This window comes from Otolemur garnettii, unplaced genomic scaffold (genome assembly GCF_000181295.1).
Source record: "Otolemur garnettii isolate 467f Iridium unplaced genomic scaffold, OtoGar3 scaffold00254, whole genome shotgun sequence".
Classification (NCBI taxonomy): Eukaryota; Metazoa; Chordata; class Mammalia; order Primates; family Galagidae; genus Otolemur; species Otolemur garnettii.
This window is the reverse complement of record NW_003852649.1, coordinates 828236-898218: the sequence shown is the minus strand read 5'-3', so window position 1 is coordinate 898218 and position 69983 is coordinate 828236. Positions and strand designations below refer to the sequence as shown.

Here is a 69983-nt window from a genome sequence, read left to right as displayed (position 1 = left end):
CCTTAGTTAAGGCACCAGAGTGTGGAGGGAGTAAGAGAGAGAGAGAATAGTCTTCCTTAGAACCTCTCACAGGAGGAGACACAGAGTTCCCAGGGGCCCTGGGCTGCCCTCCCATAGAGCAAGGAGCCCAGAGTGCCTACAGTGCACAGCCATTTCTGCAGGGACACCAAGGGAATTTGGGCACCTGCTTCCCTAGGGAGTCAAGCCAATAGGGCTGTAGTCATCAGCATACGCAAAGCTTTGTGCTCCCCTAGCAACAGAACAAGAAGGTAGCTTCCATTTTCTCCCAAGCAGGTTAATTATGGTAAGGGGCTTCAGAGAGGCTTGGTCTGTACAACCAGATGACATCTATTTGAAAATCTCCAAAGAGAAACTCAAAATGTCTGGGCGTATCTTTCTGCATATGGCCCAGAATCATGGAGTATCTGAGCCTATCAAATCCCAAGATACTAGGGCAGAGACTCCTGCCTGTATCCCATGGAATAAGATTATTCTTGGAAACTCTTCTCCCATGATACACTCTATGAAGGCAGGTAGATGAACCTGACAAAATCTCGGTGGTTCTCTCTCTCTCTGAAAGATCCATGATCCTTTTTAAAGGCTCTGAGAAGTTCTGCAGCAAACACCTGCTTACCTTTGCTCAACCCAACTTTTTTCAAAGGCGACTTACCTCAAAACCATTTTTTCATAGAATTCCTCTTTACTTGCTACAGAACTAGGGCTCCAGGAATTCACATTAAGATACAGTTTTTGTTGAAAAGAGATATGGGGGTGATGGTTGCACAACATTATGAATGCATTTAATAATACTGAACCAAACACTTAATAGTGGCTAAAATGATACATTTTATATTATGTATATTTTAACACAATAAAAAATGGGGGGAAAGGGAAACACTTATTGACACTCAACTTATCTCAGCTATAATCGTTTTCTCTCCCACTCTGACCCTCTGTGTTGACTTCTTCAGCTGAATGCTAGCGTGGGCTTGAACATCGTCAGTGCAATCAGTGCTTCAGTTGGATTCATACTCTTCATCGTAGATCTAAGTGTCAACACCTCATATATCCACCCCAACCATTATCCTTACTCTTGGGGAGTGGTGAGTATCCCTCTTGACCAAAGATTTTCTGGGTTCTGACTCAACTATATTTAGAAAACTGCTGCAAGGGGCCTGAAAATTGCAAGGAGGGCAGGGAAAAGGCGGTATCAGAATCAGAACAGAGTTTAAAGTCCTTGATGTGTAGTTTTAAGCACATGGCCTTTCCTAGTCTTGGTTTCTGCTTTTGTAGGATAGTACTTGCCTTATGGCATTGCCCAGAGAATCAAATGCAATCAAGTATGTGATGCATATGCACTCACCAGCCAGCACCTCTACTCACAACCTCTGCCTTGCTGCCTGTTACCGTAGACCAGGGTTAACCAAACATTTTCTGTAAAGGGCTCCTACTAAGTAAGGCTTTGCAAGCCTACAGTCTCTGTCACAGCTACAGCTCCCCTGTAGCAGCCACAGAAAATATGAAACATGGGCATGGCTGTGTTCTAATAAAACTTTATTATTCCAATAAGTGGCAGGCAGGATGTGGCCTATGGACCATAATCTGCCAGCCTGTACTATAGAGCACAGTGTCTAATGGAAATATATAAGTCATATATGACATTTTAAAGTTTCTAATTGTTAGGCCCAGCCTGGTGGCTCACGCCTGTAATCTCAGTTCTTGGGAGGTGGAGGAGGGTGAATTGCCTGAGCTCACAGGTTCAAGACCAGCCTGAGCCAGAGTGAGACCCCCATCTCTAAAATATGGCCAGGCATGGTTTGGCACCCATAGCTTGGTGAGTAGTGTACCAGCCACATACACCGAGGCTGGTGGGTTTGAGTCTGGCCGGGGCCTGCTAAACAACAATGATAACTGAAACCAAAAAATAGCTGGACATTATTGGGGGGGCACTTGTAGTCCCAGCTATTCGGGGGGCTGAGGCAAAAGAATTGCTTAAGCCCAAGAGTTTGAGATTGCTGTAAGCTGTGATACCACGGCACTCTACCAAGGAGGACATAGTGAGACTCTGTCTCAAAAAAAAATAAAATAAAATAACCGTGTGGCAGGCACCTATAGTCCCAGCTACTCAGGAAGCTGAGGCAAGAGGATCACTTGAGCCCAAGAGTTTGAGATTGCTGTGAGCTATGAAGCCACAGCACTCTACCAAGGGTGACAAAGTGAGACACTGTTCAAAAATAAATAAATAAATTTTCTAGTTGCCACATTTTTTAAAAAAGAAAAAAGGCAACAAAAATATTGTTATTTCAACATGTAATCACCATAAGGACTTAATATTTTGCGGTGGAGGGTACTAAGTCTTTGAAACCCAGTGTGTATTTTGCACTTACAGCACATCTTGATTTGGGACTAGCCACATCTAGACCACATGGGGCTACTGAATTGAACAGGGCACCTACAGATAAGCTGCTTGTCTCTCGAGTAAATTTAATCCCTCCATCCTCTCCCACCTCCTCGAGTCCTCAGCCCCTATCCCTCTACCCATCTCTCTTCTGCATTATCAGCCTTGCCCTCTTTACTAGAGCTTTTCCATCAGCATTAAACATGATTTTTTTTTTTTTTTTTGCAGTTTTTGACTGGGGCTGGGTTTGAACCCACCACCTCCAGCATATGGGGCTGGTGCCCTACCCCTTTGAGCCACAGGCGCCACCCTAAACATGCTTTTATTTCTACCATCTTAAAAAACAAACCACCAACCTTCTCTGGGTCCTGCCTCCCTCCTCAACAGCCGCCCTATTTCCTTGGTCGTCTTCGCAGACAAATCTCTAAAATGATGGTCTGTGCTCACTGCCTCTGCTGCTCCCCTACTCCCCCCCACCCAGATACCCATGGAACCTCCTGCAGTCACTTTCAGCCTCACTTCTCCCAAAGCCTGCTCTGCCCCACGACCCCATCATTCCTCCTCTCTGGGGGACTCTGCTAGCCTTCCAGGCTCTCCTCTCTGTCACCTTTGCTGCTGCTTCTCTTTTCTCCAATCTTTTAGACTTACTCATCATTTCTCTTGTTTTCTCTATCTGCCTTGTCAATCTCATCCAGCCTGCTGACTTGAAATACCTTCTCTATGACAATAAATCCAGCTGCATCCTCTGTCCTGCCCACCAGGACCTGTGTCCTGTCTGGCACATCCAGCAGTCCACTCAACAGCTCAGAATTCACACATCCAAGGCTCACCTCCGCATTTCACTTCCCAAACCTTCTCACTCGGTTTCCCTGATTCCAACAGATGCCACCTCCATCCTTCCAGGTGACCCCTCCTCCTCTCCCACCTCACAGTCAACTCTTCAGGCAATCCTCTTGGTTCCACTCTCAAAACACACCCACAATGCAGCCCTTCCCCCAGCCCACATCCCCGTCGGCCCAGGCCCCCACAGCCATCCTCTTGGTAACAGAAAGAGCCTTCTAGCTGCCCCACCTCCCACACTGGCCTCTGTGCAACACGGCAGTTCACACAGCAGCCAGGGGGATCCTCTGGAAATGTAAGATCACGTCACTTTGCTGCTCAAAACCTTCCAATGCTTCCCTGTCATTTTCCTCAAGAAAAAAGCAAACAACCTTGCAGACCCCTGAAGATGCCGTCGCTCGTGTCCTCAATGCCAGGCTCTGCTAGGAGCCTCTGTCTCTCTCGATGGGCCACACTAACCTCCCCAATGTTCTCTGAACCGATCCAAGTGTTTCACACAGAGTTCCGCAGACAACCCCATGGCTCCCTCCCTCCCTTCCCTGCCTCCTTCAGGTCAGCGCTCAGTAATCCCCTTCCCAGGGAGGCCTCGTGAACAACCCAACAGGCACCCTGTCCCAGCCCCCCGCTTCCCTCCCCTTAGTTCACCTGTCCCTCATCTGTGCCTCCTCTAACACCCTCAGCGTGTTTGCTGCCTGCCTCCTCCCGCTACAAGCTTTTGACTGGAAATAATTTGTTCTGTTAAACCCCTGGAGCCCCTAAATTCTGGGGTCATTACATGCAAGGCTGGGTGCCATATAAGCTTTCTTAAGGGCAAGGTGTTTCATGCACAGTCACATCTCAAACACCCAGTACAAGCCTGACGTGCCATAAGCATTTATCAAATGCATAAATGAACGTGGCGGCTCTGATGTATACTCAGTAAAGGGTAGCCTTTCGCTGTTGTTTGTATCCAATCAGAAGTCCCTTTTATCTCCAACAGATTTAAGACTTCTCCAAGGTTCCTAAGAAAAGCTCCTCCCCAGATAGGCCACATCCAAGTTATTTATCAAAAGTACCTTAAGTTCCTCCCCTTCCAGAAACATATTATGGCTTCCAGATGATTTAGGGTTGAAGTCCAAATTCCTCGGCAGGTACTCGCCCTCCCTGGGACCTGGCTCTATCTCGCTGTGCCCTCCAGCTCACCTCCCTTCCAATCTCTCACTCACCCTGAACCACAGCTACCTCCATCCGCTGAAGAGGCAGGCACAGAAGGATACTTGGGGCTTTTCCTTCTGGGAAAGAATCAACAAACAACCAGGCAGCACGGACTGTTCCCAGTAAAACATAAGGAAGCAAATGCTGGGTGGGGTCTAAAGGCAAAGGAGGATGGGGACGGGCTTCCAGAAAGACTAAAGCCCAGAAGCACAGTCAACACCCTGGTGCCGAGAGAGCTGTAGTTTTTCAGTAAAATCTAATCTCACTTCTGACAATGTCTGATCTCTGGTGAAGACCTCCCATCATGCCCACCAGCCGCCTCAGCTGTCCCTTCTGACCATGGAGGTCCTGTCTCAAGGCTGGGGCAAGTCTGTGTCTCAGCCTCACACATAATGACCCCAGAATTCAGGGGCACCAGGGGTTGGACAGCAAATAGTCTCAGCTGCTTGACAGACACTTTTTGTTTTACATATGACAGAATTTAGTTTAAAAAAAAAAAAAACACAAGGCGTAACCTGTGGTTCAAAGGAGTAGGGCACGGGTCCCATTTGCCTGAGGTGGCGGGTTCAAATCCAGCCCCAGCCAAAAACTGCAACACACACACACACACACACATTGTTAAAGGTCGAGCACACCTTTCCACCCTAAGCTGGGATTCACTGGCTCAGACCCCTCCATCCTGCCTCCCCTCTGCCTGGGAGGCAGCTCCCACCTACCTTCCAAGTCACCTGGTAAGGATCAAACCCCTCTCCCCTCAGCACCCAGGTACTTTCTTTGCTCTTTTATGGCTCCAACCCTGTGAGGGGAATGATCCCATCTGTATCTGGGTCTGCCCCTTCTTATCCTATGCTGTTAGCAGCTTGTCTCAGCCACTTGTACCCAGGAGGTTGTACCCTGCCTGCTGAAGTGAGGGGGAGGAGAAGGAAAGGGCTCAGGAGAGGCCACTGCAAAAGGGACAACTCTCTGAGCAGGTGGCCACCATTAAGGCCACTTTTAAAAACAATAATTTAGAAAATCTACTTTGGTACCTACCATATGTCATGTGTCTTATTGATTACAATTGATATCATTTATACCACATTTATCATCTCACATAATTGGAACCCAAATGCAACTGGGTCAGCCGCTGACCTCTCAGGTGAAAATGGATTCTCCTCAAACTCTCCTTCCTGGTAGTCTGGGAGACCCCACACCCTGGGTGTTCTCGAGGACAACAAACAGAGAGCCTGTGTCTCCCCTGGTCCCTCCTGCTGCTGCCACTGAATTAGTTCGACTTGGGGATCATTTCACTGACTCTTTTACCCAAGGCATAAGTACAGTCTCCACTGCTCCCTCCACTAAATGTCACTGTCACAGCCAAGAAGATGCAGAGGCTCAGAGGGAGGAGTCAGGGTTAGGGTTCCCATCAGAGCCCAGCAAACCACTGATTTCCTGCAGGGAGCCAGTCCTGCCTTTTGAGGCCTTTCACTGCAGGCTGCACCTCAGCCCTAGTGCTCAGGACCAGCCTCCCCCCTTAGCCATCTGGCTTTCTCTCTGAGATTTGTCCTCAAATCCCCATTCCCGTCCTCCCCTCCACAAAACAGCTTCCCTTTCCCTGTGCGACTCCAGATCTCACCCTCAGGCCATCAGGCTCCACCTGAAGCAAACTGTCAGGGTGTTTCCCTAAACAAGGATGATCCTGTCCCTTAGGGGAGCTGGGAGCAGGCACTGAAATTGTCACTCCTTTACCCCCACACTTGGTCCTCACAGACTCCAGGTGGGAAATGTTCCCCCTGAGGCTGAGAGAAGACAGGGACCCCCTGAAGCCGTAGAGATGGTCCTTTGCAGGCCACCCTTGGAACTCACCATTCCCATCCCTCCACTGTGCCTCAGGCCCCTGGGTTGATGGCCTCAGGCGTGCTGCTGGTCTTCTGCCTGCTGGAGTTGGGGGTTTCAGTGGCCGCTGCCCACTTTGGCTGCCAGATGGTCTGCTGTCCGCGTAACACTGTAAGTCCTGGGCTCCTCAGTGGGTGGAAAGATGCCTCCAGAAGCCTTGTGGAGTACAGATGTCCCCCCATTTCCACACCCTTCCTCCATCTTCATCAGCACCTGTTTTCCAGGTGAGCACAATCTACCCAAATGTCTACGCAACAAGCACAGCGTTCATCCCAGAACCATCGAACATGCCGGCACCACCACGTTATTCCAGTGAGGTCCAAGGCTCCACATAAGCAGAGCTAAAGATTCTAGAACCATCTTTTACTGGAAACCAAAGAAGGCCTCTCATTACTGGGCTTCCATAATCCAGGTTTCTCCCTGTCTTGACAACTGGGGAAAATGTCTCTCCTCAGCTTCATTCTTCCATTGGGTCTGGGAAATTGTGCTGTTCTATCAAAAAGAAGGTGGGAATTTAAAATGAATTTTAATGAAGAGGCCCTGCTGAGGGCATGTGCATGTGTGTACTCTTTCAATCAGTCCTTCATTTAATAAATTTGTGTGTGTATCCAATGCGTCCAGGCCTCTCTTGATGACAGGAAGGTAGACATCAGTGAACACGATGTAGTCCTTGACCCCAGGGAACTTCTGAGGTCCACAGGAACAATTTTCACCCTCACAGAGTAGCCTGGAGGAAGACATAGAAGAAACAGAGATAAAAATGTGATTTGTTCTCAGAGTGAAGGGGCAAGGAACGAGGAGAGTGGAGAACAGACCTGGTAGAGGAAGTGCCACCCGAGTGGGGCATTAAGGGGCAGTGAGAATGTTTGCAATAAAGCACCACACCTTTCTGGGGAGACTGACACATCCACTAAGATGATCAGTCCTCTTAATGCTGTTACCCCAACCCCTCTCTGGAGGATGGGCGGGGAGCTAAAAGCTCAGAACTTCTAATCATGGCTTGTTCCTTCTAGTGACCAGCCCTTTCTCCAGGAGCTACCAAGAGACACTCTATTAGGACAAAAGACACTCCTATCACCCAGGAAATTCCTAGAGGTCAGGAAGTCTGTGCCAATCCGCAGGGTCAAGGACCCAGTATTAGAGTATCAGATTCACCCAGCTCCCTGACTGCCTGGACAGGGGTGGGGGTTTTAGGGGTATGTGCCAGGAATGAGGGATAGAGACCAAATATGTGTTTTTATTATGTTACACAGGTTTCCACAGCTGGAAGCATCCCGGGAAAAGCAGGACTGTGGTGGAGTGAGGGAGGGGACACCATGTGACCCAGCAGGGATGGCACTGAGTGTAACTTGGAGGACTTTCTCTCTTTTCATGACTGATAAAAATTTTAGTTTTTGCATTGTGGCTAAAAAAAAAAAGAGAGAGATCTGTGATCTTATATTTCACAGTCGCAGATTCACACTTGCTGTTCCTGCCACCCTCCTCAGAGGGTGATCACATGCAGAAAGTATGTTTGATCACATGCAGAAAGTATGTTTAGTCTTTGAAAAGTGCATTTCAATGTCAGGGGGGACATCCATCCTCTCAAGGAAAGACATGAGCCTACTGGTCCCCACTCCAGTGCTGTTGTAACCCCTAAGACCTGAAAGGATAGAGTCAGACCCCCCACTTAGATGTAATTAATTGGTAATTTATTTTACCTGCTGCAGGTAAAATTTTACCTACCTACAGTAGGGGGGTGAAATTGCCTTTTATAGGCTTTGTGTAAGCATGTTACAGAAGCAAAACGTGGCTGGTTAAGGGGGGTTACAGCTCGGGTAGTCATGGATACAGCAATGGTTACAGTAATGCAATAGTGATTAATACAGCTTTGGTTGACAACGGATACATCTCATATCACAATGGTTATGGTTATACAACAATAATTAATCAAGTCTCAGTGAGTTTTCTACCATTGTTCACCTACCGAGAATTTGGGGGTTTTGTGAAACTTGGGATTTTTCTGCCTTGTTCTGAAGTTTGTTCTTGGCAACCCTAGGGGGAAAGAGCCTGGGAACATAGCTGGGGGACATGGCACGTTCTCAGCCACCCTGGGGGGAGATGGGACTTGCCTTGTTCCTGGAGTCGACTCTGTGGGGGAGGATGAGGGAAATGGACTGGAGAAAGGGACAGAAGAGGGTGAAGGGAACACATGAAGGCGAAGGGAAAGAGGACTGGGTTACAACAGTGCCATTCTGTCACCCACACCACCCTGACTTCCCTTCCCAGGACTGCCACTGCCCACAGTTTGTGTTGACACAATGGCTGCAGGATAATCAGAAGCTCCCTGGTGAAACCAGTTTCTGTAAGGACACATCATGGTTGGGGAGGTACACACGTGTGGAGGCGGCCATCACAGAGTTAAGTTTGGAAGTGAGATCTCTAGGGGTTGGATCAAATCCTGTAGGAGGAACTGAGGAAGAGGCAGAAATTGAGGACAATGCCAGGGTTTCTGGGTCAAGTAACTGGGTGACAGCCATTTTACTGAGACAGGGAAAACTGAAGTAGATAAAGTCTCTGGGAGAAAAACTAAGATTTTACTAGCATTTCTCTTAAGGCGTAGAATTTTGGAAGTGGCCAAGATCTGAAAGATAGTCTGACTGCATTTGATGCCTGAATATGCTCTATAATAATTGCCCCTGAACTTACAAGATCAGCATCATCTGGGGAGCCTGTTAGACAATGTACATTCTGCAGCCCCATCCAGACCTGCTGAATTAGAAACTCTGGGGATGGCTCCAGCATTCTGTGTTTCAACAAACCCACCAGGTGGTTCTGATGCACACTCAAGTTTGGGAACCATTGCTCAATGGTATCTTTTCAAGTGGCTGTTCTCATTCAAGCACCTTCTGATATGGCCACGTATGTTAGGATGGTGTCTGCAAAGACAGCTCAACATCATCCTTAGATGACTCTGCTCAATGATTCCTGAGAATGAATCATGCAAATAAGACACTCCTGAAGTTATCATGTGGGAGGTAACAAAGATGACCCTTCTCCTCTCAACTTGAGGACTTTGCGCATTATTATAACTAAGACTCAGCCCCAGCACATCCACTTCCTGCTATTCTCTGAAGCCAAGTCCTTCCCCTTCCCTCTGACCAACACCTGTCCCTCTTCCCACTCAGCTATACACAGTTTTTTATGCCTCATAAAGTTAAATCAACAACCAGGTGAGAATAGAAGCTGTATAGATACAAAGGGCAATAAAAAGGAGCAGCAAGACTACACTTCACCCAGGTGAAAGGACAATGAAAAGCCGTGATGGATGAGCTGGGGGGGTGGGGGGGGCGGCGCAATCCAAAGCCTGCCCAGAGGCACTACCTGACCGAGAAATAGTCCCCCTCCACTCCACTATTGACCCCTGGGTGTGCCTAGCACTGAGCTGTAGGTGCTCCATAAATAACTATTGAATGAGCCCCTTCTTCTGAAAAAAAGTAATTAAGGTTTAGGCTCAGTGCCAGTAGCTCAAGCAGCTAAGTCACCAGCCACATACACCAAAACTGGCAGGTTCAAATCCAGCCAAGCCTGCCAGACAACAATGGCAACTACAATAAAAAAAAAAAAATAGCCAGGCATTGTGGCGGATGCCTGTAGTCTCAGCTACTTGGGAGGCTGAGGCAAAAGAATCACTTAAGCCCAGGAGTTGGAGGTTGCTGTGAGCTGTGATGTTACAGCACTCTACACAGGGAGACAGCTTGAGACTCTGTCTAAAAAAAAAGTAATTGAGGTTTAATTGAGGGAGGATACCCGGAAAAAGTAAGGTCTAAAAGAACAGACATCATCTCAAGAAAACCCCAAGGAAACACATCGGAGGTCCTCCCTATGGTGACTCATTTCTTAGGAATTTGTAGACTTAACTTCCTGGGACCTGAAAACTAACCCTTGGTTCAGCACTCCTTGATTGGCTTGGTTTTTCCCTTTTTATTTCCAGTCAAAAGGTTCCAACCCACAGGTACCATTCTCATTGGTCAGTTTGAATCAAGCAGGAGAAGCTGTTCCAGCCCCTACAGAACTACAGGATTTCATAGAATCATAAATTTCCAGGTTCCAAGAATTTAAATCTTAAATTCCTAAGAACTGAGTCACCATGGAGAGGACCCTGCAGGTGTATCCTTGGGGTCTCCTCGAGAAGACCTCTGTTCTCCTAGAACTCACACTGCCGGGTATCCTCTCTCATAAGGAATAGGAAAAATATGGGGCTCAAAGAGGGTTAGTAATTTGCCCACATCCACACTGCCAGTTCTTGGTGGAGCCAGACTTTAGTCCATGTTCCTTCCCTCCAGAGCCATGGTCCTGTGATGTCCACAGTGCTGGCCACAGGACACAAGGAAAGTAGCACATGATGGTGGTGATGAAGACAAAGTCATCTTTTGTGTGCCAGGACTGTGGGGTTCTAAGCTGCTCACTCCCGGTGAGCTGTGATCTGAATCTTCCCACAGTCTTCCTGGCATCCCCACCCTTCCTGGTGCTCCAACAAGAGGCCGTGGCATCATCTCAGAATCATCTCTCTTTACCATCCAATCTGCAGGAAATTTTATGGTCTCTACTTGTAAAATATTTTCAGAACAACCATTTCACACTTGCCAGCCTGACCCAGGTAAGAATGGACACTTAGAAAGGGGTGCTAGGAGGATTGGGAGGAAAACCTGGCTGGCTGAATAAGGAAGTCTGGAGGGCCTATGAGAATGTGGGTATGAAGTAACATAGGTAACCAATGACCAATAGAAAGAGATAATCAATGACTAATAGAGAAGGGTGAGACTGCTGGGAAGCGCAGAGTGGCCAATTTCAAATGGAGAGCGTATTTACACCCCTGCAAGCCTCTGTATCTTAGTCTCTCTCGCCTTTTTTTCTTTCATGAGCACTCTAAATTTTCTCTTTGTTCTTCCTAAATAAAATTTCTTTGTTACACTGAAACTGGGTACTTTCCATCCCAGGGCCTCTGCTGCTCCAATTTCACCTCCAGTATCCACTCACTTTTTGCTTTCCGTTACAACCACCAGTGCCTCTAGCTCAGCAGAGTAATCCAACCAGGTCAACTGGGTTTGGAGAACTGGGACGCCTGAGCCCTAACACCCGGCCACCAACTTTCCCCTCCTGGATTATTGCAGTCTCCTCCTGGTGGCCCCCAGTTTTTGCCCTTCCCTCCCTAAACCTATTAGCCAGACTTAATCTGTATCTAACCTAAATCCAATCACATCACTCCTCAACAGCCTCTGCTACAGCCTCTCAATTCATTCAAAATAAAAATCACAAACTTTCAATTGCTGAACAAGTCCCCACAACATTGGGTCTCGGACCTCCCCTCCTGCTTAATATGACCCTAGCCCCTCAAGGCTGTTCCCACCCCAGGAAGGCCTATCCACTCCCAGCTCCTCCAGGAGTCCCTTTCCACCCCCAGCCACCAGCCCATGCATCCACAAGACTCACCATCTTAACTCCCTGCTCAAATGTGACTTTCTGGATGGGGCCTGGCCACCTTTTTAAAACTGCAAACCACCCCTCAGCTATCCACGTACTACTGTCCCCCTTCCTAGTTTTATATTTCTCCATAGTACTTTTTTAATCATCTGACTACACATCTTTTTACTTATTCATTTGTTATCTGTTTTCTCTAGCAAAAAAGTAAAAATTCCACAAAGGCAAGGCTATTTTTTCCCAATTTTGTTCACTAATACATTCCCAGAATCTAAAGTAATCTTCGCCACATAGTAAGTGCTCCATACATATTTACTAGCAGAGAAGGTTCCAAATGCCCAGTAAAGAGGGTAGAGATGTGGTGGTGGCTCCCAGCCTTCACTCACAAATGCACTGTCACACTCATGCACACTCTCACACACATGCTCACACTCACTCAGACACACACGATTACACACACACTCACACGCTCTCTCACACACTCACACACAATATTCTCTCACACTTCCATCCACACACACAAATACATTCACACACACACAGTCTCACACACATAAATTCATTGTCACATACACAAACTCTCACACACTCACATAAGCTCATTCTCACACACACACTCAAACACACTTGCACACGCTCACATCTGAGGGATATGAAATAAATTTAAGCATCGCAATTAGTAACAGTTGCAATAATAATAACACTAATAACACCTGCAACTGACAGAAACACTTGGGTTCCTAACAATACTAAAAAAAAAAAAAAAAAAAATCTTTGACCATCTTTGGAGATAGCTAGGGCACACCTATTGGTCTAAAGAACTGGTTAAGAATAGGAACAAATCTGCATTCCCAAAAGGAAAAAGGAAAGGAATCGCTCAGCCGAAAGCATCCACACCACCCAAGGGAAATAAACGTGGCATCAATGGTGGTGGCACTGCAGCAGGTGAGGAGTGGAGGGCCCAAGAGCGGGGCTTAGAGTCTAGGTGTTTCCATTTTTCCTTCTGCTCCTAGCTCTAACTTTTCAGAGGCCTTGCTTGCTCTCAGGCCTGTGGGGTTGCTGATGTGAGAGAGGATAAAATGCCACCATAAAGAAACTTCACTTCGGTACGGCCACAGAGGTACTACATAACAGCCATGAAACGTCAGCGGCATATCGGTTTTGCTGACAAGTTCACTGACTGGCTGGGCAGTCCTGATCTAATCCACACATTTGCTTTCAGCTGAGGTCAGGTAGGTGGCCCTGGGGCCTTGGCTTCAGTGCAGAGCTGGTCAGGGACAATGGGGACAGCTTGGCTTACCTCCACGTGTCTCATCGTCCTCCGGCTGGTGGGCTCAGGCATGGTCCAATGGTGCCTTTAGGGCCCCAAAGGAGAACAGAGCAGGCTCGGCCTTCCGAGCCTCAAGTCAGAACTAACACATGGCCACTTCTGCCTCCTTCTATTGGCAATGGAGGTCACAAAGCAGCCCAGGTTCAGAGAAAAGAGCCTTCGGCCCTAGCTGCAAGGGGTGCAGCCCTGGCTTAGCTGGGAGCTAGCCCAAGCCACACCCTTCACACTATTCCTTAGGCCAGCCGTCTTGTACCCACAGGTCCTGTGTCATCTCCGTGACATTGCATAGAGGTCTCAGGGGGTATTTTGGTGACAACCTGAGCCTAGAAGTAGAGGTACAATTTTTCCACATACCAATGCCACTTGAATATCACTCTGTGCTCACACACACATCCACATTCATACACACACATTCACATGGGTTCACACACTCACACATTCTGCTCCCTGCTTTTGGGAAGTTATCAGCTACCTGCCCCCTCATCTAACTCTGGACCAGGACAGGTGGAAGGAGGACAGGCAGCCTCTGACGACTCTCAGTTTCTCTCCCCAGGGGCAGGAGGTGAGTGGAGGCTGTATGGATCCCCACCACAGCTCTGACACTAACAGGAGACCCCAGCAGGCCACTTGCCTCTCTGGGCCTCAGTGTCCCCCTCTGTAGATTGAGAGAAGGGAACCAGATGCTTTCACAGTACCTTTGGGCCACGAAGCCAACAAGTCCCAGCCCCCTGGTAGGACAGATGAGTAGACGCCTCAGAGCTGGAAGGGACCTCAGAACTTCCCAGAGGCAGCAGCCTGAAGCAGAGTGGATTTCCAAGCCTCACACAAACAGAACAGCAAGGCTTTCACACGGCAATGTGTGAACTCAGGAGAAGCAGCTGTGGGAGAGCAGAGGCAGCACTGGGAGCTGCTCGGCACAGCAGTGGTGGAAGGCCGGTGAGTACCCACTGCCCCCTGGGGAGGGCAGCCCAGATCACCCAGCCCCCAGGGCATCGTGGGGGAAATGAGGCAGGGGCATATGGGTAATGGGGCAGGGGCATTGTGGGAAATGGAGCAGGGGCGTGTGAGAAACGGGGCAGAAGCATGTGGGAAATGGGGCAGGGGTGCATGGGATCCCTGGGGAGGGAAAAAGACAGGACCACGAGGCAGAGAGCACTGGTCAGGTGCCCCCCACCTGGCACTAAGAGGGGCAGGGCGGCTCCCAGGACTGTCTGAACTAGCCACCCTGACTGGGAGCTGCCACTCACAGCCCAAGGGCCTGGGGGTTGGGGGTTAGAGGGTGGTAAAGGACGTGTCTGTCTTCTCTCCTGAAAGCCAGCAGCTGAGATGACTTACGTATCTTTAGAGACCCTGGGGCCCTAACTTCTCTCCCAGGGAAAGGGAGTCTGGCCCCCAAGTCCAACCCAGCAGCCCAGCAGAAAGGCAATTCCCACCCAGATGTGGGTTGCCTGCCTTATCCCTTCTCCAGGAGAAAGAAGGACTGAGCAGAGCTTCACAGTGGGAAAGAGCTTAAGGTCAAATCCATTCACCCCTCATTTACAGATGGGGAAACAGAGGCCCAGGGAAGGGAAGGGCTATCTATCCCCCCAGCCCTCAGAGGGGAGTGGGCAGCAGAGCGGAGTGGAGTGGAACCCTGCCAAGGGGTCAGATGGTAAGAGGGGCCTGGTCTGGCTGATGCAGGGACGAGGCGGAGTCCAGCCTCATGTGTTGGCATCTATTGGCATCCTCTCAGACCTCTGGGGCAGCTCTGGTCCATTCTGGAAGGCTTCCTGGCCACAGCATCCAACCCAGTGGATGCCGTGGGATCAGGCTTAGACAGGAGTGAATTCCTGCCGGCTCCACAAAGCCATGGGGCAGGGAAGCATAGCTGCAGATGGAGGAAGTAGATGGGGAATCCTCCAAAGCCTGGAGCACCCCACCAAACCCACAGCCACCCATCTGACCAATAAGGAAACTGAAGTCCAGAGAGGTTAAGCAACTTGCCTAAAGTCACACAGCTCATAGAGTAGTAGGGTGGATTCTTACCAGGCTGACCCCAGGACCTGCAGCTTACCCACTAGCCAAAGCTGCCTCCTCCCAGATGTGCAGGTGTGCAGCTCCCACCGATGTGCTTGAGTGAATTTTGTCCAAGGCACCCTCCTTAGAGCTTTTCTCTCCTGGCTGGTAACACCTGCCCAGGCAGCAGCTCCAACCTGTGAATAAGCAAAGCTGCTTCTGGCTCCTGGTGAATAAAGATGATGCCCAGAGATGTTCACAAGACAAGTCCTGGCTGCCCAGTGGCAGCTCAGCCTAGGCCTCTGGAATAGCCTGTCATTGAATGCCCTGAGCTCAGCTTCCTCATCTGCGAAATGGCAGCAATGATAGTATTAAATGATAAAACCTCATAAAGTTGTTAGCAATAATAGAAGCTAAAAGTATTGAACGCCTCCCATATGCCAGACACTGTGCTAGAAACTAGGATGGGCATCATCTCTTTTCAGACTCGCAGTGACCACAGAAGGGTGAAACTGGGACAGTCCCGTGGCTTTTCTAGCTGCTCTCACGCAAAACAGCCTCAGTTTAGTAATTTGAGGGTCCAGTCTCGTGTTATGTTACACCTTGATTCGGTCACCTCCGTTCTCAGCCCAGGCACCTGGCACGTGAGCGGGAATTCGCTGGGCTTCCCTCCCTTTTCCCACCAGCTCTCCCTCCTCCTCCCAGCTGGTTAACTGTGGCTTCTGACCTCTCCAAGGCAGATTATGAGGAAAGTGAGAAAGCGGTGGGAACATGTACTTGCCTGGGACAGTTGTAAGCTGGTGTCACCCTCTCTGAGGCTGACTTCTTTGCAGGGGCATTTCAGGGTTCTATGGAAATGCTGTCATCTCTAGGGGTCTCCCTCATGAGTGCCCTTCCCCCAGCTCAAGCACCTGGCAGGTCCAAGCACAGATTGTACATACAAGTCTCCCCAGTTTCCTCAAAGCCAATCTCTCTGTCTTACAGAGAACCAGGACATACCCCTCTCCCACACACACACAGTGCTCAGGTCATTCCAAATGATCTCTCTCCAAATCCACTGTCCATCCCAGTCCCAACCCCGTGAGGGAGGGCGGAAAGGCATCTAGCCAGTTCTCTGCCACCTGCTTTCTGCAAGTCCCACTGGGCCGTCCACAGCAAGCTCCCTCCAGCATCTGGTCTCAGCTGAAACTCCCCTGCAACATCTCCCTGCCAGGCCCACAGCCTCAGGGTACAGAAGTGTTGGGGGTGGCCACAGAGAGGTGTGGAGAGAGAGGAGTTTGCGAGTCTCGGGAACTGTGTGACACTTTCATGCTCGTGATTCCACTTACCCTGCCTGTCAGCAGAGAGCCTATTTTTATAGGTGTTTTCTCTTCTCCTGAGAATCATGAGGTCTCCATGTTATCAAATTTCTCACTACCTGCCCAAGAGAGATATTGGTAATTATGCACTTGCTCCCACCGGGGCTGCACTGTGGTGGTGCTGCTCTTTTTCCACCCCAGAAAGTGCCCACAGACCTACCCACACTCCACTGTGGGCCTCGCACACAGCCTTCATCCATTGCTGGTCAAGTGGCGATATGAGCAGAGTGGTGAGATGCTCACTGAGGTAAATTTGTTCCATGTGGAGTTTTTACCTTTTGTCCTAAAATTACATCTTTCCAATCTCTTTGGTGTTAAAATATCCATTCTATATAATTGGCTTTTTAAGTGAAGTAACTAGGGGAAGGGGAAAATCAGCAGACTATTCGACCCCCATTTGCTTTTGATTTGCACACCAAGCATTTTAGAATTCTTGTTCCTAGGAGTGAAGTACAAGTCCGGGTCCCCTCACTCTGACAAAATCAGGATTCTCACCCACAAGTGCATGAATTCCTACTGGGAGGTGGGAGGCAGGGGTCTATCCCAGTTGTCGCTGAGGTGCTGTGTGACCACAAGGGAGACACTCACCTTATCTGAACCAACCTTTTTTCCTTTGTCTCTAAAGCCCAGCTAACAGTCCATACCTGTCTCCCCTTAGCATGAGATGAGGGCTAAACCTGTTCATTATTCACCTCTCAGGGAGCCTGGGAGCAGGAAATATCCTCCTCAGCCCAGTTCTCCATCTTCCTGCCACCTGTCTCTCTCATCCCACGCTCAAGGATCCCAGACCAGGCCATCTTTAGCAATGTCCTCAGCAGCTATCTAGCCATCCCAAATATGTCTGGCAGGGCCAAGGGACAGTGCTTTCATTTGTTTGTGCTGCTATAACAAAATACCTGAGTTTGGGTGACTTATAAAGAGCAGAACTCTGTTCCTCACATTCTGGAGGCTGGAAGTCCAAGATGAAAGCCCTGACAGGTCCACCCTCGGGTGAGGGCTCCATTCCCTGCTTTCACAAAAATGCCTTGTTGCAGCTGCACCTTCTGGAGGGTGAATGCTGTGTCCTCACAGGTGGAAGGCAGCAGGGTAAAGGGGTCCAAGCTAGTTTCCTCCGGCCCTTTTATAAGGCACTAATCCATCCATGAGGGCAGAACCCTCGTGAGTTAACCACTTCCCCAAAAGCCGCACCTGTGGATGCTATGGGGCTTGGGTCTCAGCATCAATTTGAGGTGGGACACATTCAAACCACAGCAGATAGGAAAGGAGAAAGGGATGGAAGAGAGAAAAAGGAAGGAGAAGTTGCATGGGGTGAGGGAGATGGGGGTCACCAGGCAGCAGGCTCTGAGGACCTCTGCTGGGGGTTCTTGTCCTCCTAGAGGACATCCCTGGGTTCCATGGTCAGGGGTGCTTCTCCCCCTCCACCATCCTCCCTCTCCTAGCAGTGGGCCCCCTCTACCTTGAGAGACTGAGGTCAGGACACTCAGCCCCTACATTTTGTAAACGCCCAATAACTGATTGTTGGACTGAGTTGCAATTTTCTCTTATTCCTCCTACTAAACTCTAAACTCCTTAAAGGCATGGACTCTGTGTTTTATCCTTATATATAATCATTTGTGGAGGATGTAACAGTCAGGAGAAACTAGGTTACACTGCTATAACAAATATCTCAGTGGCTTAACACACCAAAGGTTTATTTCTTCTTTGTGTTCCATGTTCCCTGGCGTCTCTGCACTTGGGGACTCAGGTGGATAAGGCAGCCTCTGTCTGGAACACTGCTAGTCACTGTGAGAAAGGGGAAAAGAGCCCCACAGTGTCCTTCCTACATTGATACCTAAATGCAGGCATCCTCAAACTACAGCCCACAGGCCACATGCAGTCCGCCTAGGACTTTTATCCAGCCCACCAGGTGTTTTTGCCGCCACTGCCTGTCCTGCTTAGCAGCCAACTTGTCCCAGGGCCCGCAGTTGGCCCTCCAATGGTCTGAGGGATGGTGAACTGGCCCCCTATTTAAAAAGCCTAAATGCTTCCACCCAGAAGCTATGTATTTCCTCCCACTCACATTTATTTAGCCAAAACAAGACACATGGCCATGCTAAACTTCAGGGCACCCAGAATGTAAGAGCTGGAACAATGGTCAAATAACAGTTGTCCCTGCCACTTGAGGCAGCAATGAGGACTGACAGACAAAAGTAGGCTTTGACAAGGGACAAACTTGGACTTGAACACCAGCCTGGTCTTTTGCTGGCCGCGTCACCTTGAACACGTCCCTTCGTTGCTCCAAGCCTTGGTTATCCACATCTATAAAATAAACTTTCAGAAAGTACCAAAAGATCATTGTAAAGATAAAAAATAATATATCTGAAGCGCCTAGAAAGACGTATATCCTCAAAAAATGTTTATTATTAGCCTTAGCCTCTGTTCACTGGAAATTAGCACAGAAATAGTATTTAGCTCGATCACTGTGAATTGGTATAGAGATGTGAGTGATGATGCCTGATGAGATAGGATCATTAGCAACATCATTTAGAAACTATATGCCGAAAAGTAAATCCCAGCAGGGTGAGTAGTCACCATTATTCTTATTTTATGGAAATGCAGAGTAGCTCATCATAGTTTTACATCTTGCCCCAAACCACAGCAGATAATCAAGATAGACAACATTTAATGCAATAGCTAAAATTTACTGAGCATTTACTGTGTTCAAGGCAGTGTTCTAAGAACAAACTTCAGCACACAGATCAAACCCAGCCCACTACTTGTCTTTGTAAATAAAGTTTTATTGGAACACAGCCACACCCATTTGGATATGCATTATTTATGCCCACTTTGTTGTGTGGTTGCAACAGAAGCTGTATGGCTTTGCAAAGCCCAAAATACTTACTGATTCTTGACAGAAAAAGTATGCCAACCCCGTTTCTATGTCTGCATCATTTTAGCTTGACATCATGCAAAGGAGAGCCCCACCTGAGTCAGTGCTATACAGGAAGCCACAGTATGACCTCTCCATTCTTAGAATCACATGTTGGTCACACCTCCCAGACTAGGGGGAGCCGTGTCGGTAAGCCCTTCAAAATATCATATGACTTTCACTACTTCCTAAATGCCATCAGATTTTTACCCTTTGTTTCCTCAATCATTTCCTGGGCTCTGACTCCAGTCACTCCACCCTCTGTTTCTTGCTGTGGGCTCCCCTTTGCCTTTGTCCACAAATATAAGTCAGAACTATCACAAAACAAATGGCACAGAGGCTCCCAGAGGTCACAGATGTTGTGAGCACCCCAGAACAGCAAGAATAAGCCCTTGTCAGCTGAAAGATGTTACAGATGCATTGAGAATCTACCTCACATTTAAGAAACTATCTCAGGCAAATTGTGTTATAATAAGTCACATTGTAAGGGATGGATTTGATCAAGTTTGTATTTCATCCATCTAGTGTTTCTTCCATCTAGTTCACATCAAACCCCATGAGATTGGCACCACTGTTATAATCCCCATTTCCCAGGTAAGGAAATCGAGGCAGGGGAGGTAACCATCTTGCCCCTACATCTCATGGTAAACCCTGTGAGATTAGTGCCAGTGTTACTATCCCCATTTCCCAGGTAAGGAAAGCAAGACAGGAGAGGTGATCTTCTTGCCCCCATGTCTCATGGTAAACCTTATGTGATTAGTATCACTGTTATTATCCCCATTTCCCAGGTAAGGAAAGCAAGGCAGGGGAGGTAACCATCTTGCCCCCATATCTCACAGTACTATAGAGACCAGGATTGGAGTCCTGGCTTCTGTCTCAGAGGCATGCACTGATCTGCTGAACTCTTCACTCACTAATGCCAACAGGAAAGATGACTGTTTAATTTCATTGTATAATCTGGCAGATTCATCACTCTGCTATTTCCTAGTAAACTCATCTCCTAACACCTAGGTAATGGGTATTTTATCCCTAAAGTGTTTGCCCCGACCAGCCATAGCTAAAGTTTCCATAATTCATATATATGTCTCTGGCTACATTAAGGCATTTGCTTGAGTAGCCAAATAGAAATTCTCCCATGGCAAAAAATTATCCCCATGCGATTTGTTACACTAGCTCCACAACTGTGGGCTGAGATGCAGGAAGTGGTGAGTGAGCCCTGATCTAGGCTTGAAGAAACAGGTGCTCTGGCTAAGCTCTACCTGGCACTGGCTGTGTGTCCATGGAAAAGTCACTTGCCCTCTCTGGGGAAAGAAGGATGTTTAAATACATTTCCAAAATGTCCTTCCCACATGATACAGTACAGAGGATGACAGTAGGGCCTCTGGGGCCAACGAAACCAGAATTCAATGCTCAGCCTTACCCTGGCTATAAGGCCTTGACTTTGGATGCCCTTCATTTCTCTGAGTCCCAGCTTCCCCTGCTATGATCAGAGATCCTGGTGCCATCCTCACTTGGCTGCAGTAAGCAAGGGCAGGTAAGCATGTGCTTATAAACTAAAAAGCTTTGTGCAAACGTGTAACCATCACTACTATCGCTATTTTTTCCCAAGGCTTTGCGTCCCAGGCTTTCTGAACGCCATGTCTGCGGCTCCTGCCAGCAATGGGGTATTTGTTGTCATCCCGCCCAGCAACGCCAGTGGCCTCCACCCACCTCCAGCCATTCTGCCCACCTCCATGTGCCAGCCTCCAGGGATTATGCAGTTCGAGGAGCCCCCCCTGGGGACACAGACACCAAGGGCCACCCAGCCACCTGACCTACAACCCATGGAGACTTTCCTGACAGGAGAGCCCAAAGCTTTGGGGGTAAGAACAGCTTTTCCGGCTGATCTGAAGCACGGGTAGTGAGAGCCCCAGAACCGGAGCCCAGCTTGGAGAGGGAAGCAGGCAGTTGACAAATTCTTAGTGAGGACTCAGGATTCGCCCATGCACCAGATAGACCGAAATGCTCCCCCTCATGGAGCTCACAGAACAAACCAGTAAACAAGTGGCTAAGATAACTCCAAAGACAGCAATGAGGTAGAAAATTATAGCTAGGGAGAGGTGATGCCGGCCATGGTGGACAGGGAGATCTCTCTGGAGAGATGACATTCAAGCTAAAGCCTAGCTGTGGGACTGAAGCCGGTCAAGGGAAGATCTGGTGGAGGTGGCTGCAAAGAAGTGTTTACCCTGTAGGAGGAACTTCAAGTGCAAAGGCCTTGAAGTGGGAATGGCTGTGCTTGTTCAAGAAAGAAATAGAAGGGTGACTAGATGGCTGGTGTGTAATGAGCAAAGGAAGGAGGGATGTGAGATGAAGTGGCAGGGGAGCACAGCTCCTCTAGTGCTTATGACAGTCCTTGAGAGATGAACTGAGCTCTTTCCCATTTCAGATGGCCTTGAAAGACTGGTGTCTAGGAGGGAATAAAGTATTAGATAGATAGATAATAGATGATAGACGAAATAGAGAGATGCACACACATACTCACACGTGTATGTATATACGTGTATCATTGAAAAGAAAAACTTTAAACAAATTCAATTTAGCAGAGTTTATTTGAGCAAAGAATGAATCATGAACAGATTCAGAGAGCTCCACCCAGGAGTGTGAGCAACAAGCTTTATAGGCTGAGAACAGAGGCCAAGTAGAGAAATCCCCTGATTGGCTATAGCTGGGTGTTACACAGGATGTGCTGAGTCATTTGCCTTACCTGAGCACACTTGGATCAGTTAGCTGAAGTTTATCTGTTTATAATTGGCTGAAACCCAGCTACGTGTTACAAAAAATATACTCTTAGTTAGGTTTCAGTTTGTTTACAAACTGTGAGGTTGCAGGTTGTTCTGCAGGAGCTCAAAGTACAGAGACAGGCAAATGGACTCCTGTTTATTTCACATACATATATATATATGTATATATATATATATATGTATGTGCAAGCACACACAGTTTGCCCCTTGGCTTCAGTTTCCCTAAGTGGGAGATGAAAATATAGTTTAGGCAATGGTGATGCTGATGACAGTGATGCTGATGACAGCTCCTGTTTATTAAGTGTCTCTGAGAGGTGCACGCACTGTGCCAAAGTCTGCACGCATTGTCTCCATGGATTCTCAGCACCGCCTCATAACACCCAGCGGAATATAGTTCCCATTGAATGGATTAGGAAACTGAGATTTTGTCAAGGCTAAATCACTCGTCCAAGGCCAACATGGCCGGACCATAAAGTTTTGCTTTCAACCCATCTGCATTGTGGCATCCAGGACCTCTGGCTCAAACAGGATGAAATTTATAATTCTGCCCTAAAAGCTATACCACATCCACTAGTATAAAAGGGGACGGGAGACATTGGACAAAGAGGGGTCATCAATTGCTGGAAACTTCACAGCAGACCCTGGAACAAATTCTCCCCCTCCCCAAGTAATTTAATGAGACAAATACAAATTGCCAAAAAAGTGGAAAATACAAATAAATGTCACCCATTGAGAATTACACCAGCTTTGGAGTTAACCAGCCTGCCACTTCACAGCTGGGTGACCTGGGGTAGGTTACTGAACATCTCTGAGCCTAGGTTTTCTCATCTCCAAAATGAGGGTAGTATTACCTACCTTGTCACATGAGGATTAAATGAGATCATATCCCTAAAACTCCCAGCACAGTATTCAGCTAGTGGCAGGTGCTGTCCTCCAAGGAGTAATCACAGTGACTTCAGTGGTCTAGTAGCAGGGTAGAAGGTATAAGGAAGGAAGAGTGATGTTGGCACCTGTGACACCCACCGTGCCACACAGAGCAACAATAGGACACTGATGGGATGAAAGATGGGCAACCCAAGAGAGAAAGAGGCTAAGATTCAAGGGGTCATATCATGGGTATCCAAATATGTATTCCACTTGGTGACAAGTACACAATTCTGGCTGCTCCCATCAAGACTGCTCTTAAAAGGACCGTGCTGGTTCAGGTTGGGGTGAGCACAGGTCACTGAGGAGCTGGTCTGGAAGTAGCAGCAGGAGGGGACTCTTGGACTAGACAAAGGCTGGATTCAGGGGTCTCGGACATCTCTTGCCAACCAGCTGTAGAATTCAAGAGTTACCAGAAGCAATATTTTTGCAGTGTGGCAGAACTTCCAGAAGCCCACCTGTCCTCACCCTTGAAAAAACCTTTGCACTTCTGGGAGTGTCAGAGGGGTGCTTGGAAACCAACTCCCAAAATAAACAATAATGTTAATAATCTAGGGTGAGATTTCAGCTAGGAGGGACGCAGCTGCACATCAGCAATACAGGTTGACATACTAAGGTGCTCAAGGAGGGGTGCTGGCTGCAGGCTGGAGGGGGTGTCTGGGCGCGAGGGAGGGCAGCTGAGGCTTTCAGTGCAGAGAATGTTGTGAGTCCTTGAAAGGAGGCCTGAGAAAACCAGGCAGCTCCGTACAGGGATGCTTGAGATCCCAGCGCTGAAACACAAAGCAGGAGGCAGCCCGGCTGGGAGCTGGCCCTTGTGACTCCTTTCTTAAAACTGTCTTTACCATGCACCTCCAAAGGGAATGTGAAGCTTTCTCCCAGTCGCGGACGGGAAGCTGGTGAGGGTGGGCAGGGCCGCGCGCTCCTCCGCCGGCAGGAGGCGGTGTGGAGCACAGGTCTGAGCACCCCACTCCCCACTCCCCCCCCACCCCGCCCGCTCCCACAGACCGTGCAAATCCTGGTTGGCCTCATCCACCTGGGCTTCGGCAGCGTGCTGCTCATGGTCCGCCGCGGCCGTGCAGGAATGCTGTTCATCGAAAGCGGCGTCCCCTTCTGGGGTGGAGCCTGCGTGAGTGCTGGGGCCATCTGGGGGGCCCTGCCCAGACTCACTTGTGCCCGCTGCTCCCATCCCCGCCCTTCTCCCAGGCACAGTCCCTCCTGTGTGGGGGCCTGGAGATATTTACTAGGAGAACTAGAGTGTAAATCTAACTCCTTACCTCAAACCTCATCATAAACCTAAGCCTGACTCCACTGCAATATATGAAAAGCGCCAGAGATGGCTGCCTAGAAAGATGGGAGGAAGGGGGTGAGGAGCAGGTCCTAACCCCCTGTACTATCCTGATCCTAAGCCTCAGCCCCTGCATCCGAACCCCACCTGAAGAAATCCTTCAACTCCCCTGAGTGGGTCCCACCCCTCCATGAGCTCAGTCTCCTGGGACCCTGACCAACTCCGAAGCCCTCCCCCCCCCAGCCCATTCCTCTGACCACACCCTGACCAAGCAAGCCGCGCCCCACTCCCACCCCCCGTTGCTGGAGCACCTGGTGAGCAGGTTGTTCTCATCATTAACGTGAAGAGAGAGCGCTGCAGTGTTTACCAGGCAAACACTCGTGTTTGCACCTGCATCAACATCACCAGAGCCCCCAGCCGCCTGAGGAAGCACAATCCAGCTCCACGGGGTAATACTGTGGAGTCCCTTAGGCAAGTCACTGAGCCTCAGGCCTCAACTTCCTCACCTAAAAATTGAGCTCATAGGTTGTGGCTCTGCCTGTCCCACAGTTTACTGAGGAGATCAAGAGCTAAAGTACATGGCAGCTGGTTACTAACCACACAATTTTGCACAGATGGTGCAGAAGTGATGTCATGACAATTCCCTTTTTGGAGAAACGTCAGAGATTTGCATGGGAGGAGCCTCTGTTGAGTGAGTGTTGGTTCCAGAACTGGAGCCTGTGACATTCTTCCCTTGCCCAGACTGCCTCCAACAAGAACTCAAAACCTCCCAGAGTGGGGCTCCAGGGAGGCCACATTGCTGACACCCCACAACTAGAGCAGGATGGTCGCCAGGTCATGCTTGGGGACAAGCTCTAGCCCTTTGAATGATCCACAGCGTCCCAAAGTTGGAAAATGCTGGCAAGTGGCAGAGCCTAAGGGGGAAATCTTAATAGGAGGAAGCAAAGGTGTCGCCTCTTCTCTGAGCTTCCTGCTGCCAGACTTTATCACAGATATTCCCAGTCAAGTTTTCAAAAAAGGGGGAAGAAAAAAACCAAAACTCTGCTTTTCAATCTCAGGACCCCAGGTCAGGGGACCTGAGAGCACATGTGAGCTCCAATATTTAATCACTTAGTTGGATCTTTTTTTTTTTTTTTTTGAGACAGAGCCTCAAGCTGTCCCCCTGGGTAGAGTACCGTGGCATCACAGCTCACAGCAATCTCCAACTCCTGGGCTCAAGCGAGTCTACTGCCTCAGCCTCCCAAGGAGCTGGGACCACAGGCACCCGCCACAACGCCCGGCTATTTTTTTTGGTTGCAGCCATCATTGTTGTTTGGTGGGCGCGGGCTGGATTTGAACCCGCCACCTTAGGTGTATGTGGCTGGCGCCTTACCTGCTTGAGCCACAGGCGCCGAGCCACTCAGTTGGATCTTATTATCAATGACCTCTGGGGACCCCTGAATGTATAAGAGTATTTTGTGCTTTTTCCTTTTCTTTTTGGCAGGGGCTTGGTTTGAACTCACCACCTCTGGCATATGGGGCCGGCACCCTACCCTTTTGAGCCACAGGTGCCGCCCATATTTTGGGCTTTTTCATTATGTGCATTTTTCTAGAAAGAGCTCATAGCTTTACTCAGAGGCTCAAAGGAGTTCTTGGTTGAAAATTCCCAAAATTCCAGGATGGGAAGACAACTTGGTACAGAAGGAAAGAGGCAGAACAGCTGGCACATGGTTCTTCTCTGTACGCCCTGAACAAATCGCTGCCTCCCTCTGGGGCTTGCCCTCTTAATCTGTATGACTATGTAGTATCTGTCTCTTGCCCTGAGGGCTGAATTCTAGATCCAGCCACCACCATCTTTTTCTGTTACTTTTCTTTCTTTCTTTCTTTCTTTTTTTTTTTTATGAGACAGTCTCACTCTGGGTAGAGTGTCATAGCTCACAGCAGCCTCAAAGTCTTGGACTCAGGTGATCCTCTTCCCTCAGCCTCCTCAGTAGCGGAGACTAGAGGTGCCCACCACATCACCTGCCTAGTTTTCCTATTTTTAGAGGCCTCACTCTTCCTCAGGCTGGTCTTGAACTCCTGAACTCAAGCAATCCACTCACCTCAGCCCCCCAGAGTGCTAGGATTATAGGCATGAGCCACCACGCCTGGCCCAGCTGCCATCTTGACAGCTCCACTGTACTTGATGTTGAAGAGGAAACTCAATACAGTAGACCCTCTGTAAATTGACTACCCAAGGAACAATAACAAACTAGTCAATGTACAGAAGTGGTCAACATAAGGAAATAGGCCTACTGTACTGATAAATGTGGTACATGTCTGCTCTATGAAAATTAGGTTAACATGAGAAGGTGGTCAATGTAGAGAGGTGATGGACTATGGAGGTTCCACTGTATATCAAAGCCAAATTCTTGATTCCTACCCTATTCTTCCCCTCATCTCCCCATCTCAGCAAATAGCACCCCCAGCCACCCACCTGCCAAAGCTAAACACACCACAAGAGTCATTCTTAATCCTTCTCCCCTCACACACGTCAGCCCCTCCAGCAGTTCCCAGGGGCTCACCCTCCAAAACATAGACTGAATTTTCCCACTTCTCCCCTCCTCCACTGCCACCACCCTCATCCACACCACCTGGACGCCAGTCATGGCTCCTTCCTGGTCCTCTCTGTGTCACCCCCTTACCTTCCACTGTCCCTGTGGTCTCTCTGGCACGGCAGCTAAGTGCAAACCTGCTGAGCATCAGGCCAACAACTGGCACAGCACTGGTGGGTGCCAGTCCCTCAGCCAAGCCACTGGCAGGGCCAGTCCAGATTCATCACATAAGGCACCTGCCAGGTATACAGGCACCATGATGCAGGTGATGGGAGCCCCCAGCTCAGAGAGGCCTCCTCTGACCCCCACCCACCTCAAGCATGACTCCTATCACTTGGTCACAGCTTTTATCACCACCATCCATCCTCATCTTCACTTTCATTTGCTAAATGTCAGTCTTCTCTGGATAGAACATAAACCCCATGAGAACAGGGATCTGGTCACCTTTGTCAACTCTGTTAAGTTCCTAACACATAACCACCACTCAGGAAATGTTTGCTGAGTGAATGTTTGAAGGAACAATGAGGCTCTGATGATGTGATGTCAGTGGAAACACTTGCCTTGTGACCCACAGCCCTTGTTCCTGGGGAGGGGCTCCTCAAAAGCAGGGGACACCCATACAGAGAGACCCCCAGGTGCCTGGCTGGGAAACAAAGAAGGTGGCATCCAGGAAGCTGCCCTCTCTTTGGCTCCTTTTGGCAGAGCCCAGGTATAGTGTGCCCTGCCCTGGACCCCAGCCGAAGCCTCACCAGGCTCCTCTTCCCCATGCAGTTCATCATCTCTGGGTCCCTCTCAGTGGCAGCCGAGAAGAACCGCACCAGCTGCTTGGTAAGTCTGAACCAGTGGGCCTGGGGCTAGGGATGGGGACGTCACTGAACCTGCTCTGTGCCTTCCTTCTGCTCATACATTCAGCTCATTTGGCCAGTGCATTCTGGGGCTGCCAAGTGCCAGGGGAGGGGCAGCCCCCCGGCAGACACAGACAGGCAGCATCTGGGAGCAGAGGAACAGAATACTCTCTCAAAACACAACACACGGTGGAAAGTGAGGGTCCAGGGACAACATGCTCATGGTCTCATTCCAAGAAAGGAAAGTTGCAAGAAGACCTGAGGCTCAGCGCCCATGGCTCAGTGGGTAGGGTGTTAGCCACATACATGGAGGCTGGCAGGTTGGAGCCCAGCCCGGGTCTGCTAAACAACAATGACAGCTGCAACCGAAAAAACAGCCGGGTGTTGTGGTGGGCGCCTGTAGTCCCAGCTACTTGGGAGACTAAGGCAAGAGAATCGCTTGAGCCCAAGAGTTTGAGGTTGCTGTGAGCTGTGATGCCACGGCACTCTACCAAGGGGAACATAATAAGATTCTGTCTCAAAAAAAAAAGACCTCCTGGAAGAGCAGATGGCCATGCCACGCCTACTTGGGCAGGGAGGACTTTAGACTGTGTGGGCAAGGGGCAGGGTTGCTATGGAAACTATGCACAACCATTAGACCAGAGCAAAGGTCTGGGAGGGAAAGTGGAAATTAGATGGAGAGATGTGTGGGGACTTGAGGAAGGCTCTGGCGCCTTCTGCTGGCAGCACAGAGATGACAGAGGCACTTGAACAGGACAGTCAGTATGGTCCCCTGCTCAGAGAACAGGGCAGCGAAGGTCATGGTGTTTACCTTCTGGTGCTCGGTAAGACACCCAAAGAACAAACTAACAAATAAGATAGTTTTGGAGTACAAAAAATGCTAAAAGGAAGCAGACAGGATAATGTGAGAGTCATTCTGCTCAGCTGGGATAGTTTAGGGTGCCTGAACAGGGCTCATCGAGCCAAGATCTCACAGTTCAAATGGCAACAGCCTCACAAAAAAGGCTGGCCATGAAATGACGTGGGCTTGGGAGAGGCGCCAGAGCACTGGGTCATCACAGATAGTAGGCGGTATGGGAGGGGCTGAGCTGGGAGGGAGAGGCGGACAGGTGACTCAGAAGTTAAATGCCAAATTTGGAATTTATTTTAAGGGCAATGAGCAGCACTGAGGTTTAAGCAGGGCAATCCTTGCCCTGTCTCAATTCTTGAGTGTAGTTCTGGGTGCTGGGCACAGGATGAGTCATGGAGGGGCAGGACTGGGAGCCTCAGCACCCAACCCGGCGTCCCCCAGGCTATAAACTGAGGAGGGCAGAGGCCTGACTTCTGCCCCTGTACTCACAGCACCTGAATAGTGCCTGGCCTGCCGTAGGTGCTTCCTGCAGGCCTGTTGAATTAGTTAACTGAGTGTCTATGAGGCTGCTCTGGTCTCATTGACTTCTTGGCTGTCGTTAAAAAGAAAAATCAGGGATCTTCGAACTTGAATGGGCCTGCCCATGAGTGGTTCCCCCTTTAAGGCCAGACTGTTTAACCAGAAGGCTTCAGCTACTGGATCACAAGAGTGCCAAGTTCTGGCTGCATGGGGATAGTGACCCCAGGGTGACTGCCTGGACCACCCCTGGGATTTACAATCCCTGCATGCTTTCTGGACACTGAAATTCTGGGCCTCTCGATGAGGGCTTGGCCCATCTGTCTTCCAGTCCTCAGCTCCTGGCTGTTTCCTGACTCAACCCTTCATACCGGGGTGTGCAGTGCCTCCCTCTGCCAGCTGCCACCTAGGGCCTCGTGATCATGACCTCAGCACCTCTCACTCACTGTCCACAGCAAAGGGCCCCCTGACTCCAGGCCACAGCTGCACCTTCAAGGCATACACCTGGGGGAGAGGGGCAGTGCCAGTCAGAGATGGGCAAGAGGCCTGCCACAAACCCTGCCCAGCGAGGCTATGAAGGCAGATGGGCCCTCTTCCCTTCTTCTGAGGTCCCAGGAAAGGAGAAGAGAAAAGGAGAGAGATCAACAGAGACGCAGGCGTGTGCAGGGCAGTGCATCCCGAGCCACGGAGGGAGAGTGCTGGAGGCTGGGTGGCTGAGCCATTACTTCTGTTCATTCTATTTCTGTTCGCTCTTCCCTGTGCTCCTGTCTCTCGCCCCATCCTCCATCCCCCTACCCCACAGGTGAGGAGCAGCCTGAGTATCAACATTCTCAGCGCCATGGCAGCCTTTGCTGGGACAGCCATTCTGCTCATGGATTTTGGTGTCACTAACTGGGTGTGTTGTCCAGTACCCCCAGGAGTGGGAAAACTTGGAAAATGATAGGGCCACATCCAAGAGGGGGAGGGAGGCAGAGTTTGCAGCAGCTGGGCATTGGCAGGGCCAGTAGACTCCATGAATATATGGACCGTCTGACCCTGCGCTGCGGTGGGCATCAGGGAGATGGAGAGACAGCCTGCAGGGTGAAGGGAAGGGTAGAGGAGGAATTGGCAGCAGGAGGACAGGCTCCAGGCACAGCTGCTTCTGACTAGTCAGGGGCAGCTGCAGATGGGCAATATATGTCCACATAGAGCTGTGTGACCTTAGGCAAATTACTCTCGTGTGGGGCTCACCTTGTTCTGGAACTCTGAGCTCGACTTGACTGTGGGTTTTGGTCCCCAGGATGTGGGCAGGGGCTATCTAGCTGTGCTTACTATCTTCACCATCCTGGAGTTCTTCGTTGCAGTCATCGCTACCCACTTTGGGTGCCAAGCCACCCGCGCCCAAGCCAACATGGTGAGTTCCCCCTGCGGCCCCCCTAAACCTGAAACTCTGAGGAAGGCAATTGGCCAGGGTGGCTCTCTGCCTCCAGCCCCCAGAATGTCACTGCAGTGAGTGTCCCACTCATACATGAGGGGACCCAGAGCATCTTCACACAGCTCAGTGAAGATGGGACTGTTCTTCTTGTGGCCAAGGAGGAGGGGACAGGTGGTACCACCAGACCTGCTGCCCTGCACAGCTACACCAGGAGCCTTATTACAGGGCTATGCCCAGGGGAGTGAACTCTTCAGGAATGCCAGGGGCATGTGTGGGGCAGGGCACATCACAGAGGGCAGCACAGCTGAGGTGGAAATTGAGCTGAGTTTCCCAGGAAATGAAGGGGGGTACTCACAGCAGGGGAGCCAGCTGGGGCAAAGGCTGCCTTGGCCGGAAGATGCTGGCCATAGAGGTGCAAGATGTGGGGCCATACCAAAGGTTTTTGAGGAGGGGACTGAGCTGGGTTTTTGAAATATTGGCCAAACAGGCTGCGTGTGGTGGCTCACACATGTATCCCTAGCGCTCTGGGAGGCTGAGGCAGGATTGCTTGAGATCAGGAGTTCAAGACCAGCCTGAGCAAGAGTGAGGTCCCGTCTCTACTAAAAACAAAAAAACTATCCAGGCATCATGCCAGGTGCCTGTAGTCCCAGCTACTTGGGAGGCTGAGGCAGGAGAATCACTTGAACCCAGAAGTTTGCCCAGCCCTTGCCCACCTCCCAAAGGTAGGAAGTTTGAGGTTGCTGTGAGCTATGCTGACACCATAGCACTCCACCCTGGACAACAGAGTGAGACTCTCACTCAAAAAAAGAAGAAAAAGGGAAAGGGAGAGAGGGAGGGATGGAAGAAATGAATGGAAATACTAGTCGGACAGATGACTTGTTCTGAGTGTAGGATTCAGACCCGCAGCTCTCACTACTATGGTGCTGTTCTCAGAATTCCCACAAGGGGGCACTACACTACTGCACCGCCTCCCTGCACTGGGTTTTCTTTGCAGCCGGTGATGTTCCTGCCAAATGCCTTCAGCACAGACTTCAACATTCCGAGTCCAGCAGCCTCTCCACCCCCTGCCTATGACAATGTGGCATATATGCCCAAGGAGTCATCGGAGTAGCAGGCTGGGACTCCCGCAGGTTGGAGTGTAGCCTCTCTCCACCTCACCTTGTTGCTTCCCCAGCTGTACCCCCCACTCACTCCCACATATTGTGGCACCTGAGGGGGGCACCCCCTAGGGTGTCTGTCCCACACTTATCTCCAGCAGTTTCTATCCTAAAAGAAACCAGGTTGATGTCAAAGGTCCTTCAGCTTCCTGAGCCCTGTCACCCCCATGTGCTTTTCTCTCTGCTCATCTGGGTTCAAACCAAAATGGAGACTTGGGTTCGTGGCCTGCCATGGCCCTCAGGCTGTGAGAAATGTCAGTAAGCTTAGACTGCCCAGATCCCCAGAAGGGAGTTGAGGCTGACCCTAGCATTGCACGGAGGTGCAGAGATCAGTCTGAGGTCTGACTCAGGTCTCCTGGCCCCCTTTGTCATCTGCCACATCTTGGGCCTCCCACCTGCAAACTAAAGTGCTGAACCGGAGATCCTGTAAGGCCCTTCCAGCTCCCTGGACTTCCTGAAGTCCTGGGTCTAGACCAGGCATGGTCCCCTCACTGCCTTCAGTAACACTCATTTTCCTGATCTCTAATATGGATTCAGGGTTGACCCCAGCCCTTGCCCACCTCCCCAGGTAGGAGGTTTGCAGGGGGGGGGGGCTGAACTCAGCCCATTCCTGATGTATGCATGGACAGGTGTGCAGTGATGGGGTTTGGGGCCTCCCTGTGCCTTTCAGCACCCCCTTCCCCAGCCCCACAGCCTGAGGACAAGGCCATCCCTGAGGTTCACTACAGGAGCTGGACTGGGTCTCAGGGGGTGAGGAGATACCACCAGCCCAGTATTCATAGACCCTGGAAGATGGCTTGTCTCATCCATACCCCAGAGGGAAATAAACAGTGTGACTTAAACTGTGAACTAGACTCATTACAATGACTTTTTTTAACCTCAGAGGCTTCAAGGGTCATCCTGTGTCTATCATAGTACTTGGGTAACTGTCCCACTGTCACAGCACAGGGACATCTCTGGGTTCTGGGTGCTGGGTGCTGTGCTCTGTGTCCCCACCTCAGCCCAAACAAGCAGGCATTCATATCTCTGATTCATAGCTAAGAACTTAAATAGGTCCCATGCCTGAAGCCACCAAGCTAGTAAGAGCAGGATTTGAACCCTGCTCCATCTGACATCAGAACTAATGCATGCTCTTATCACACGGGCTCTCACCCTAGTCCAAACCAAAGTGTCCCCCCAAACCTGGGATTTGAACCCTACTCCATTCAGCATCAGAGCCGATGCATGCTCTCACCACATGGGTTCTTACCCTAGTCTAAACCAAAGTGTTCCTCCAGCTCCTTTCCCTCCTTCCTTCTGTTTCTTCATCCCAAAGACTGGGCTAGGACTGTGTTCCTAATACACCCACTTCTTCATCAAACAAATGCCTGCTCCTCCTTCGAGACCCATGGAGGGTGGGGCAGGGACTATGTGGTGTAAGAAGGCACTCACTCCTGGGGCGGTGCCAGTGCAGAACCAGGTGGGGGTTACAACAAACCTTGGCTTTCAAAATCAAGAGAGAGTGATAGATGAGTACAAAATGAACAATGACAGGTGGCCATCAGCCCCATGTGCGGAAGACCAGGGTAGGGGGTCAGGTGCCTCCCGCAGGGCTGCTGACTGCCCAGCCTCGCCCTTCAACCCTCAGGGCAGGGTGTGTGAACTCTAGGCTGAGTGTGTGTGACCTGGGCATGCACACCACATTGAACATCAAGGCAGCTGAACGTGAGTGACCCCTCCCCACCACATTGAACATCAAGGCAGCTGAGCGTGAGTGACCCCTCCCCCGCCCCTGGAGTCCACAGTGACTAGAATAATCACGCACAGCAACTAAGACCAGCAAGCACTGCCGTAACCATCTGACATTTGCTGACTCATTTAACACTCCAGCAACTCCATGGGTATTATCATCCCTGCTGAAGAGGGGAAAGAGAGGAAAGCTGAAGCCCAGAGAGGTCAAATAGCCCACCCAAGATCACACTGCTATGAAGCGGTGGAATCAAGATTTGAAGTCAGGCAACCAGGATCTGGAGTCAACTCTGAAGTGCTATGCTGTGGTCCTGGCAGTGAGGTCTGTCTGACTCAGCTACTGGGCTCCACATCAAGATCCCTTGAGAAACCAGATGGATGTGAAGGAGCCTACAGTGGGATGGGGGTCAGTGAGGGCCACTCCACACCTCCTTCACCAGGAGGGCCTCTCAGAGACCCTGCACCCCTCCCAGGAGACAGCGCCACACACAGAGCCAGGGCTGGGAGAGGGTTTCAGGGCAGAGCCAGAGGGATTGTTTGGATCTGCCTAATGCAGCTTGTGGGTCATGCCTAGATCCCAACTGGGGCAAACCAAAGGTAACAAGACATTTGTGAGACAGTCAGAGAAATGTGAACACTGACCAGAGAACTGACACCTATGAGTAGCAAAAACTGGGTAAGAACAGGTTCTTCGGACTCCAAAATTTTAAACTGTCCTTTATAAGAACAGTTTCTAAACATGCAGCCAATCTCAGTGGGGCTGCAGGGTTTCGTGTTCAGAATAAACATGCCTCAAAATGCACCAGGAATTAGTTTTAATTTCTCAGTTGTGATCATGTGGTCACACTTTTTAAACAAACTCATTGTCTTTTAGAGATAAATACCAAAATGTTTACCAATAAAATGAGAAGATGCCTGTGTTTTCTTACTGATGGGGAGAACAAGGTGGGATAAGAGCTGATGATGACTCTGGCCTGGGCTTGGGGACCAAGTGGTTCATCGGACCATTCTCTCTACTTTTGTGAATGCTTGAAATTTTCCAGAATTAAACAGATTTGTTCATAAAGTTCAACTTCTGACTCTAAGGCAGCGGTTCTCAACCTGTGGGTGGTGACCCATAGGAACTGTATTAAAGGGCCAAGGCATTAGGAAGGTTGAGAACCACTGCTCTAAGATTACAACTACCTTCACCCCATCAGTCCCAGATTGTAAACAGGTTAAATTGTTAATATTTTCCTTGCCAAAGGAAATTTGTGATTATAAAAGAGAGAGACCAAAAAAGGCACTAAGATTTTTCAGATGCCGGGATTCAGGGAATGGAGAGAGACTTTAACAACTTCCACACAACTGGGCGGGAATTGGGGCTGGGAGAGAAAAGATGCAAAGTCTAATTAACGCTGTAAAGATGTTCTGATTTTATGGCACTGTGTCCGTGGGGCTGAGATGTCTCCGGAGGCCAAAGTGCAGCTGGAAGCTCCTGGCAGAGGTCCTGGAGCCAGGTGCTCTCCTCGAAGCAGTGACAATGGGGGTAGTGTTTGGTGACTCCACATGTGGTGGAGGGGATGCCCAGAAGCACAGACTTGGTCCCACCTTGAAGCCAGGGGCTGGCCTTTTATACTCTGATGTAGTGGTCTCTGACTACAGAATTGGGGGTAGGGGAGTGAGAGAAGAAACTCAGTTACGGCAGCTGGAGAAGGGGTGCCCCACCCAGGAGCAAGGATCTGGGAACTGGAGGGGGCCACCATCAGCCTCTACCCCAGTGAGAAGATCCCCACCCACAGCCCCATCTGCCACCAGTCACTGCACATCAGAGCCAAGAGGTCTCCCCACCCCTTCCACACCAATCCTGGAAGCACACACAGAGACACAGAGGGGCCACGTGGGGCCAGAATTAGAATCCAGGACTCCTGAGCCGTCTCAGAGGGAGGCCTCTGTTTCTACAGGTGACCCCTCCCCCACCAGGCACTCTGTCCCGAACCCAGGAAGGAGGTTTTGGCACACTCAAGGGCTGTTTGGTAACTGACATTTGCTGAACCCCCAATCTTCTAAGGGTCCAATCCCCACCATCCTCTCCATCACATGGTATGACACTGTCACTCAGAACCTCTCAATCCCTGCCTTTGTCTGCTTGACATGCACACACGCACACGCACACGCACACGCACACACCCTCTGACGCTCTACCTCCACTGCACAGTCTGATTAGGGCCATGTTATTCGTGCCTGGATTTTCTCTTCCTGATCAACTATAAACCTTCCATGGATGAATCTCACTCATTCCTGCCTGGGTCCCTATAGTGTCCCCTGAAGAACACCATAGAGTCCATGGATTTCCAGGAATGCCAGTTTGGGGTGTCAGATCACTAGCTTTGTACCCTGGTGCTCTTACCTCCCCACACCCTTCCTCTCTGCAGGAGGCCAGAGCTCTCATGGCCCTCTTCCCCTGTGAGCAGGAGGGATTGGAGGCAATAAATGCCCCGCTCCAGATGACATCTTAACAGAGAACAAGATGAGGACAAGGTGGAGCCTTGCTGGCAGGATTCCAGGCATGCAGAGGGCTGGCGTTAACACAGGTGACATTTATTGCTACGTGCCAGGCCCTGCCTGTGTCAGACATAACCCCGGTTAATCCTCACAACCCAGAACAGGTGCAAGCCCTCCCTGTGTGTAGACATGTAGAGACCCTGCCCAAGGTCAAGGTTCCAGGGAATTGAGCCAGGTGTTGGCCCAGGCTTGTCCACTTCCAAGCTCACAGTCTGGCCCATTCTTCTCCTCTGCTTAGGGGGATGGGGGGTTCCGGAGGTCCTGCCAGCTCTGTCCCTGCCCTCCCAGTTCCCCCAGAGCCAAGGAAATAAAAGGAATATGTGTGGGACCCAAGCAGCAGGTGGCCCTGGGCAGAGCATCAGGGCCCTGGGGGAGGTGGCTTTGCCTTGGGATGCCAGGCTGTCCTGGCAGGATGGGGAGGGGCCAAAGCTGAAAAAGTCCCTCCCATGCCCCCCGAACAGCCTGCTGTCTGTCCCTGTCCCTCAGCTCACCTCTACCCCCAAGCAGCCCCGTGCAGGTCCTAGGGGGCCAGAGAGGGACAATAGGCCATGAATAGGCCTTCCAAAGTATCAGAGTTCACGCCTATAGTCTCAGAAGATGGAAAAAAAAACCTCAGAACAAACAGACTTTTTCCTCTGGTATTTTCCGCCTGACCTCTGCAAATCCTTCCCCTTCCAGCTACATGAAGTTCCTGATAACGGCTCTCTGACACCATGAAAGAAGTATTTAAAGTTGGGAGGAAGCCTACAGATCATCATCCAGTTCCCAGTCCCACTGTGATATGAGAAAACCAGGAGAGCAAAGATAGCCAAAGAATAAATAAATAAATAAATAAAACCTCAGAACCAGGAATTCGAAAGCTCAATGTCCAAAAGCAGACCCCACAGAATACCAATTGCCTGTAATCATTGGACTGTGAGCAAAAAAGGTTCTATGGCCCATTTAGTTTGGGAAACACCCTTAATATGAAAATAGAGTGGCCCACTGCAGGAATTCTCAGAGTCTTTTATATGAGATAGGGTGACAAGAGTATATCCAGGCTTTCCCAAACTTGTTTGACTTTGAAACTGTTTTCCTGCAGATTTCTCAGGACCCGTGTTCCATGGAACATATTGGAAAAGGTTACTCCAGCTTCTTAAAGCCAACTACATAATGGACATTTGAACTGCTCCCATTGGCACGGCTCTCATTCATGAATGCCCACATGGTGGTGCGTCCCTGGTGCTGCTCATGATCCCCAGATGACACATTCCACCGGGGACACCTCTGCAGTGAAGTCCTCCTTCTTGCACTTCCCTGTGGGGTCCAGGCTCAGGTGCGGGTCCTGCCTCCCAGGTGCACAGAAGTGAGGCTGCAGCCAGTGGCTGAACTGGTCTAGGTCTCTGCCACCAACATCCCTTAGTCCCCCTGGCCGGGTCAGAAAGGCTACTGCAGAGGTGCTAACTGACAATTTCTAGGCAATGCTGGGTCAGGTCACGGAAAAGAGAGTCACACAGTCTTGTATCTTTGAGCTCTGCTTCTGAAGCTCAAGAAGGAGGGAGACCCTGACCCCCACCCCTCCCCACTGAATCAGGGGCTGTCACCACAGGCCAATGGAGATACCAATCAATGAGGAGGGGTCCCATCAAGCAGCCCAGGCCCAGAGCATTGGCAATGGAGTAAGACCACGTGTGGTTCCAGTGCCAGGCACTTCCTCACTGTGTGACCTTAGGCAAGGCACACAACTTCTCTGAAACTTCCTTTCCCCTTCTACATAATGTTGTTGACATCTGGGTATTAAGGGAGGTCGTTACGCAAATCTGCCCTTCCCTGGGTGCCTGGCACAGCGTGCTCTCCTGCCACCAGGCCTCATCTGCCTCTCCTGGAGAGTCTCCTTTCCTTTCCCCCATGTCTACGATATAGTTTCTAGGACTATCTGTCCCTCCCAACACCCCAAGGCTCTTTCCCTGCCATAGAAAGGAATCCCTGCAGCTCCAAGGAGGGAAAACTGGAAAATGCAGGTGCAACCTGAAATGCGGTGCTCAAACAGGATCTCCTGAATTCCCGAGTCAGGCTCAAATCAGGAAGGATGCCACCCCTCTCGTTCTTCTGGGACAGAGTCTGGGAGCAGCCTTGTCCCCATGGAGAAATCATCCCCTAGCCCAGCCCCCACACGCTCCCTTCTCCTCCCCTCTCCACTCTGGAGAGACTCCAGCTTTTCTCACCAAGTCACCAGGCAGCCCCCGAACCCGGAAGTGCCCTGCAGCATGGATATAGGCTGCGATGACCAGGCCCTCTTGGAACACAGTTCTTGTAGTCCCCTACTAAATTTTACCCCAACCCCTTTCTTATGCCCTCAAAACAACCAGAACATTCCTTTTTATCCATTGAGTATAGGAAGCATTTAATTCCACAGGCTCTGGAGCTAACCTGCCATGCTTCAGGTCCAAGCCATTTATTGGCTGCGTGACCTTGGACCAGTGGCTTAACCTCTCTGACCCTCATCTTAAGAATAAGGGCAATATTGACCTCATAGGGTTGAATGAGTTTAAAATCAGATAATGCATATAAAATGCTTATCCCAGTGCCTGGCACAGAGAAAGTCCATGTACACATTAGCACTGTTGGCAAATACTGACCTCTTGGCTTAGGGTTGGCTCATAAGTCCTCAGTGGAAGAAGTTTCCTTCCCTTCTCCCCACAAACCCAGGACAGACATTGCCACAGAAGGTAGGGCAATTAATCTGACTGAACCTGCCTTCAGCCGCCGATCCTGGGCCAGTGGAATGGTTTATAAAGCCTGCCCCCAACCTGCACAGTCCTCCTGCTCCTTCTGGCTCCTATTACACTGTGGTCTGGCCAGTTTGGGTGAGCTCTGCCTTGCACTGGGTGTGAAGCCTGTCTAGTCCATGTTTTTCTGCCCCAAAAGGAGCTGTGTCTTTGCAACCCAGAGAGGCTGTGAGCAGCAGTTTCTCCCCATCCACAGGGGCCAGATTCTTCCAGATCAAATCAAAGCCAGAGGCTGCTGGGCAGGGCAACTTCTGTTCTGGGAGGCCCAGTCCAGAGAACAGAGGTGACAGAGTCCCGCCCAAGCCCATGTCTCAAAAACAAGACGGCTTCTGACCTGGCCTTTCCTCTTGGTCTGCAGCCAGGGGCCCAGCCAGAGTCAATGGCAGCAGAAGCATACACAGCCACTACCGTCCTTCCTGGCTTTAGTGCAAACCCATGGCAGGCAAGTCCACCCCAGGTGACCCAGCCCAGGCTCCCAGCTCCATATCAGCACCAGGAGAAGCTCTGGAAGAGGAACGGCCTTCTCCAGGAGCTGGGCGTGAGTCTATGTCCCTGGCTGGGGAGGGGAGGGACACATCGGGAGGGCACAGGACTCAAGGAGAGACAGGAAGGGAGAAAATCCCCCCATTTCCGGCCTGTCACTTAGCCTAATCCTGAAAAAGCCTTACGGAGTGCAAAGCCTGCCTAAACCACTGTCTTGGGAGGTTTGGACAGGACCTCATGGTGGGGGTGACAGCAGGGAGGGGCTACAGCTGTTGGAGCCAGCTCCAAGACAGGAGGCCCCCCCTCAGGTCTCCCTGCAGGGAATCCTGGGCAGTGGCTCTTTCTTGCAGACCAGGATTTATAAGAGCAGCAAAGGGACTTCCCTTAGCCAATAGGACCAGCCACCAATAGCCTCACCTGGGGCCAGTCACTGATGCCCTGGCCTCAGCAGCTTGCTGTCTCCTCTCCAGGCCTTCCATATCATCATCGCTCTGCTGCACCTGCTCATTGGGGGTTATTTGGCCTTTACAGTCAGGAGTCTGCACCTGGTGGTACTGAAGTCGTGGTTTCCGTTCTGGGGAGCAGCCTCTGTGAGTAGGAGCCAGGGTATAGGCCGGCTGTGTGGGGTCCACAGGGCAGGCCTGGGAGGCTCTGGCATTTGGGATGGGATGTGGTGGGGAGCATGCTAACAGGAGCAAAGCATAAGCCGGTCCCTCTCTCCCATGCCCCATCTCTACTTCTGTTCTCCCAGTCACCCCAGAAATAGCTTCTTCTTGGGGGCCCCTGTCAATCCTGAGTCTCAGGAGAGTCTCCCCTCATTGCTCACGTACACCCAGCAGGGTGGAGGAAGAGTGTGAGCTGGGGACAGCTCCATTCTTACTCCACTGTCTGAGCAGCCAGGGTGCCTTTGGGCACAGCAACAGGTCCCTAGGGCCCCATCGGGGTTGGTTTATGGGAGCACACAGGGTGTCAGGCCATCTGCCGGGATAGAAGATGGCATGGGACTGTGCAGGCACATTGCCCAGAAGCTCCCGTTCCTCCTGGTGGAGTCCTGCTTACAAGTTGAGTCCCAGCCCCAGGGCACCCTCTTGTGCAAGTGTCCTGACCCATCACTTTCACATCAGCCCTCCGTCCCCTCTCCCCCTGGCTTGGACCTTGCACTGCACGGCAATAGAACGTTCTCCCCGTGCAGGGGCTGTTCATCCTGCGCTCCCAGGACTGACATGTAGTAGGGATCAGCGAACACTGGGAGGAATGGTTACAGAGATACACTGGACACCTTAGGACCAAGGGCCAATGTCCTCCCAACCACAGAATTCAGAAAAGAAGCGAGAGTTTGGGAGAGGGGACAGTGCAGCTGATGCCAGAGAGGTGGGCTGGGGGCCTTCTGAGTGCAAGGCAAGGCTTGGCACAAGGTGTAGAGATGAGACAAGGCGGGAAGGTGGACAGTGGGGCAGGGCCTGGGAAGGGCCATGTGGCAGGCAGGAGGAGCTCGCCTAGTGTGCTCTCTGCCCCTCTGGCCATCAGGGGCTGGTTTTCTTGGAGGATGCAGAGAAAGGAATTTGTGGGTTTCCAGCAACCCCAACTTGTCTCCTTTGACTTTCAACTCCGGCCTGCAGTTTCTCATTTCAGGGATCTTGGCAGTCACGGTGCAGATCTTTCCCAAGACATATCTGGTGAGTTGGCATGTGGAGATCATTATCTTCCTTCCAAGCCTGGAGTAACCTGGTCCAGGGCATCTGTGTGACGGGGACAGTGGGCAAGCAATCCTCATGCCTCCAGGGGAGCTGAGGGCATCTGAGCAGAAGGGTCTGGATCCAGGCTGGCAGGTTTGGCTGTGGGAGAAAAGTTCCATCTGAGGGTTCTGTCTTCCCAGCGTCATGAAGTAGAGAAGGATGAGCTGGTTCCCTGCACCCCAAACTCTACTGTCTAGAACAGAGCTTTGCTTTCTCCCAAATCTGCCGAGTTTTGATATTGGTCACTACACAGCCTGCGAGTCCCAGTCCACGGACTCCACTTCTCTTCTCTGAGAGCCAAGCAGATACAATTGCCATCCCCTAGTTCTGCCTGAGCCCTTCACCCTCTCTGCTGAGCATGTCTCTCTCTTTCCCTGCCCTTCTTCAGGACTCAGCTAGTACACCTCATCCTCCCTCCCAGGGTCCTCCCAGTGTGACTGGTTGCAGTGTGCCCACAGCCCTGGGGACTCGCTTGTCTCTGCCACACACTAAGCCACGTGGGCAGCATGTCTGAGCATCTTGTAGCCCAGAGTGGCCCAGGTAGGCACAGAGTAGACCCTCGACACAAGACTGGATGGTTACAGGTGGACGGATGATGGAAGGACCATTTCTACAAATCACGTTTCCCACCCCTCCCCAGAAGCCCTGGTCTGGTCCCTCCGTGTTTGTGGCTAGGCTGTGGCTCTTCCCTGCTGTCTCAGGGGACATAGAGACTACGACCCAGGATCCAAAGGTCTGTCCAGTGAGCAGCCTGACCCACCATGCCTTTGGATCTTGCGTGCCTCTGGGCCAAGATCCAAAGGTCTGACCATGGTGGTTTGCTGTGCACTTTACCCAGCAGAGGTGGGAGATGCTGGCAAGAGCCCCTTCCAGAACCATAAGCCTCTCTGTTCCAATACCTGAGCACAGGGACCCTCTTACTGCAATGGAATTCATTCTACTATACAAGGCTATAGAATTCATATGTTTATACTCTTTCTCCATCATAGTGGGAGGCTCAGAATAATGCTTAACCCAAAAGGATGATGACTATAGGTATTTCAAGGACCATGGTGGGGGGAGGGTGCAGGAATGGGAAGAGACACTGAAGGGTGTGAGGATGGGACATGAGCAGGGCTCCTCCCAGCCAGTAGGGTGGTCCAGCTGGCTTTGATGGACGGGGGACAGCAGCAGGGCATCCTTTATTGTAAAGCTCTGTGATCTGGAGGCAGGTCTTGGGTTCTCCCAATTGGATCTGTGGAACATGACAGCGATCTGGGTCTTCCTCAGTGGTCAGTAGCTCAGCTGCTTGTGTGGGTTATGAGTCCTGGGAGGAAGAGCTCGAGCCAGGTCTCTGACCTCTGGATATTTTTCACTTGCAGAAGGTCCTATGCCTGATGACAAATCTTGTCAGCCTCTTCTGCGTGCTGTCTGGCCTCTTCATCATCATCAAGGATCTCTTTCTGGAGAGCCCTTTTGAGTCCCCAATCTGGAGAACATACCCTAACTCCACAGTGAGTGCCTGGACCCAAGGCTCCTCTGACTCCAAGTGAGGTGCTGCCTTGGGTTTGGCCAAGAGCAAGTTCCTCATTCCCATTCCCCAGCCCCAGCACAGGCAGCTGCGCCGCCCACCAGTCTGCACTGCCTGTCCCAAGGCAGATGGGGCAGGCTGCTCACTGTACAGTATCAGGGAACTAGACAGGGCCTTGAGTCATAGTCATGGGGTCCAATCCCACTGTTATAGATGGAAGACCAAGGCCCAGAGAGGAGGCAGGGCTCATCCAAGTTCCAGCAGCCAGTTGGTGGAACATCTAGGTTCACAACCTAGAACTGCCAATTCCCCAGCCAGGGCCCTATCTATGCTGTCCTGGTCACCCCGTCACTGGGAGCCTCCCTACAGCCTTGCAATGCTGACCAAGTCCACTTTTTACCTCCCTTGTGTGGAGTGAATACTGACATGCATGGAGGCTGAATTAGTATACCAAGGCAGGGTACATAAGTCAGGGGTACAGTGGGAACTCACAGCCGGGTGGGTCTATGACTCCAAGCCCAATGCTTATTCACCACATCACACCTGCATCTGGAGTTGAAGATGGGTCAGCCATTCTCAGCTGTGTGCCTCCGGGCCAGGATCCAAAGGTCTGACCATGGCGGTTTACTATTCTTTATCTCCCCTACCTCACACGTGTGCCTGCACATACACGCATGTGCACACATGCACAACACAAATGCTCATGATCCTGAGAGATGTCACCCAGCTGCACAGTGGTCCTCAGCCCAGCTGTCCCCCAGCCCTGCTATAAAAGATGCTCCTTCTCTCTGGACATAGGCATCCCCACCTGAAATGCAAGCTTGGATCAGATGACCCTAAGGCCATCTTCAGTCCTACAAGGACTCACATGGTTCCCCAGACCTCAAACCTTAGGAAATATTCAATGATGCCCTACAGGTGCCAGGTGCTGAATGCCCGGCAGTGACTGAGACAGAGCCAGGCCCCATTCTACCCTCCCCAGCATGCCTGAGAAACAAAGCCACATTGCTCCCTGCTAGGACTGACCCCCCAGCCCAGCCAGGCCCATGACTGGGTGCAGACACCTCACCCAGCATCCCTCCTTCCCCGCAGGTCTGGATTCAGAGGCTGGAGCTGGCCTTGTTCTGCTTCACTTTCCTGGAGCTCTTTGTGCCAGTGGCCACCGCTGTCATAGCCTGCAGGGAGGACCACCTGTCAGCAGAGGTGAGGCCCTTCTCCAGGTGCAAGCCCTCAAGAAGTGGGGAGTAAGGCCACAGAGGACTAAGAAAGCAGTGATGGCAGGCAGGGTGACAGAGGAGCCACTCTCATTCACACCTATGCTGCTGAGCAGTGTCCTCAGTGGTGACCCACAGCTCAGCAGCGAGCCAAGGTGTGGGGGCAGGAGAAGCTCAAGATGAAAGGGGTGAGGTCTCCAGGAAGCAAACGCAATGACACCAGAAGGTCGGGCCACGGTGCTTGTAGCTCTGAAGGCCCCTGGGAAATTGCACTGGGGAGAAGGGAAAGGATTTGGACCCACAGATACATAGGGGAGCAGGGACCTCCAGCAAGAGCACTGGTTGGAGACAGGACACGGGAGGCCAGGGCGGCTACAGTGTGGGAGAGGAATTGTAAGACTGAGTTCTTACACGGCATCCCAGGCCCTATGTTAAGCACTAGATGGGTATACAGATATACAGATGAATATAAATTTCATCTTCTCAACAACTTTTTGAGGTAGGTAATTACTTCCCATTCTACAGACAAGTAAACTGAGACTTGGAGAGGCCACATCACTCCCCCTGGCCAAACAGCCATTAAGGAAATCCAGGACTCAGCCCACAGTGTGTTAACCCTCAGCCAAGCCCTTGTCTACCAGTGGGGATGGCAAAATGGCAGACTGGGGCCAGGCATGTTCTAAAAAATAGAAGACTAGTCTCTCCCCACCCTCACCAGAAGTGACTAGAATCCTATCTATTCTCAAGGATAGGCAGGGTGGGGAGTCACGCACTGCCTCCTGGAAGTCATTTCATCTCTCCAGCCTCAGTTTCTTTGCATTCATGGGGAACTTGAACCTTTAAAAGCAAAGCAGTGGGAAAGTGCTTTGTCAATAGCCATCACCCTACGGGAGTGAGCAGCAGGGATGTGATTCCTCTTTTGCAGGAGGATAACTTGTACCTTGCTCCTGACACACCACTGGAACCCAGGCATCTGTCGAAGGACCTTCCACCTGCCTATGAGGAAGTAACTCAAGGCACACACGGAGATGTAAAATATCCCACAGCCCCTCCTCTCGACACAGATGGGAATGAGTCCCTGGGGAGCTGGTGAAACCGTCTGCCCCAGGGGTGGTGGCCAGGATAGAGGGCGACCCCATCCTCCCAGGCACTAGAGGAAACTCCAGGCCCCACCTGGAGGCATGGTCTTAGCATAGGACTTGCTGGGCTACATCAGCTGAACTGGAGCATGACCAGGACCCACTGCCCTCCAGAACAGACCTCTAGGCCAACAGCCTCAGGATCCCCCCAGCCCCAAGCCTCCCTCACCTGCCTTCTCTAATGAATGGGATGGTGAATGCACAGAGATCTATGAGGGGAGCCAGAGGAGGCCCTTGGAGCCAGGGGGAGACATGGTCTCTGGGGGGAACATGTACATCTGAATCCCTGGATCTGGGGTGGGAGCAGCTGGGGAATTGAGTCAAACAGAATGAGTCTTTTTTGCCTGTCTGGGCCTCGGTGTCTCCATCTGTAAAATGGGGGGAGAGGCGGCATCTGAAGTGATCCAGGAGCCTCCAAGCTCAAAGGCTCCAGGACCAGGACTTGAATTCAAGGTTCAGGTTGTGACATCTGAGGGCACGAGGAAACTTTCCCCCTTGGAACTCCAAACCCACTTGTGCTAGGTAAACAAGGGGAGAGAGAGAGACCTGCCTTCCCCATTCCCCAAATTTCAGTCGTCTAAGGACAGTCCTTGGGATTTTTTTGCCTTTTTGCAGACTATATCATACTCTTTCTGTTTCCTTAAATGGATTATTTTCTCTATATTATTATAAAAGAGTACTTTGTAGCAGCAGAAATATTGGAAAATCAGTATCTTTCCATAAATAGAAGTTAACCCCCCAAATAACATATACACAGTGAAAATAAAGCTTGACTGCCTGCCCCACATCTCCCTGACTGCCTCTCTTCCTTTGCTCTCTCCATTCTAGCCTCCCTGGCTTCCCTGGGTGCCCCAGATGCCCCACGCACCTCCCCGCTTTTGAGCCATCCCTCTTGCCCTTCCTCTGCCCAGACTCTGTTCCCCCAACATTTTCAAAGCCCATTCTTTGAATCTTTGCCAGGCCACTAACTCTGGGCCAAGTAAATGTCACTTAATCCTCCCATCACCTGTGACATAGGTGCTGTTACTATCTCCATTTCATGCAGGCTCAGAGAAGTTTAGTACGCTGCCCAAGAATACACGGCTAGTAAGTAGCAGAGCTGGGATTCCGGACCAGCTCAAGCTAAAGTGCTACCTCCTGACCATGCCCAGACTTGGTGGTCACATTGCCCCTGCTATCTTTACACTGCACTTTCACAGAGAAGGTGAGGTTTGTACATACAAAAGGCTACCACAACAGTCTCTGCAGCAGTCAGCCCTCGTAGCTCACAGGAACCCTGTCCTCCCAAACAGGTGGCTTCCTACACAGTTGAGGCCTCAATGCATTTCTGGCCCAGGGTGTGAGTTGTTAGGAATAGCAGTCCTCTCTGCTGTCCTGTAAATTCCCTCGTGTGCAGGGTTGCCCTCAGTATCATTTGCCCTTGTGCCAAATATCCCTGGGGTTCCAGGTTCTTTGGATTCCCCTATCTGCTCTGGCCCCTCTCTTGCCACCACTTTTGGCTATCACCTCTGGCTGTGGCCACTGGCTTGCCATAGCGCCTCTTCTTTCCACTTCTGACGTGCTGTTTCTAACCTTCTATGGGTCACAGCTAGCTTTAGGATGCCACATGGGGTAGAAGTCATGGAAATCTCTGAGACAGTGGCATGGGGAATCATGCAAAGGTTTAGGACAAATCTGATCTTTCAAAAGATGAAGGACATGATGGAGAAACCTCAGCTGGTCTGTCTGAGAACCTGGGTGCAAACTCCAGCTTTGCCAGTAACTCACTGTGTGGTCTCGACTCAGCCCTTCCCCTCACTGGGCTCCTCATTTATAGAACTGAATATTGTGCCAGACTGGGGGTTGTAACAACATCAGCTTTGACTCATATTCTTTATGGATCAGTAAATGGAAGACTTATTAGAACAATGTTCCCTTTGAAAAAGGCCTCTGCAGGTGCCTGGTGGAGCCCAAGCAGAGTTCGCAGGCCTCAGTCCAGCTCAGCCACAGGACCTGCTGGGTGGCTTCCATCACTCAGCTGTTGGTGTCTTCGGCACAGAATGCAGAACCCCTAACACCAGGTTACCAAGGGAAAGCAATTTTTGACTACTGTTGATACCGTAACTAAATTTTAATCTACATTTTTTTATATATCCAGCTCCCAAACTAAACCTGTTATTCTTACCCCTTATGAAAAAAAATTTTTAAATGCAGAAAAGCTAAAAGAATAGTACAATGAACGTCCTCACGCCCTCCACAGAGATTAGACAGGTGTTGATATTTTGTGTATTGGGTTTCCATCTTTCTCCCTCTATGTCTCTTGATACACTTGGATGTGTGTATATATCAGCGGTTCTCAATTGTATTAAAGAGCTGCGGCATTACGAAGGTTGAGAACCACTGGTGTATAGAGAGCATGTATGAGGCATATATGTATATATACACCTATGCAGACATTCATACATATATATATATATATTTGTTGTTGTTATTGAACTATTGGAAAGTAATTTACAGACATCCTGACCTGTTGTGTCCAAATTCTTCCACCTATATTACCTCCTAAGAATAAGTACATTTTCCTACATAACCAAGATGCTATTGTCACACTAAGAAAATTAAAAATAATTCCATAATCCTAATACCTTGAGTGAATTAGGCCCTCTCAGATTTTCTAAGAAAAATCCCTTATGGTCAACCATTCATAGATTCAGTCCCATCTACAAATTATCTTCTCCGCAACACCTAGAATAGATTAGTGTCTGACTGAATACCTGGGGACTGTGTCCTCGCCAAATGATGATCAAAAGATAGTCTCTGACACACAGAAGCAAGTAAAGTTGCAGAACAAGGGATGGATAAGATGGATATTGTAGAAGTATCTTTGGCAGGCTGGAGGGGGTAGTCCTCAAACGTTCCCTATGTTAGCAGACAGAGTCCATCCCCTTAGCTACATCTACCGAGCACAGCAGGAACTTGTGTGAGAAATCCTCACAAATATCAGTTCATGGTTTGGGAAACTCAGGCACAGACAGGTTAAGTAATTTCCTTGAAGTCACACAGCAAAAAAAGTGGTAGAATCAGTGCTCACACTTAGTCGGATGCCATGAGCTCTGTTACATCTGAAGTGACTAAGCAGTTTGTCAGCATCATTACTATTTCTCAGGGATCTTATGGGGAAAGGGCTGTGATTGTCCCTATTTTTCAGGCAATGACATTAAGGTTCAGAAAGGCTGCACGATGCAGCTCTGTGGTGGCAGAAACAGGACTCAAGTCCTCATCTGATGGACCACACAGCCCAGGCTCTTCACCTCCCTGAAACAGAAGTGAAAAAGCCTCTCTGCAGGGAGTCTGGGGAGTGAAAAAGCAAATACAGAACAACAGAGGTTAGGAGGACCAGGGACAGGTGTTAAGGGAAAAAGAGAGGGATGGGGTGGCCAGGGATGTGTGGCAGGAGGATGTGACGCCTGAGCTGAGTCCCCAAGAGAGGAACTGCTTAGTGGCAGAGGGCATGGTGTGGATATAGGTGCAGATGAGGGAAGCAGGGAGCAACGGCGGCCTCCAGAAACAGGAACCCCCCTGTACGCAGAGGTTATCATCCCAGGCCAGTGGGTAAGGTAAAAATCATGTCAGGTTAAAGTTGTCCTAGAAAATCCCTTAAATTCTCCCCCAGAATTCAAAACTGCAAAACAGACCAACTGAAGATTCAGCACATTCCGTCTTCCATCTAGACTCACTTGGGCAGGTGGGGGACACCCCAGCTGTTTAAATCTTACTTTTTTGGCCCCCATACCTCATGGCAGGATGGGAGGTGAGGGGGAAGGGCCTGGAAAGTTGAACATGAGGAAATCAGTGTCCCATTTGGGGGGTCTGCTTGGAGTCAGCGGGACTGGGCTGAAGCACATGGCAGAGACTGGCAGGAACATGGCACTAGGGGCAGCTCAGAGGTCCCTCATGGATCAGGACCACCCAGGAAGCTTTCAATAGCCACAGACCCCTCCCTACCCAGGCCCCACCTCCAGTAGCTCCCATTTATTTAGGCTAGAGCAGTGGTTCTCACTGACTATGTCTGGGGACCCTGGTGGTTGTCACCACTGGGAAGGGTGATGCTACTAGCACCTTGTAGGTAGAGGTCAAGGACACTGCCCAACAACCTACACAGGACAACCCTACAGCAAAGAGTTGTCAGTCCCCAGTGACAGTATCACCAAAGTTAGCTCATCAGCTCAAGTGCAAGTCCCTGAAGCTGGCACTTGATGCTCAGGTACTGGGGAGCTCCTCACCTGTTCAGTCCTGCTCTCCTCACCCCCATTCCCACCTCAGGGCAGTCCCTGCCCTGCTCTGGCTGTCAATTCTGGCCTTCAGAGAGCTTAAGTGCCCAGCCTAAGGTGGCATAGCCAGTGAGCAGCAGAGAGCTGGGTCAGGGCTGCGTGGGGTCTGACAAGGTGAGGGGCATGGCAGGGCCACTGAGAGGCTTTCTCTGCCTGGGGACCTCCCAGGTCATCAAGGCTGGGGCCAGTCCACCAACTGGGTGAGCAGCTAGCTTGGCTGCAAGTAGACACAGGAAGGCTGAGAGGGAAGACAGGGCTGTGAAAAGAAAATGGGGTTGTGTGCCCATGAAAGGCAGAGAAGCTTTGGGGTTGAAGACAACTCCAAGAAAAAGAGGATGAGTGAGCCCAAGAATATGTAAGAGTGTGTGTGCACATGTCTGTGTGTGCATGCGCCTGGTGAGTGTGCATGTGTCTGTGTGTAAGTGTGTGTGCATGCGCTAGTGTGATGTGCATGTGTCTGTGAGAGTGTGGGTGTGATGTGTGTATGCCTGACGGTGTGTGTGTGCACACCTTGCTGGGTCATTACCCTTTTTATTCAGAATGGTGTGATAAGCACCTATTCACACAAAGTAATATCCACACTCTTTCCAAGAACAATTTCACACGGAAAACCATGGTCCTCCACCTTGGAATTAAAAGTGCACAAGCAAGTATAACATTCCACTTCTTTACCTCTCTTTTTTTTTTTTTTTGAGACAGAGCCTCAAGCTGTCCCCCTGGGTAGAGTGCTATGGCATTACAGCTCACAGCAACCTCCAACTCCTGGGCTCAAGCGAGTCTCCTGCCTCCGCCTCCCAAGTAGCTGGGACCACAGGCGCCCGCCACAACGCCCGGCTATTTTTTGGTTGCAGCCGTCATTGTTGTTTGGCGGGTCCGGGCTGGGGATTCGAACCCGCCACCTTAGGTGTACATGGCTAGCGCCTTAGCCGGTTGAGCTATAGGCGCCGAGCCTCTTTACCTCTCTTAATTGAGTTGAACCTGGCTGTGAATCTCTACCAGCTTGCAGATGGGTTGTGTTGGATCTGTCACTGTTGGGGTCCTGCCCAGCTCCACTGAGTCACAGAAACTGCAGCTTTTGATATAAAAGACTCTGTCGACTCTGGAAGATGTCTGTCACTGGCTCAGGAGGAAAAGCAGCTCCTTTAGTTTACCCACAGTGCATGTGGGTAAACAAGTGGGCGGACATAGCCACCTGTTCCTCCCTTAATGACATGCATTAGTTCCTGAAAACCCTACTGCTAAAGCTGAAACCATTAAATAAAAAATACTTTCAATTAACAGAAATGGGAAGTTATACATCCATCCCAACCCAAGGTACCTGAGCAATTCTCAGATAAACACTCCATGGAGACAAGCGGATATGCAGTCAGCAGGAGGAATGTACACAGTAGTCCCGCCTTAACTGCAGTTTCACCTTCTATGGTTTCAGTTACCCAACGTCTGCTGCAGCCTGAAAATCGGTGAGTACAGTATGAACTATTGGGAGACTACATTCATATAGTTTTTATTACTGTTTGTTTTTATAATTGCTATTCTATTATTAGCTTTTTTTTTTTTTTAGAGACTCACTTTATCGCCCTCAGTAGAGTGCCATGGCGTCACACAACTCACAGCAACCTCTAACTCCTGGGCTTAAGCGATCCTCTTGCCTCAGCCTCCCGGGTAGCTGGGACTACAGGTACCCGCCACATTGCCCAGATATTTTTTTTGTTTCAGTTTGGCCAGGGCCAGGTTTGAACCCACCACCCTCAGTATATGGGGCAGCACCCTACTCACTGAGCCACAGGCACCGCCCAATTATTAGCTATTATTAATCACTTACTGTACCGAACTTATAAATTAAACATAGGTATGTAGATACAGGAAAAATCAGTATATATTGATGTGAAAACTGAGGTCCAGAAGATAACATGATGGCTAAGACCACAAACTTGGGCCTGACTATCTGGGTTTGACACTTGGTTCTTCCCTCCCCTAACTGTGTAATCTTGAGCAACTTACTTAACCCTTTTGGACCTCCATTTCCTCAAATGGAAAATGGGGCTAATGATAATTCCTATCTCATCAAGTTGTGGTGAAGATTATATAAGTTAATATAAACCGCTGCCTTAGAATAGTAGCTGCTTCTAAACAGCACTCTAAAAGTGCTACCTTACTAAGTTTGTTGCCCAAGGCCTCACATTAATAAATAGTTTATCACTGATTAAAAAAAAAAAAATGCCCAGACCCAGAAGACTTGCCCTGGACTACTGATCCACTGATAGATATTCAAAGAGCTCTGCTTCCTGGTATCCTCCTCTGTCACATGATGGCAGATCGCGGAATGCACATCCCCAGAGTAGGGAGGCACCAAACTGTGACCATATGTCCCTCACATAGACCTAGTTTGTACCTATTATCCTGGTGTCCCATCTAGACAGGAAGATAAACTATATGATCCCTGTAAATCCTAGGAAAGTCACTGTCTACAGACAGGCAGCCCCAGGTGGCAGTGTAGCACCAAGCTTATGGCAAAAGGCCACCAGGTGGCAGTGTAGCACCAAGCACTAAACCTGGGCACCTGCCCTAGGCTGGCAGACTTCAAGAGCCTGCTGGCCAGGTGGATACCAGTCTCAGATATTCATGTGCAACTGCTGAGGCCACTGGTCCCAGTGGAGTCAGCTGTGCTCAAGGTTGAACCCAGAAAAGATTCATTTGCAGGATGGAACAAAATTGGTCAAGGAGGAAACAGTTAAGAAAGCCTTGGGTCAGAGACACCAACCTGGTGGTCCTTGGGCTTTCACTAATATCCTCTCTTTCAGTTGTGTTCACTCTCAGCTACCCCTCACTCCAGGCACTAAGTAAGGCTTTGGGTACATTCTAAGATTATTCCACATGAATTGTTAGTCTCCTGTAGCCTGGCACAAGCCCTGCCTGGAGGGCAGATCAGAAAGTCCTGGGCATCCTTCCAAATTGATAATCTTCCAAGATATTTCCACAGTTAACTGGGTGAGGATGGGAAGAGGCCATTTTCACATTAATAAAAACTACAAACCTCTTGGCTCAACACCTGTAGCTCAAGTGGCTAGAGCGCTAGCCACATACACCAGAGCTGGCAGGTTTGAGACCAACCCAGGCCTGCCAAACAATAATGACAACTACAACCAAAACATAGCTGAGCATTGTGATGGACGCCTATAGTCCCAGCTACCTGGGAGGCTAAGGCAAGAGGATCACTTAAGCCCAAGAGTTTGAGGTTGCTGTGAGCTGTGATGCCACAGCACTCTACCCAGAGTGACAGTTTGAGACTCTGTCTCAAAAAAAAAAAAAAAATACAAACCTCTTTGCATTTGACATGGAGATGTACAAGGTCTGACAATTAAGTTTGCAAAGTCATCCTAAAAAACAGTGCTACATACCTTGTTGTTGAATATCACTATGGTCACCTTCAAGGCACTCCCCTTGAGAAGCCGTGTACTGATGCCAGCACCTAGTCCACCCTTAAAAACAATTTTGGAACTCTTTCTGAAATGGCCATCAAAGCCATCGTCATATTACCCTTTCTGAATGTCATCAAAATGCCTTCCTTTGAATATACTCTTTTTATTCAGGTAAAGAAAAAAGTCAGTGGGGGCCAGATGAGGTGAGTAGGGAAGATGTTCCAACATAGTTATTTGTTTAATGGCCAAAAACTCCCTCACAGGCAGTGCCATATGAGCTGAGCTGGTGCATTATCATGATGGAAGAGCCATGAATTGTTGACCAAAAGTGCAAGTCATTTTCATCTGTTCATGCAGCCTTTCAGCACTTTCAAACAGTAAACTTGTCCAGTTAGTACAAATTCTTAATAAATAATCCCTTGGATATCAAGAAAGCTAGCAACGTTGACTCTTGATTTTGACTGATGGAATTTTTTTGGTTGAGGAGAATTGGCTGATTTCCACTGTACACTCTGACGCTTTGTTTCAGGGTTGTATTGGTACAACCATGTTGCATCACCAGTGATAACATGGCCCAAAACATCATCTTGCCTCTCCATAAAAGTCATGGCAAACTTCAACTCTCCTTTGCTTTTGTTCATCAGTGAGCCCCTCCGGGACCATTTTTGCACACACCTATCTCAGGCCAAGATTTTCAGATAAGATTTTCTTAACTGGTCAGGTGCAGTGGCTCACACCTGTAATCCTAGCACTCTGGGAGGCCAACGCAGGTAGATTTGCTTGAGTTAAGGAGTTCAAGACCAGCTTGAGCAATAGCAGATACCCTATCTCTAAAAGTAGCCAGGCATTGGCCCGGTGCCTGTAGCTCAAGCTGCTAGGGTGCCAGCCACATATACTGGAGCTGGTGGGTTTGAGCCCAACCTGGGCCTGCCAAACAACAATGACAACTACAACCAAAAAATAGCTGGGTGTTGTGGTAGACATGTGTAGTCCCAGCTACTTGGGAGGTTGAGGCAAGAGAATCGCTTAAGCCCAGAGTTCGAAGTTGCTGTGAGCTATGACATCACAGCACTCTATGGAGGGTAACATAGTGAGACTCTGTCTAAAAAAAAAAAACCCAGGCATTGTTGCAGTCACCTGTAGTCCAAACTACTTGGGAGGCTGAGGCAAGAGGATCACTCGAGCCCAAGAGTTTGAGGTTGCTGTGAGCTGTGACACCATGGCACAATCTACCCAGGACAACAGAATAAAACTCTGTCTCAAAAAAAAAAGGATTTTCCTTGTTTCTACATCAACATTTACTTGGTCTGCTCTGCTTCTCACAGTCAGCCAACAATTTTGACACACAATGTCAGTTCTGCTCATTACTGGCCCCCCTGATCTCTCTTCATCAGTGACATTTTCTCTCCCCTCAGAAAAATATTTAAGCCATTTGTACACTGCCATTTTCTTCATGACATTATCTCCATAAACTTGGAATCATATGCTCCTGGTTTTATTCCACTCTTGCCAAATTTAAAAAGAAATTTATGAATGTTTGTTCATTGCTCTAATTCAAGCTCCGACATTCTCACGATGGTACACAAAAACACATAATCACATTAATGAGCACTACTCAGCAAGACACCAGCACACGTCAACACAACACAGCTGTGAGACACTGATATACCATGGTTATGAACCGTACCAAGTTGTTTGTTTGTACAGTGCTGCCAACATAATCACGCCGTGGCAAGTTCATGAACTCAGTTGTCAGACTGTGTAGTGCAAGTACCAATAGAACTCTCATTTATTTGGAAATGCCTTTACTTATTCTTCCCCCACTCACCACTGGAGAGCATTGCCCATCCCCTCCCCCTCATTTATAAACACCAGAAATCATTCACTGTGGGAGCAATGACACTTCTTATTCTAAATATACTTATCACCTGTTTTCAGGTGTTTGTGGTTTATTTTTCTGAGGCTGTTATTCTCTCTGTAGTTTTCTTTTGCAACCAGACTAGTTTTTAGGAGCCTTGTTAAAGGCTTGTGGATACCTTCTTGGTTAACAGTCCTTGGCATTGCATTATTTGGTTTCAGAATCTGAGCTTCCAAGCCATGCCCATCAGCTAGCTGGTCTCAGGGCCAGGCAGGCTAGCGGATGCAGCAGCTTGCAATACAAATCACAAAAATGCCCTCACAGAGGCAGGCTGGTACTGGGGGGGGGGGGGCTCTTTCTTTCTACTTAAGGGTATTATTTATTTTTGGCAAAAGGGACACTAATTTCCTTTCCATTAGCTATATGAGACTCTGCAGTTAGAAACCTGAGTTCACAGGCGGCAGATTTCTGATGAGTCCCTGTGGCATTTCTGTGTTCCTCTGGGTCAGTGTCTCAGGAAGCTGCTCCTCAGTCCCCTTTAACCTGCCTCCTCCAGGAAGTCCTCCTTGATACTCTCCCACCTTTAGGAGCCTTAGGTGGTAAAACCCTGTCCTTTTCACCACGGGGCCCGGCTTGCCTTACTGCACTGTCTTTATCACAGACTTCAGTCTTCTCTCTCCAGTTGGACTCAATCCAGCTTGAGGACAGCATCTGTGTCTTATCTTTTTGTGTGTGTGTACAAAATAAAGGTTTGCTTGAATCAATTCTTACTTGGTGACTGATGCAAAATCCTTTTAGAAAATATCTAGAAACCAATTCTTTGAGCAAACTCCTTAGCACAGACTTGAAGTCCCCCTACCACTCATCACACATTTAACAATTCTATTTTTCCCTTCATTTAAAGAAAAAAATTGGGACTTCTATTACTCTCCAATTTTACTACAAAGTGAACTAGTCCTGGTCCAGATTCTCTCAAAAATATCATTGTCAAAAATTGCACCCACTTGATGTTTCATCTCCATTCATTTGACAACTATTTAGTGAGCAACTACTAAGTACCAAGGACAGGCAGTCCTCAATTTATGACTGTTCAACTTATAAATTTTTTTTTTGAGACAGAGCCTCAAGCTATCCCCCTGGGCAGAGTGCTGTGGCATCACAGCTCACAGCAACCTCCAACTCCTGGGCTCAAGCGAGTCTCCTGCCTCCGCCTCCCAAGTAGCTGGGACTACAGGCGCCCGCCACAACGCCCAGTCATTTTTTGGTTGCAGCCATCATTGTTGTTTGGCGGGCCCAGGCTGGGGATTCGAACCCACCACCTTAGGTGTATGTGGCTGGCACCTTAGCCGCTTGAGCCACAGGCGCCGAGCCAACTTATAAATTTTTGATTTTACAACGGGTTTGTTAGGGTATTAAGTACATTTTTGACTTAAGGCACTTTCAACTTACAATAGATTTGTTGGGACATAGCCCCATTGTAAGTTGAGGAGCATCAGTACAGTGGGAAATGATCAGTAGGCAAGCAAAGTACATTAATATATTGTGACTAAAGAACAAGAAAGAGCTCACCCATCCAATCTGCCTCTGATGAAGTAACAGAGCCATCATTGGGCATCATCCCTACCAAAGATATTTGCCCCAGAAAAGGGTGCAAGAAAAGGCACGAGACATTCCCTCTTGAGATAGACACCTGACTGTTAGCAATTGGTACACCTTTCTGTACCACTTGCTACTGTGTCACAAATTACCCCAAAGCTTAGCAGTGCATGGCGGCACCAGTAGCTCAGTGAGTAGGGCACAGGCCACATACGCCCAGGGTAGTGGGTTCAATCCCAGCCCGGGCCAGCTGAAACAATGACAACTGCACAAAAAAATATCTGGGTGTTGTGGCAGGCATCTGTAGTCTCAGCTACTTGTGAGGCTGAGGCAAGAAAATCACTTAAGCCCAAGAGTCTGAGGTTGCTGTGAGCTGGCACTCTACCAAGGGCGACAGCTTGAGACTCAGTCTCAAAAAAAAAAAAATTAGTAGTGCAAAACAACATGTTATTATGCTCCTGGATTTTGTGGCCCAAAACTGGGACAGGGAATAGCAAGGAGAGATTATCTCTGCTCCTGATTTCTGGGACCCTTTCTGGGAAGACTCAAGTTGGAAGTGGCCTGATGAGTGTGAGTTCCAATCATATGGAAGCATTTTCATTCATGCCTGGCAGGTGATGTGGGCTATCAGCTGGAACCTTCACTGGCCTCTCCACATGGGATGATCTGGACTTACAACATGGCAGCTGAGTTCCAAGGGCAAGTATCCCATCTGTGAGAGACAGGGGGAAGCTCATGGCATTCTTATAATCTAGCCTCGGAAGTCATACAGCAATGTTTTTGTCCAAAGCAATCACAAACATCCATCCAGGTTCGGGGGGTTGGGTAAGGGGAGACATAGGCCCACTGCTGAAGGAAAAAGGTGTCCAGGTCACATGGCGAGGAGAGCACAAGGACAGATGATACCACAAACACCACAACCTTGGAAACGCAATCTCCTAATCTCCTAGACCTCTTGTCCCTAATTTCCAAATATGGGGGGTATCTAGATCTACTCAGAATCATCTCGAAAGCAGAGAGCTAAAACCGCTCAAGCAGAAGATGATAATATCTGAGTTTTATGTAATATTTTCTTTTGAGCAGAGAATAAAAGAGCCACAGCATAACCCTTTGATGGATCAGCCACTGCCCTACATGGAAGACACTCTTATTTTGTTTTTTTCCTGGATACACCTTTTAAACAAAAAAAAGCACTCTTAATGATTTGAAATTCCTGGCTTATTTTCAAAGAATAGAAAAATTAGACTTCGGCTAGAGAAAAGACTTATTCTTGACTTAGATCAAATGCCTAAAAGGGAGAGGGGTGAGGGTGAAACTCCACACAGTTTGGAAGCACAGTATGCCACATACCAGCTGCCTGTCCCTGGACAGATTTCTCTACCTCTGAAAAACAGGACAGCAGGAGTTTGGAGGTTGGCATCGCGGGGCTGAAGGCCCCCAGGCAGAGCAATAATGTTGCACAAACTAATTTACTATTTAGACAAGGAATTCAAGTATCAGCATGTCACGTTGCCCAAAGACACAGCCAAGCTGGTCCCTAAAACCCATTTGATGTCTGAATCTGAATGGAAGAACCTTGGCATTCAGCAGAGTCAGGGGTGGATCCACTATATGATGCATGAACCAGAACCTCACATCTTGCTGTTCCAGTGCCCACGACACAAGAAGCCAAAGAAGAGAAGCTGGCAAGCCACCTTTCAGCCTAAAGCTTTAAACAGCTGTCCTCACTTTTAAGTGATCCTCCTGCCTCAGTCTCCCAAATAGATGGACTATAGGCGCCCACCACTAGGTCCAGCTAATTTTTCTATTTTGAGTATAGACAGGGTCTCGCTCTTGTTTAGGCTGGTCTGCAACTCCTGAGCTCTAGTGATCCTCCTGCCTCGGCCTCCCAGGTGCTAGGATTACAGGTGTAAGTCACTGCACCCAGCCTGTCCTTACTTTCTAACAACTTTCTGATAACATTATCACATCACCTTCTTGTTTCTCACTTTGGTATTTAAAGGATGTTCAATATACTGTTTGAACATGCTGGTAACTGCCTTACTTCCTGAATAGAGTCAGCCACCACAGCCCAGCCAGATGAGGGCCACAGCCTCGGCCAAGTGTAACCCAGAAGCCAGAGTGTGAACTGTATCCAGAATACACTTGGTAGATGGAGGAAGCATCTGAGAATAAAACCAGGGCTATTTCAGGGATTCTATAAACATGTTATTTTGGTTTTTGCTGCTGGGTGTTTTATGTGTGGTGACTTGTGGATTTCTTTCAACGTACTGGAAATTTTCCATTTCATTCAAGAAATCTGTTCCATGTTAGAAAGTCTTGGTTAACATAGAAGTTTTTATAATCTAAAAAAAGAAAAAAGACGAGTCAGCAGTACTAACATTCTCATGGGAGCACCGAGAGAATTAAATGAGAAGACACTTGCCAAAGCCTCTCTACTTGGTAGCTACTCTGGACAGAATCTCAGTCATTCAAATTACAAGTAGAATTGGTACATATTTACGGATTTTAATTTACTGCAATAAAATGCATTCTTATCAATATTGCTTATCAAGTTTACGTCTTAAAACTTACCTTAAAACATACCAAAAAAAAGACATACTTTTCCTTCATCTGTAAACATGTGAGTGGTCTCTTCTGGGGAAAGGATCCATTTGTTTCTCCTAAGGGAGAGCAAGCCATGACCTTTGAGATCCAGGAGAATGGGCCCCACTGATCCAGTATGCTCCAGGTCCGTCCTAAACCTGAGTGACTGGATGTTCTTGCAGCTCCAAGAGAAGAACACAGAAGCCAGACGTTTGACTCAGGAGAAGGCCCATCTCACCAACCTGGTGTCATGGGAGCCAGCTGAGTCAGATTTGGGGCAAGTTTTAGTCCATCACCAGAGCATCAGGGGCAGAGAAAGCAGAGATTCCGAGATCCCCCCCCCCCCATCCCAGGGTCAACAGATTCGCAAGATGAAACCAGGGACCAAGTCAGTCTGAGCTTCAGGAAAGGGGACTCATCACTTGTTCCCTCCTTGGTCACCAAGGCAATGTCTCCAGAATTGCCATGGAGATGAGGCAGCCATGTAGATTGGGAAGGCCAAGCATCACTCAGCAGATACACCACTGTGGAAGGGCCAAGGCCATAGAGAAGCCAAATGTTAAAGGAAATGAGAGAACAGGGGTTAGCAAACAGAGAATAAGAAAGGGAAAGTGACTCCCTATGAAACTCTAATCTTAGGTCTTAGGAACTGAAAGTCTGTATGTGTGTGGTGTGAGTATGTCTGTCTGCCTGCCCACCTGTCAAACTCTCCTTCCATACACAAGGACCAGGCCCATCTAAATACAACCCCATGAAGCTGAGATAGCTCACAGCCAGGGGACAGGGGCCACATTTCCAGTTGAGAAGTCCTGAAGTCCTACTTAGTATTTGGGTAATTTCCAGAAGTTGCATAACCCCTCTAAAATGCTATTTTCTCCATTATAAAACAGGGAAAATAATTCCTGCTCAAAGGATAGTTTTCAGATTCAAGTGTTTATTACCAGTGGCCCCAGGACAATATAATATCCATCTAGGCAAGGACTGCCACTGTCCTGTTCCGTTGTACCTCTGGTGCCTGTCCTGGAGTAAGCATGCAATGAACAGTTGGTGATGAAATAAGCAATAGGATGATGGTCAGCTCAGCCCCCGCCCCCATGGAAGGCAGAGGAAGCAAGCTCTTCTTGTCTTGCTCGCTCCTTCCTGCAGGACACTGCTCCTCAAAGGGCAGTCCACTCCATGGACCAGCAGCAGCACCTGCAAGCTTGTTAGAAATGCAAATTTATGTCCCCCCCCAAGCTACTGGATCATCTCAGTTCTTTAATGCTGCTCAGTGACTCTGCTGCTCACTAAAGTTCGAAAAGCGTTGCTATTATAAACCATAGCAACATTGGGGCAAGGGTGAGGCAGGATGTGAGACACCCTGCCCCCCTCTTGGGGCATCTACCTCCCACCTGGTTCATTTCCCAGCCAATACCCACCCCTTCTTTGGCCTGCATGAGGCAGAAGAACGTGCCATGGGGGCTGGCGGGAGCCTGCTCAACCCCCTCGCAGGAGGAGCAGGTCTGACCCCTTCCTGTTTCAGCAGAACCTGCAGATGCCGAGAGAGGATCAGGAGATAAGCTTTTCTCTCCCCAGCCCTGAGCAGCACCAGGTACATGAGAGCTTTGCAAAAAGAAGCCCTTGCCAGTCCAGGCAGTTTCTCTCCACACTGACAATGCCCTATGGGAAAAGCTGGGAAGTCTCATACTTGGTACCCAAGTACCACTCCCAGCCTCTCCCATGCCCCTGGCCCTCTGCTGAGATCTCTCCCCCCTCCTCTCAAGGATCTGAAACTCTTGGTGAGCTATTGGGAGCACACAGCAAAGATGAGCCTCCAAGATAAGCACTCCCAATAAGAACTGACATGTTCTCAGTAGAGCCTGATTCAAGGTTCCTGGAAGCAGCTGTTCACAAAAGAGGAAGGATGAGTGAGTATCCAAGGAGTGTTGCTAGGCCCCAGAGAGGCCAAAATAAAAGACAACAGGGACTGATGAAAACTCCTGCACTGGCTCACACCTGCAATCTCAGCACTTTGGGAAGCTGAGGAGAACCACTTGAGGCCCGGATTTCAAGTGTAGCCTTGGGCAACACAGCAAGACCCCCATCTCTACCCAAAATTTTAAAAATTAGCTGGGCATGATGGTGCATGCCTGTGGTCCCAGCTACTCAGGAAGCTGAGAAGGTAGGATTGCTTGAGCCCAGGCTGCAGTGAGCTATGATCACACCACTGCACTCCAGCCTGGGTGACAAAGCGAGACCCTGTCTCTATTTAAAAAATTAAAAAGGAAGGAGAAAAGAAAGAAAAGTCCTAAACTATCCAAAAAGCCAACAACTTACGTCCAAGCCAGGCAACAGTCAAACTATACTGAGGGTTTCGATCGAATGACCATGGGGTGGCCACTGGAGGGAATGGGGTCCTCACCACACTGACTCTGATCATGGAGTAGAGAGCGGGAAATCCACTCACCTGTCTGTGGGGAAGTCAACCCTAGGTGCCTGAGGAGTGTTTCTCCCCAAGATTTATCACATTGTGGAAGGGACATCTTGGGAAACAGGGGATAATCTGGCCTGAATAAAAGAAAACTAAGGTTTGGCACCTGTAGCTCAACAGTTAGGACGCTGGTCATATACACTGGGGCTGGTGGGTTCCAACCCAGCCCCGGCCTGCCAAACAACAATAACAACTATTAAAAAAAAAAAAAAAAAAGCTGGATATTGTGGCAGGTGCCTGTAGTCCCAGCTACTTGGGAGGCTGAGGCAAGACAATCACTTGAGCCCAAGAGGTTGCTATGAGCTGTGACACCACAGCACTCTACCAAGGGCAACATAATGAGACTCTGTATGGAAAAAAAAAAAGAAAGAAAGAAAGAAAAAGAAAATTAAAAGCTACCAAAAAACTGACTTCAAATATTTAAGAGACCTCAGAGCAAAAGAAAGAGCAGCTTGAATCTGTGTGGTACAGTAAGGAGCAGCTGAGGTACATGACGCCTCCCACCCCATCTGAGTCCTCAATTCAGTTCTGCCATGCTCAGCAATATCCCAGCTGCCAAAGACACCCCAGATTGAGGAAGCCTCATTTCTCAGTGAAGGAAAATGAGGAAGCCCCATTTCCTGGGCCTGTGGGTGGGGAGGGCAAGAGCTTAAAGTCAGAAAATCCAGGCCTGGCCTTGCACTCTCCCCTCCTGTCAGCAGACCCCAAATCACAGCCTCTCTGGGCTTTCCTGGTCTCTAAGAGAGGGATGATCACCCCAACCCTGCAGGGTCCTTAGGGGGATCCATTCACTCATTCAACAAACACTTATCAAGTGCCATGCTCCTGCCAGAAGTCACCTCCTGGATGGACGCTCCAGGGGGCTAGAAAATACTCAGGAGAGACCAGCACATAGTAAATACTCAAGTTAGTGCTTCTGGTGACCCTGCCTTGGTCTGATCTTGCTGTTGAGTAGAGGGCCATGAGGACACAAGCGCTGGACATCTGGCGACTACTGAACTCTCTCTCTGTAGCACCCTTGGCTAAGTGGAAGATCAACAGCTCAGAGAAAAACAACTGGTCCGTATCTTCCATCCATCTGTGGGTGCTGGGTTTCCTTCAGTCAGCAGATCTCAGGTTACATAAATAAACTGGTCTCACCAACTCAGCACGCTTCGCACGACAGTACGTGCTATGTGGCACCCAGCAGCTCACAGCACACAGATCAAGGTCAGCCCGAGGTACGGGCAGACAAGGCCCATATGAGAGGTAGCTGCCACCGCCTCTGAAACCACAATCCTAGATCCCCAATGTGTCACTGTCTGACTCTGGGCAAGGCTCCCAGCCTTTCTGTACCTTGGTGTACTTACCAGGGTAACAGAGAGATTTACTGTTGAGTTGTGGTTCCAGAATCAGACGCCTCCAAGGCTTATTTGCTGTGCAACCTCAACAAGTGTCCCTTGTTCCTTCTGCCTCAGTTCATCTGTAAAATGACAATAATAACAACAGCACCTGCCTCCAGGGTTTGTGAGTAGTAAATGGGTTCATATATGCAAAGTGCTTGAAACAAAGTTTTCCCCAACACTTGCTTACCCTCATTTTTTAGGCTGGGTTCCTCTAAGATAAAGATAAGTACAAATAGTGTGGTCAGAAACTGACCCCAGCAAGCACCTTTAAGGGCATGGGAAAAGTGAAACAGGAAGGAAGCCAAATGAGGGTGCATGAGTGACCAGGTTGCCTTTGGGGGCAACTGGGGCTCAACCCTGCTGGGGGTCTCTGGGAGACTGCAGAGAACCCCCTCAACATCCTCCTACCTGAAAGCAAGGAAGCTGGATGTCTGCAGGAGAAAGCAAAGGCGTGTAAGGGAATAGGCACCCAGCAGCAACTGCCACCGGATCCTCTGAAAACTTCAGGGTCTCTCTAGGCCCCTGCACACCATGTATAACAACAATGACAAAATGAGCTCGGTGGGAGTGCGGGGTTCTGAACCAGAGGTCAGTGGTTGATTAAGCACTTCCATTTCCAGATGGAAGTGGTGGATTCAGGACTGGGAACGTTTGAGGGCCACCCAAAAGCCTCCATCTGAAAAATATCTCTCTCTCTCTCTCTCTCTCTCTCTCTGTCTCTGGCAAGAACCTGAGGATCACTCTTTGAAGTATTTTAGGCAGGGATGGAATATGACCCAACCAGCACTTGAAAGTGAGCCCTCCAGCTGAGGACAAGAACTCAGGGACAGGGCCAGCAAGGGGGCTTGAAGCAGAGGGAGCATAGGGTCTACTCTAGTTACCCTGGTAACACACAACCAGCATGGTTCTGAGTGTCAGACTCTATGGGTCCCCAGGCAGAAGAAGGAAATTTAAGGAACTGAATGGAGCTCACTCCTCTGACAGTTGGGAGCTGGAAGCCTCCCTGTGTAACCAATTTCATAAGCAAGAAAACATTTTTAATGGATGTTTTACTGGGTTTTTTTTTTTTGGAGACAGAGTCTCACTTTGAGACCCTTGGTAGAGTGCTGTTACATCGTAGCTCACAGCAACCTCAAACTCCTGGGCTTAAGTGATTCTCCTGCCTCAGCTTCCCTAGTACTGGGACTACAGGCATCCGCCACAACACCCAGGTATTTTTAGAGATGAGGCCTCACTCTAGTTCAGGCTGGTCTCGAATCTGTGAACTCAGGCAATCCATCTGCTTCAGCCTCCCAAGTGCTTGGATTACAGACATGAGCTACCACACTCGGCTTAATGGATGTTTTAATAGTTCTCTTAATGTTTTGAATGAGTTTTCAATGTTTATGTAGTAGCTAGAACTGGCTAATCTAAGTAACTTTAAATTAGTGGTACCATAGTGAGTTTTACCTCATCACCAGTAACTTAGCAACCGCAGTTCCAAAGTAGGCAGAAATGAAGAAACACAAAAGAAAGAAAACAGAGACAAAGAGCTTACCAGACTCAGTAAGATCTGCTGACCTGAACTTTGCAACTTTCTGTTGCACTGATGCATTACCTTTTAAGTTTCTTCCCCAGAAACTATGGAACCTTCTTGCAGCCGCAAGATAACTACAAAACCTTACACCACCCATCTGTTTAGACAAGTGATACCCACCACAGATTATGCCCAAGGACACAATGAGCATCCTACTCCGCACATTCTGCCTGTGGCTGAATAACCAGTATTAACCCCTAGCTCATTGTACTGCTAAAATCCCCACCCTAGAAGGGTCTTAGCCACCACTTTTCATCATAAGATGTATGTATTTGCATGATTTCTTACTGTGCTTGCATGCCCTGCTCTCCACCCCAAACAGGTAATGATGATGTTCACTCCCTTCATGCATTATTCATTTCACCTCCAGGAAAAAAGCCTGGTTATTCTTTCAGCCTTCTGCACCAGTAGGATCCAGGGAGTAAGCTGCTCAGCAGGTCCCTGGGCACAATCTGTGGTGGGGGTCACTTGTCTTCTCCGGACAGATAGGTGGTATAAGGATTTGTAGTTGTCTTGTGCCTGTAAGGAGGTTCTGTAGCTTCTCAGTCAGGGAGGCAGTGCACTTCCCTTCTCTCCCAGTTGATGAATCCTCCACAATAAATCCTTTCTTCCTAGGCAATCTTCGTTGTCTCAGTAATTGGATTTCTGTATGGTGGGCAGCAGAGAGAACACCTCTTCTGGGTTTATTATCACCTGAAGAGCTCTCCTTGGCTTGGGAACACAAGAGCACTCTAAGGCCAGAGTATCCCTGGACAACTTCCCAGGCCCTCTCACAAGCCCCCAACCAAAGAAAAGTTTCTAAAGGAAGCCACTGGGGTGCCGGAAGGTGGCCCTGGGATCCCTGAGGACCAAAAGTTCCAAGAATAACACTGGGATGCAACTGGACCACCTCCAAGAAGTTCTTCCTAAGAAAGAAGAGTGCTGTGAGTAAATCCAAGCCAGCTCCACTCCTCTGGGTCTCAGGCAAAGGGGCCCTGGAGATAACCTTCTCTAGACACTAGGAGATGCAGAAGGCCTGCCCACTGGCGAGGCCCCAAAGCACTTAGTAAGAAAGTACATTTACCGGTAAATACCGAGAAAAGGAAGGGGAGGCAGGTTTACACATGGGGGCAAAAGCCACTCAGTGTCTTGGCCAAAAGGAATCACAGATGACCCAACCTGTTTCTAGCACCGGGGCAGAAGCGGGATGCAAGAGGGCATGCAGCTAGGGAGGGGCCACAGAACAAAGGTGGTGTCGCTTAGTGGCACCTCGACTTCACTCACACCTGCTGAAAACGAAAAGAAGAAACACAGATTGTATGCTGGAGCACAGCAGGGGAGAAGACAAGGCAAGAGTGTGGGCCTTTCACACAGGAAAGCCTTGTATTGCCCACCTCTCGGACCCCCAGCTAGCATTCACTCAGGCAACAAGGAAAGCTCCGACAGAATCATTTACGTGCTGCAAATGAGGAAACTGAGGCCCAGGGAACATGAAGCGCCTCCCCAACTACACGGGACTGACTTAGCGGACAAGTTTCCACACAGCTTTGCCTACGGGCTCCCTGAACCTTCCTGGAAATTACCCCCTTCCTCTGTCTGCACGCTCTCCTTTCCCAAGAAAACTGTGTTTACAAGAAAGACAAGAGCAAATTCCGGGAACAAACAAGTTAACAGTGAGCACACGCACTGCGCATGCGCCCACAGAGCCCAGCAGGGGCCGAAAACCCCGCCTCTCCGCTCCTCACCAACATGGCCGCCCTGGTACCACGCCCCCGGCGCAGAGGTGGCGGTTACTGACGTCATAGGAAAGCGCCAATTGTCTCAGAAACTGGAGGCTGCACGTGGGCTCGGGTTTGGAAACTTTCTGGCTGTGCCATGGATACACCGCTGAGGCGCAGCCGACGGCTGGAAGGCCTAGAGCCCGAATCCCGCGAGAGCCTCACCCCAGTTTCGCGGGTGAAACGGGCCCTTGTGGAGTTTGAGTCAAACCCAGAAGAAACACGGGAACCCGGGTCATCTCAAAGTGTGCTGCAAGCTGGCCCGGAGTCCCTCCAAAGTCTGCCGGAGACAAGGCCGAGATCCGGTAGTCTGCAGCAGGGTACAGACTTGGGGTCCCCCGAGAGGGAGCCAGAGCCGGGCCCAAGGTCCCCCCACCGTCAGCAAGATCTAAGTCTGGTGTCTCCTCAAAGATGGCCAGAGTCGAGTCCTGCGTCCCCCCGACGTCGGCCAAATCCAAGTGAAAAGTCACCGAAGTTCTCTGAGGACTTGAGAGAACTGGCCTCGGAGTTGCCCTGGAGTAAAGAGGAGTGTACCCCAGAGGCTCCCCTAAATCAGCTGCAGCCGGGCCCAAGATCACCAGAGCCTTCTCCCGGTCAGCAACCGCCGGGTCCGGAGCCCTCACAGCCACTGCAGGAGCTGACACCGGAGGTACCAGGCTCCCCCCGGGGTCCGGACGAGCCCAGCAAGCACCCTCTGGCCAGGAAGACGGTGATAGGAGTCCTCGAAGACAAGAAGCGAAAAAGCTTTTCAGGCCAGGACCCGGCGTGCAAGAAATTGAAGAAGGAGAAGAAGGAACTTCCTGTAATCCCGAAGGGGAAGCCCAAATCGGGGCGGGTATGGAAGGACCGGTCCAAGAAAAGGTGAAGTAGGACACAGCAGGGGCAGGGGTTGGGGTTCTTTATGGTATTAGGGGCCCACCTTTGCCCTGCTGCAGCCTGTAGACAATTCCAGGGTCGGAGAAAGCTCACATTAGAGAGGGAGGGGTCCGCAAACAGGTAATTATGATCAGAATGTAGTAAAATGCCCTGAGATTCCGGGGAGGGTAAGACTGGGTCCTCAAAGATGGTATCTATGATACCTTTCCTCCTCAGGGACCTGTGGACCTATGCGGTAGTACCTCCCTTGTGTAGTCTTTCAACTGACATTTATTATAGTTACCCATTTTCTGCCCTCTCTAGCGAGGGATGCAGAAGCAAATAAACCAGCTATTACCTGATTAAAGCAGTGAGGTCTTCACTCATTATTTGCCTTTATGATAGAAAAGTATTACTGAGAGCTGATTATATACAACACTGTGCTAAGCATTTTAGTAAAGATTGACTGGGGGAAGAGCCTCAAAGATAGAAAAAAGAGCATGCATGTATCTTCACATTTAATCTACACATCAGTCTTATGAAGCAGCTGTTGTAATTATTCCCATACTATTTTATGCATGAGGAAACTTTGGCTAAATGTGGTATATTCAGAACCTGAGCACATTCCTGATTCCAAAGCTTATGCAGGAAACCCCTGCTCACTGTAGATTTGCCTTGAATTGGGTTACAACCTTCTTAAGGGCAGACACAATGTCTTCCTTTTCTTTCTGTGCTAAGGGCACAGTAAATGCTTGTTGAATGGAGAAATGAAGGGGCTCATCTGAAGAAGAAAGTATTTAGGCTGCAAGGAAGGAGAGTTGGGGTTCAGTTCACATTTGAGCTAATGGGAACCACAAGGCAAAGGCAGGAACGCATGGCTGTGAGGGACCATGGGAGAAGGAGGGTATTTCTAGGAAGAAGCTAGCATTTTCTGAGGGTGGACTCTGTGCTGAGCTTTGTGTTAAGCTCTGTGCAGAAGTCATTTTTTTGTGTGTGTGCCCTGAAAACCCTAGGCAGTGGGCATTATCACCCACTCAATTAAACATAGCAGAAACTGAGGCTTTTAGAGTAATTTGCTAGCTACAAGTCACCAATCAGAGAGAGACTTTATAGCTAGATTGACTGTAAAAGTTGGGGGAATGCATGGTGGTGGTGCTGCTACTCCACCCTGTCACAGGAGAATGGTACAGCCACTGATAGTGTGGAACCAGATGAGGACATTGGTTCAGGTGGAAAGAGCAAACTGAGTGGGTCAAACTGGAGGCTGGTGGGGAGGGGGTTATCCTGCTGAGCAAGAGGGGGCTGGGCCCATGCACCGGTGGGAAGAAGGGTGAGGTCAGCACAAGAAACTGAGGCTCAGCAGCTAGAGCAAGAAATGAGGCAGAAGGGTATTTGGTCTCCCAGCTCCCTGCCCCAACTGAAAGCCCTTCCTGACTTCCTGCTGCTTGGAGCATGTACTCCAGACTCTTTAAAGAGGCCCTGTGTCCCACCCTGCCCTCCCCTTCCCTCACTACAGTCTTCCACACTAACCTCCCCTCCACATTTCTATAGTGTGTGATATTCCTTCCTATCTCAGAGCCTTTGCACACGTTATTCCTTCTGTTCAAAAGGCTCTTCCCCTAGTCCATTCCTTCCATCCTTCAGAGCTCAGCTTAAATGCCACCCCCTCTAAAAAGCTCCTCTTTGTTCAATCCAACTGAGTTAAGTCCCCAAGCTACATGTTATCGTTGTACCTTGTACTTCTATAACATCTCCATTTGCACAAATGCTCACTTACTTGGGTGATTCTTGTTGGCTGCCTGTCCTTCTCTAAACCAGAAGCTCTATAGGTCCTCCAAAGACCAGCACATAGTGGGCACTGCATTTAAAAAGTAGAAGCATGAGGTCAGAAGGTAGTCATTTGTTCAGCCAGTTAATAATGCTCTGATCCTGGGGTGAGCATGGCTGCAAATGAAACAAAGTCCATGCTCTCCTGGAGTAAACATTCTAGTTGTGGGAAACAGATAAAAAGCAAGTGAATGTATACTATGTCAGTAATAAGGGCTTTAAGGGAAAATAAACTTGGATAGGGACCAGGGAACAGCAGGGAGGTCAGGACATTGCTACACGTACAGTGGTCAATGATGGTCTGGCAGTTAAAGGGGCTTTGAGCAGATCCCTGAATGGAGTGACAGAGGGAACCAAGACAGACCTCTGGGGAAAGAGTATCAAGCAAGAGGGACAGAAAGTTGAGTGGCCCCGAGGCAGGAGCATGCTCCTGTTGGAGAGAAGTCCAGGAGTCTTGTTGGTGGAATCAAGGGGAAAAGAGCAGCAGGAAGTGAGGTCAGAGAGCAGGGGCCTTATGGCCTGTGAATGGACTCTGGCTTTCCTGAGCCAGCTCAGGGGCTGCGGAAGGTATTGAGCAAAGGAACGATGTAGTGCAGCTTCCAAGACGATGAGTTTGGTCTGCTGAGACTGGACACAAGTGGGCGGGGGTTAAGATGGCACCAGTAAGGAAGCCGGTGTGGGGGAACTGACACATCCTCAGAAGCTGCTGGCAAGTCTTGTGGATCAGGCAAGGCCACTCAGTGGACATTTGGGAACTTTGAGGAAACAGCTACAGTAGGTGCTGAGTGAGTCCAGAGACAGGTTGAAGCAGCCCATGCTGCAAAAGAGAGGCCACTACACCAGGAAGGTGTACAAGGCAGGGTGACCTGGCTGCAGCCCTTCTCCTTGGCTCATGCCAAATGCCACCTTCTCCATGGTGCCCTCAGATGTACCATCTCTCTGCTCACTGGGCTGATGATTCACATTTATTGAGCACCTGTTGTATGTGTCAGTGAGTCCTTCGCACCCTTTGAGATGGGAATGATTCTCATCTCCACATGCTAGGGGGCTGAGATTTGGAGGCTCCCTTGCCCAAGGTCACCAGGGTAGTATGTGGGGAGTTTGGGACTGGGAGCCCAGGCCTGTCTTCAATCCCCAGGTAGAACGTCTGCCCTGGAGCTGCACTGCTTCGGCTAAGGCCACCAGCCTGCGGCTGTGTGAATGTAATTAAAATTCTATGAAACTTAAGATTCAATTTTCTTTAAACACCAACCACCTTCCGAGCATTCAACAGCCACCTGTAACCAGTGACTACCTTACTGGACAGTGCCAGTGTACACCACCTTCACCATCACGCTCTGTATGACGGCCCTACTCTACAATACTGTGGTGTCGTGTCCTGTGGCTTTGTGTACCCCCAAGCTCCCACCACCTTGTCCATTCAGGGTTCTCATACCCCAGGTTGGGAGGCCCAGCCTCAAGAGCAGGGAGGAAGTCCATGCAACAGGCCCATTCTTCAGGCATGAGAGGTCAGGGCTTCA

General features: G+C 49.6%; 5 protein-coding genes across 5 annotated transcripts in view; all 5 read left to right on the top strand.

Annotated features, from left to right (window-relative positions):
* The window catches only part of LOC100960033 (membrane-spanning 4-domains subfamily A member 8), a 10700-nt gene extending 4058 nt beyond the window's left edge, over positions 1-6642 (top strand). The window contains exons 4-6 of the mRNA XM_012813274.1: positions 972-1103; positions 6305-6418; positions 6532-6642. Coding sequence (XP_012668728.1) covers positions 972-1103; positions 6305-6418; positions 6532-6642 — 357 coding nt within the window. The remainder of the gene's footprint in view (positions 1-971; positions 1104-6304; positions 6419-6531) is intronic.
* Positions 6643-20972: 14330 nt separating this feature from the next.
* On the top strand, positions 20973-31656 carry LOC100959722 (membrane-spanning 4-domains subfamily A member 15). Its single transcript, XM_012813282.1, has 6 exons — positions 20973-21220; positions 24066-24188; positions 27692-27748; positions 29934-30026; positions 30411-30524; positions 31540-31656. Exons 1-6 carry the CDS (start codon positions 20996-20998, stop codon positions 31654-31656), a joined length of 729 nt encoding a protein of 242 aa, XP_012668736.1. The 5' UTR covers positions 20973-20995.
* Positions 31657-37566: 5910 nt separating this feature from the next.
* Positions 37567-43719, top strand: MS4A10 (membrane spanning 4-domains A10). Its single transcript, XM_012813273.1, has 6 exons — positions 37567-37632; positions 39101-39280; positions 39696-39815; positions 40845-40901; positions 42323-42454; positions 43564-43719. The coding sequence occupies exons 1-6, from the start codon at positions 37567-37569 to the stop codon at positions 43717-43719; spliced, it is 711 nt and encodes a 236-aa protein (XP_012668727.1).
* A 13740-nt stretch (positions 43720-57459) lies between these two features.
* On the top strand, positions 57460-58067 carry LOC111722450 (cyclin-dependent kinases regulatory subunit 1-like). The gene is made up of 2 exons (XM_023508519.1): positions 57460-57725; positions 57936-58067. Exons 1-2 carry the CDS (start codon positions 57460-57462, stop codon positions 57961-57963), a joined length of 294 nt encoding a protein of 97 aa, XP_023364287.1. The 3' UTR covers positions 57964-58067.
* A 7766-nt stretch (positions 58068-65833) lies between these two features.
* The window catches only part of CCDC86 (coiled-coil domain containing 86), an 8454-nt gene continuing 4304 nt past the window's right edge, over positions 65834-69983 (top strand). The window contains exon 1 of the mRNA XM_003802682.3: positions 65834-66642. Coding sequence (XP_003802730.1) covers positions 65879-66642 — 764 coding nt within the window. The 5' untranslated portion in view covers positions 65834-65878. The remainder of the gene's footprint in view (positions 66643-69983) is intronic.

Coding starts and splice junctions, on each gene's coding strand:
- LOC100959722 (XM_012813282.1), top strand. CDS start 20,996: ATGTCTGCGGCTCCTGCCAGCAATGGGGTATTTGTTGTCATCCCGCCC. Junction 27,749..29,933: donor AGAACCGCACCAGCTGCTTG/GTAAGTCTGAAC, acceptor CCTACCCCACAG/GTGAGGAGCAGCCTGAGTAT. Junction 30,027..30,410: donor ATTTTGGTGTCACTAACTGG/GTGTGTTGTCCA, acceptor TTTGGTCCCCAG/GATGTGGGCAGGGGCTATCT.
- MS4A10 (XM_012813273.1), top strand. CDS start 37,567: ATGGAGATACCAATCAATGAGGAGGGGTCCCATCAAGCAGCCCAGGCC. Junction 39,281..39,695: donor GCCTTCTCCAGGAGCTGGGC/GTGAGTCTATGT, acceptor TCTCCTCTCCAG/GCCTTCCATATCATCATCGC. Junction 39,816..40,844: donor CGTTCTGGGGAGCAGCCTCT/GTGAGTAGGAGC, acceptor TCCGGCCTGCAG/TTTCTCATTTCAGGGATCTT.
- LOC111722450 (XM_023508519.1), top strand. CDS start 57,460: ATGTTGCACAAACTAATTTACTATTTAGACAAGGAATTCAAGTATCAG. Junction 57,726..57,935: donor CAGCCTAAAGCTTTAAACAG/CTGTCCTCACTT, acceptor ACTGCACCCAGC/CTGTCCTTACTTTCTAACAA.